We start from the raw sequence: 72,089 nt of genomic DNA on the forward strand, positions 1-72,089 counted from the left end.
TGTTTACAACACAATAACTCTCGCGCTCCCCCAAGCGGTGAGTGCGGTCATTTTAGAAAGTACCGGGTACGAACCAGATTTTTTTTAAATTTTTGTAGGCACATACATGTCTTTATTATTTATCTTTGGTGACATTATGAATGTCATTGAATATTCGCTCATTTTATGAATGTGTTAGTGTAAAATTTAGGCGACTTAAGACATTTCACTACACTCCAGCTAGAGGAATGGATGATACTGACTAAGGTAGGCTGTTTTGTTAATTTCCAGCGAATTTCAACAGTTTATGTTGGAATTCTAAGAAGAACTAGTTATTTACTAGTTCTGTATTAGAGATGGTCGGGTATAGAAATTCTTATACCCGAACCCGAACCGTACCCGAGTCAAACACAAATAATAATACCCCTAAGTCCCATACAAACGAACCGCCAATGTTTGGTTCACAGCCTGAACAAGTAAGCCTAGCAAATTACTCCCTTTCATTGCGATAGTTTGAAAATGTGGAAGGAGATCGTTTCTGGCAACGCTTTATGCTAGTTGCTACGGTGTAAAACAAACTTGTTTGTTTATGTTTATCGTTGCTGTATTAAACTGCAACAATCAGTCTAAATATCACCGGCACTAGCACAAAAGATGAAAAATGAACACAAACACCCACAAATCTACAAATATCTATACAGCTAGTAGTATATTCATGGTGGCTAAACCATTCTAGATTATTGTTTAACTTACATTTCGCTTGTGATCTTGATTATCAGATAAAAATTGGTTGTTTATTTATTTTTCACTATAATAAACAGTAACTATGGTGAACTTGTTCTTACCCTTCAGTGTTGCTAGTTTTATAGAAAACTCGTTAAAGTACATTGTCACTCTGACAGTGTATCACGACAGTGTACCGCACGATGCAAAATGTGTCCTTGAAAATTTCTCGAAGTATTCCGTATTATAATTTGTATTTGATAAGACATTTTTGGTTGTGTTGGTAATTTTCTCACGAAATTAAGTATGGCGCGCCGGGATTCAAGCATGTAAACATAAACAAACGACTAGTTCAGATCGGGATTTCACTTCTAAGTTACTCCGGTTGTCGCGCAGTCTGGCGAATCTTTGGCACTAATTGAAAATCTGGACATTTTTTCATCAAGGGCTTGCAAGGTAACGTCGAAATATAGAAAATTGTACACATATCCGATTCTATTCATTTCGTTGGAAGAAGGATTTGGCGGATCGCACTGTGGAATCTATTACAGTTATCATGGATAATGGAGTGATTGTGCTGTGGCTGGCATTTCAAATGCAGGTGATGCTCTAGATGATTCTGAATTGGATGAGTGAAATGTTTCAACCCCCTTCCCCATGGAAGATTTTTCAACATTAAGTTCCATGAACAATAGAGTACCTATTATATAAAAGTGCAAATAACTTGACTTTTCTTTCAAATTTTTGCGTCTTCCCCACCGATCGACACCGCCTCCCTCCCTTGAATCAAACCCCCTCCCCCCCTGGAACCACACCAATCTCTTGAACCTCTTCCCCCTTTCGAACCACTCTCTTGAACCCTCTCTTGAGCCCTTCCCTCTTGAATGATTCCTGCGCACGGGCCTGATGGAGACCACACGTTGATTGTCGCTTAACCGATCGGTTAACCGATCATGAATACATCTTGGTTTTACAGTTCCTAATCTATCAAACAATATCTGTCTGTAGCTCTTCAGACTCTTAAGTATGATTCTATTTGACTTATTATATATTTTTTCTGACACAATTTATTTTCATCGGTTCAGCGTTCTCACTAAATAAGTATTTGGCGAAAATGATGTTTTGTCAATACCACAAAGAGAAATCAATCCATCGTGAAACACTGAAGATAACCAAATGAAATCATTCCAGACTACCAATGCTCATATGGAGGTCGAGCGAATCGATTCATATGTTTGCTCGAATTACACTGAAATCCATCGGTGGAAAATGTTACCAGCCGGAGTTTGAGATTCCGAATGTGTACTGGGTACATCCGTTCGAGTTTAACTACGAGCAAGTTGGTCATACGTTGCTCTACTCTACGATACAGGCTTCAGTACGCCCGTTAACTCACACACAGTACGAACGGTTCGTTTCAACTTTCTATCCGTAGTGCGTAAGTGCCTTTTTAATGATGGTCGACGTGTTTCTGATCTTGTTAGTTTTTTTTTACAGAAGGAAGGTGCTGTGATCACTAAGTCTGGCTAGATCAATGCCATTTGCTTCTACCGAATCCGTTTCGGGAAATTTGTCTTTACCGGATGGTTGAGCTAAAATCAGTGTCCTCATTACCTGTGATTGAAAATATTGAACTTACCATACTCGACATTGAAATCCATAAAATTTACGCTGCATTTCGGTCGACTGATAATCTTTCGTCCGGAAATGTGCAGAACATACGCGCTTGTTCTTTACACTATTGTACTCCAGTCCGCAAAAAATAAATCAGCTTTTTCTAATAACCGGGTTCTTCGGTGCTCGATGATATGAAATGGACAGATCATTTCCTCGAATTCGACGATTGAAATATCCCGGAACAAAACACCGCATTTTACTGTCAATATTTTCGCAAACAGAATCAATTCTAAATATTTTCATGAAACCTAATCCTGCAACGTCACTTGTTTATGTTTTTTTTCTTCACGTCTCTCTGTTATTCCAAAATTAAATAGCGGCCCTTACACGAGCATTAAAAATGTCATTTTAAATAATGACTAACTAATGATGTAATTCAAATTTGTTAGAAATTTTGTCATTAGCGCACCACTACACGTTCATTAAAATGTTTTTTTTTTACTAATGACATTTTTAATGACTCGTGTAAGGGCCGCTAATGACAACCACACTAACACATAGAAAAACGTGATCACCAGGCTATTTTACATCGTGACTTGGGTATGGGTGATGGTTGCAAATTACGTTTACCACCGTTGGGCATGGTCTTAAATTCACAATTTCGTTTACTTTTACACCAGCATACTATTACGTCGTGCTTCCAGACAATTTACCGGCAAAACAAACGTCATCACTGAATGCTTTGAACACTAGTTTTTACTTTTACTTCAATCTCGTTATTCAGTTTGAAGGCTACCTTTCTAAAAGCTGCATATAAGCGGTTGGTGTATTGATTCCACTCGATAAGTTTGCCCACTTTGGTTCGTGTTTTTTGTGCATTGAGGTGAACAGTGATTATCTTCCGATATGCCGACTTATCACAAACCGGAGTCAAAAACAATTCAAGAACTAAAGGATATTGCTCATAAGCTTCGCATTCACTCGATTAATTCGACTCAAGCTTCGAAATCTGGGTAAGTGAAAGTTCATTTTCTTGACCACGTGGTTATCAAGAATGCATTGGAGTCTAGTTTATTTTCATGCAATTTTTAGCAACACCTCTGCAACTATTATTTATTTTTGGCTACTTCATTTTTATTATTTGACCTACCAGCTCTTGTGGCATGACTTGCTATGTAACACGTATCTATGCATGCGTACCTATAACGAATTGTTAGAGGTTAAAGTGAGGTCAATACTCAGGGGCGATTGTTGTCACGATCCAAGTAACGTTGACATTATGTAATCGAAAGTCGTTCACTGTTACCTTGTGTAAGCTCTAAAGGACATAACGGGTGTTTTCGATGCAACCAACTGAAGGTTTAATTTTGAAGAAATTGCAGTATGAAACGATATTGTTTCTTGTGTGTACTTATAAAATTATGAACAAGCTAAGGGACCTACAATTTTTTCGCGTAGCTTTGGATAATCATTATCCGCACTATTTTTATAACTCAAAACACTAAAACTGTACTTACGTGTTCAAAGGAAACTATGGTAAAATATTTTTATGGTTCATAAACACCCTTATGAAATTTAACATCAAATCAGAAATAACACATGTGAAATGGACATATAATACGATAGGCACTTTGTAAAATTAATTACGATCGGGAGTTTTCTCAGCGCATATCTTTTTATGTGAAATAGTGAGTAAGCAAGAATTACGAATATATCGTTTTTTGTTCAGCACTGTAAAGTTTGGATGATTAGACCAATTAGATTTCTGCCTGTAACAAAGATGCAAAGTTATTTACTGTTCTGAGGTTACACCATCGGTATTCGATAGCCACGATCAGATACATTTGGAATTGAGTATGAAAAGAAATATGATTTTAGATACTTCATTGCGTCTTTTGTCGTTGTTTTCACTGCGTACAGTTTCAAGAATTTTGTGCAACCGTCGAAAACAGCTAATATATGTAGATTCTTGAATCTATAATCTAGATTCCCCGAAAACTATTTTCCAGAAATCATTTCCTCGTAAAATTTCTAGAATGAATCATTCCTCAAAAAAGCATTTCCCAGAGTGTACCTTATTCCAGAAAACTAAACCCCCTAATATACTATTTTCCAGATAAGTATTCTCCATAATATAAAAAGCCAAAGCTTTTCCCCCAGAAACGCCATTTAGTGACTATATACTAAATTAATAAAGACTATCTAGCATAAAAATCATTTGTGATTAGCCTTGTCCTCGTAGTATAAAAAATGACAAATAAATACTTAATGCGGCTACTCCGCTAAATGGGTTTCGTTTTTCCTCCGGGGCTACTCTACTTGGCATAACACTACGGCATGAAATCGCAATGAAATAATAATTGAGCTTCGCCGCAACATGGATCGTTTCTAAACTTAGGGATAACTCCTAGCTTTGAGTAAGCCGGGCAAACGGGTGGATTACAGATTTGCATGCCCTTATGATACAGAGGGGGAATGTTATGTAATACTGTTTATTTTGTTGTTCAATTTAACTTGGAATTTGGTTAACGAACATTTTACAATCCAACCGTTAAAACAATATTTTCAGTATAAAGCAATCCATAATGAGAACTAATCATTCGAATGTTTATGATATTGACGAATAGTGGATTGTATGACTAGAACATTAAAGTTAAATTTGGCTCCAATTAAAAGATAAAATCAAGCAGCTTGATGTTTTGATGTTTCAATGGAATTACTCCATTTTGTGTTTAAGTGAGAAGTTCATTAAAAGTTTTGAAACATCGTATTGTCCCACACAGGTTTTATGGTACAGAATCCATTGGAGATGGGGCCAACATCCCATGTTTCGTTCAACAATTGTAAGGGTTTGGCGGCAATTTTTAATGGATCAGAAAGCATTTCTTAGTTGTTATCAACAACACCACATCGAACAGATGCTTTTGCTGGATTTCTGTTAAATTTCAGAATAAGTTTGCATAATATGATTGCAAAAGAAATATCAGGTAACATGTTTAATAAAATTATGAAAAATTATTGGAGCCTTCATGTTTTTGATTGTCCTAATTTCATCATAATTTGTCTCAGCAATGTCATATTGAGACAATACTTGTGTTGTAATCTTGGTATTGATTTCAATAGGATTCACAAAATTTAAAAAGCTGTTGTTGAACTTGTCCACCGTTTGCAATGAGTACTTTTTTTTTTTTTTTTTTTTTTTAAATAACTATTTATTGGAATATGAGTTAAAATTAAATTATTAAGATTTAAATTGGGTGTTCAGCCACAAGTGGTGACTTTTCAGCCCTGTTATATATATATATATATATATATATATATATATATATATATATATATATATATATATATATATATATATATATATATATATATATATATGATTTGGTTATTACCATGAAGACATCATTTGCTTCCGCAATTCTGAGATTTTTGTGTAGGGAAAATTCTAAACCTACTTGTATTGTGTAATGGGGAAAAGGAACTTATATACTAACTTGATTCAAGCTGCAAACGTTATCAGAAAAAACCATCGATCTGTCAAAAATAACCATGCTAAGCAACACTGAAAAAAATCTTGCAATGAAAATTCTAATATTAATTCTTTAGTTGAAATTATTTCCAGTGAAAAATAAACCCGAATCACTTTCCGTCCGTCGAATTTTGAAATGGGACGCAGTTTTAGTTAAATTTAACTACTCTACACAAAATAACCACTAAAGTGTCAGATTTTAACCATAAGTTAAAATTAACCACGAAATGGTTCACAGCCTTAATAGATGATGGTTATCGGAAAATTCCACTTTTAAGGCTGTAATCATAAAATTCACGGGAATTATTTATATATTAATTTCGACTAACTTGAAGTAACCGACAATTTGGTGTTTAAAATTATTTCTTCCTTATTCGCGTTTTTGTCAATTTTGAATGCATAAGATAAAATTCGTTTTTCTAGGCGGATTTCCGAAGTCAAATTTCTCGCGGATCCGAAGTCAAATTCCTACGCGGATTTCCTCAAATTCACAAATTTTTTATGAGACTAGCATATGTAGATGATTCATGCATTTCTAAGACATTTGGCATTAGAAAAATTTCCCCGCGTAAAGAGACCTCAGTGTTTGTCGGATATAACCTACAATAATTCTGTTGTTATTGTTACTTAAAAAAAACTTTCGACCCACTAGTCCATTAATCTTTATTGTACTTTCCGGTAAAACTAAGAAATCCACCTCTTAGTTGGACGATTTGCAATTGATGGTAGTTGTGAAAAAGCTCTCTATAGAAACATGTACATTATTGAATCCAACAAATCGATTTTTCAAGAGACTTACCTTACGTAAGCAGGGTGGCAATTGACCGGGAAAAACGGGAAAACCGGGAAAAAGTCGGGAATTTCGTTTCACCGGGAAAAAGTCGGGAATTTTACTGCGAATCCGGGAAAAAATTTACTAGCACTAATCGTAATAAATCATGATTTTCCTGATTAAACAAATGAAAAGGAGGAATTACTCCATTTTGTGTTTAAGTGAGAAGTTCATTAAAAGTTTTGAAACATCGTATTGTCCCACACAGGTTTTATGGTACAGAATCCATTGGAGATGGGGCCAACATCCCATGTTTCGTTCAACAATTGTAAGGGTTTGGCGGCAATTTTTAATGGATCAGAAAGCATTTCTTAGTTGTTATCAACAACACCACATCGAACAGATGCTTTTGCTGGATTTCTGTTAAATTTCAGAATAAGTTTGCATAATATGATTGCAAAAGAAATATCAGGTAACATGTTCAATAAAATTATGAAAAATTATTGGAGCCTTCATGTTTTTGATTGTCCTAATTTCATCATAATTTGTCTCAGCAATGTCATATTGAGACAATACTTGTGTTGTAATCTTGGTATTGATTTCAATAGGATTCACAAAATTTAAAAAGCTGTTGTTGAACTTGTCCACCGTTTGCAATGAGTACTTTTTTTTTTTTTTTTTTTAAATAACTATTTATTGGAATATGAGTTAAAATTAAATTATTAAGATTTAAATTGGGTGTTCAGCCACAAGTGGTGACTTTTCAGCCCTGTTATATATATATATATATATATATATATATATATATATATATATATATATATATATATATATATATATATATATATATATATATATATATATATATATATATATATATATATATATATATGTATATATATATATATATATATATATATATATATATATATATATATATATATATATATATATATATATATATATATATATATATATATATATATATATATATATATATATATATATATATATATATATATATATATATATATATATATATATGATTTGGTTATTACCATGAAGACATCATTTGCTTCCGCAATTCTGAGATTTTTGTGTAGGGAAAATTCTAAACCTACTTGTATTGTGTAATGGGGAAAAGGAACTTATATACTAACTTACTAACTAATACAGAGAGCGAATCGATTCAATCAATTGAAGATTGCATCGACTTTTGTCGGAATTTGCTTATAATATTATGTGACATTACATCTAATGGTTCTATATTTGTGAGTCTGTGTAACTCATTTGTACTAAACCAGGGAGGACGCTTCAGAATCATTTTCAGAATTTTATTCTGAATCCTTTGAAGCGTTTTCTTCCTGGTGGAACAACAGCTTGACCAAATTGGTACCGCATAAAGCATGGCTGGTCTGAAAATTTGTTTATAAATTAACAATTTGTTTTTTAGACAGAGCTTAGAATTTCTGTTTATAAGAGGATATAAACATTTAATATATTTATTACACTTTGCCTGGATTCCTTCAATGTGATCCTTGAAAGTGAGTTTTTTGTCATACGTTAAACCTAAGTATTTAGCTTGATCAGACCATGTCAATTCCAAGCCATTCAATTTGAGAATGTGATTATTGTTTGGTTTAAGAAAAGAAGCTCTTGGCTTGTGAGGAAAGATAATTAATTGCGTTTTTGCTGCATTTAGTTTAATTTTCCATTTTGACAGATAATCACTGAAAATATTTAAACTTCTTTGTAGGCGACTGCAGATCACTCTTAGATTTCTACCTGTGGCTAACAGACTTGTGTCGTCACAGAATAGCGATTTCTGACAACCAACGGGTAGATTTGGAAGATCAGAAGTGAAAATATTATACAAGATTGGAGCTACACTCGAACCCTGCGGAACACCGGCTCGTACGGGTAGCAATTCAGATTTACAATTCTGATAGCTAACCTGAAGAGTACGATCAGTTAAATAATTTTGAATCATTTTGATCAAATAAATAGGAAACTGGAAATCAGACATTTTTGCTATTAAACCTTTGTGCCAAACACTGTCGAATGCTTTTTCTATGTCTAGAAGAGCAACTCCAGTGGATAACCCAGAAGATTTATTTGTTTTTATCATGTTCGTAACTCTTACAAGTTGATGAGTAGTTGAATGTTCATGACGAAATCCAAACTGCTCTGGTAAAAAAATTGAATTCTCATTTATATGAGTCATCATTCTCAACAAGATAATTTTTTCAAAAAGTTTACTGATAGAAGAAAGTAAGCTAATTGGTCGATAGCTTGATGTTTCTGCTGGGTTTTTATCAGGTTTTAGGATAGGAATTACTTTAGCGTTTTTCCATCTTTTTGGGAAGTAAGCTAATGAAAAACACTTGTTGAAAATTTTAACCAGGAGTCTCAAGGCAACATCGGGAAGATTTTTAATAAGAATATTAAAAATTCCATCATTACCAGGAGCCTTCATGTTTTTGAGTTTCCTAATAATTGATTTAATTTCATCAAAATTCGTCTCAATAATGTCATCGTGTGATAACACTTGGGTTGAAATATGATCATATTTCAGTGAGACTTCATTTTCAATAGGACTCACAACGTTTAAATTAAAATTGTGGACACTCTCGAACTGCTGAGCTAGCTTTTGAGCTTTTTCACCATTTGTAAGAAGTATTTGATTTCCTTCCTTGAGAGCAGGAATTGGTTTCTGAGGTTTCATAAGAACCTTAGAAAGTTTCCAGAAAGGTTTAGAATATGGTTTAATTTGTTCAACTTCTTTAGCGAAATTTTCATTTCGCAAAAGAGTAAATCTATGTTTAATTTCTTTTTGTAAATCCTTAACTATGTTTTTCATAGCAGGATCACGAGAACGTTGATATTGTCGTCGACGAACATTCTTCAACCGAATGAGCAGTTGAAGATTGTCATCGATGATAGGAGAATTTAATTTAGTTTGAGCTTTGGGAACTGAAAGATTTCTAGCTTCGATAATATAATGATTCAAATTATCAATTGCTGTGTCGATGTCCGCAGAATTTTCTAAAATAGTTTCATCATCCACATGATTTTCAATGTGAGATCTGTAATCCAACCAATTAGCTCTATGATAGTTGAAAATAGAACTAATTGGATTAATTATAGCTTCGTTGGAAAGTCTGAATGTTACAGGAAGATGATCTGAGTCAAAGTCAGCATGAGTAATCGGTTCACTACAAATGTGACTTTGATCTGTTAGAACCAGATCAATTGTAGACGGGTTTTTCACGGAAGAGAAACAAGTAGGATTACTGGGATGAAGAACTGTGAAGTAACCAGCTGAGAGTTGATTATGAAGTATTTTACCATTACTGTTATTTTGCCTACAATTCCACTGGACATGCTTAGCATTTAAGTCCCCTATTACGAAAAATTTCGATCGATATCTTGTAAGTTTTTGCAAATCGCCTTTAAAGAAATTTAATTGTTCGCCGGTGCATTGGAATGGCCAATATGCTCCAGCGATGAAATAAATTCCATGAATGGTTTCAACTTCGATTCCCAAGCTTTCAATAACTTTAGTATTGAAAGAAGGTAAAATTCGATGTTTAATTTGCCGTTGGACAAAAATGGCAACTCCACCACCCATTCCAGTAAACCTGTCAAATCGATGAACCACATAATGTGGATTACTTTTCAATTTTACATTTGGTTTAAGAAAAGTTTCTGTCACAATGGCAATATGAATTTTGTGAACTTTGAGAAAATTATAAAATTCATCTTCACTCGATTTCAAAGATCGAGCATTCCAATTTAAAATATTCAAATAATTATTTAACATCACTGTTAAATTTTAAATTTATTATAATATTATTTGCAAATTTCCATCCGATTTGAAATGCTTCAAAAAGTGATGAAGTCGAATTCATTTGGATGATCATTTGAAAAAGTTGATCTTGTAGGTAGATCATTTTATTTTCAGTTATATCGCCTAAATCGACTTCATTTAAAGAAGCGAATGGTATTGAAGGAATATTTGTAGGTAGACTGCCATTAGAAGAAGATGATTTGGCCGGTCTACCTATTAATAAATTGTTTTCGTTAGAAGAAGAACTGCAAGGCGGTCCTGTGTTTTGATTATTTACATTAGAAGAAATAGGTGATAGATTTCTACCTAATATACCAGCATAACTGACATTAGAAGAAGATGATGACGAGGTCGATCTACCTGTCAATAAATTGTTTTTGTTAGAAGACAAATTGGCAGGCGTACCTGTTTTTTGTTTCGAAGAAATCAATGCCTTAAAAGAATTAGGCGTGGCACCTGTAACGGTTTTCTGATTTTCAGATATGTTCTGTAAATTTAAGGTCGTTGATTTGATTTGTTGTCGAAGCGAACGAGCGTTTAAAATTTTTTCCCTGACAGGACATTTCAAAAAATTGGATTTATGATTTCCATTGCAATTTGAACATGAAAATTTATCAGTGGTTTCATTCATTGGACAAACGTCTTTCGAATGCGATTTACCACAATTCAAACACCGTATATCCATATGACAATTTTTGGTTCCATGACCGAAGCCTTGGCAACGACGACATTGCGTTAAGTTTGCAATACGATTATGCCGTTTATAATGTTCCCAATGAATTTTAATGTGGGAAATGAAACGTACTTTTTCTAAAATTTTCAAATTGTTTACATCACTTCGATTGAAGTGTATTAGGTAAAGTTCATGGGAAATTCCAGAGCGTGGTTTAGAAGTACCATTCGCTCTTTTTTTCATAAGTATTACTTGGGAAGGGGCAAAACCAAGTAATTCTTTTAGTTCATTTTTAATTTCATCAATACTTTGATCATTTGATAATCCTTTCAAGACAGCCTTGAAGGGTCTGTCTGATTTTATATCATATGAATAAAATTTATGAAGTTTCTCGGACAAATATCGAATAAGACGTTCGTAATCTTCCAATCCATCCACCAAGACTCGACATTCTCCTCTTCGTCCGATTTGAAATGAGACTTTTACTTCCGGGAGAAAAGTAGAAAGCTCAGTACGGAATGCTTTGAAGTCGGAAATCATCACCGTCACTGGTGGCATAGATTGATGTTTCTTCCCAGAACGACAAGCGTCCATTTCGGGAATTTTTGAAGAACTTTCTTCTATGTCGCTACAATCGGATTCAGGAAGAATCTCGTAAATATTGTTAGACGGCATAGGATCAACGGAAGGGAAATCCGTCCGTTGTCTTTTATTTTTACATTCAGATTCTATAAGATCGTGAATGTTATTAGATAAATGTTGAATAACGGATTGTGATTTATTCCGTATTGAATTATTTTTAGCCTTAGGCTTGTTGCCTTTCCGGTTGGACGCAGGCATTTTTGAAATTTTAAATTAAATTAACTAGGCTAAATTAGTCTTCGATTAGACTCCTAGCTAGCCTTAAAAAAGGCTGATTAATTTCTTAGTCACTCTAATATCACTCTTTGTATCACTTAGTCACTCTAATATCACTCTTTGTATCACTTAGTCACTTAGTTAGTGATTCAGGTAGCCTTGAAAAAGACTGAAGCCTTGAATCAATGAAACTCTAGGTAGCCAGAAAAAAAAAATTCCAGGAGCCAAGAGCTATACGCGTGCGGTGCGAACGACTGTTCAACACCGACTGATGCAATGAGTACTTGATTTCCTTCTTTGAGAGCTGACATTGGTTCCCGAGAGTTGGTGAAAAACCTTAGAAAACTTTAGAAGATGGTTTGATTTGTTTAGTGAATGTTTAATGTTTAATTTATATTAAACATCAACCTCTGGATTTCATAGTAGGATTCATAAGAATGCGTGTCGACGAAGAATCAAACTTAGATCATCTCAGTCACAAAAGGGCATAGATTGTTGTTGTTTTTCCAGAGCGACAAGAGTCAATTTTAAGAATTTTGTTCTGTTTCGCCAAAATTCCATTTTGAAAGAACATCGTATATGTTGTTAGATGGAATCGGGAGGAGAATTGTTTCTTGTTCATTTTTAACCTTAGGTATACTTTTTTTAGACTATACTAGACTAATATAGCTCGGGCCCTGTGGTGGAGGAGGAGCACTATGAGGGAAGCTGAGCTGCAAGCAACCGGGCGGGTCATAGGTGGTGGATAATGCTTAGTCGCGATAGCAACTCGTTGTGACTCGCGACCCGAACCATGTAGCGGGGGCTGACTGCAGGTGTGGGTAGGACGAGGTAGTGGGCCCTACACGTTCTAGGCCTAAAAACCACAAGACCTAAAGCAGTTGGCCCTGACAAGGCGAGTTGGCGCCGCCTTTCAATATGCACCTGGCCCAAATCTCTCTCTTCTCGCGGTCCTTCAGCGTTACTGCAAGGTTGGCGCAGGCCTAGCTAGCCGCCCATAAAAAGGACTTGCTCAGGAAGTTCAACAAGAAAATGCGGATGGATCTAATCGGCTCAGACCTTTGCGACGAAAACGGACAAGAGATTGGAAACTCGGTACGTGGAACTGTAAGTCTCTCAACTTCATCGGAAGCACGCGTATACTATCCGATATAGTGAAAGACCGCAAGTTCGACATCGTAGCGCTGCAGGAGGTGTGTTGGAAGGGGTCTACGGTGCGGGTCTTTCGCGGGAACCACACCATATACCAGAGCTGCGGCAACACACACGAGCTGGGAACAGCTTTTATGGTTGTGGGGGAGATGCAAAAGCGTGTGATCGGATGGTGGCCGGTCAGCGACAGAATGTGCAGGTTGAGGATCAAGGGCCGGTTCTTCAATATCAGCATAATTAACGTGCTTAGTCCCCACCTCGGAAGTAGCGATGACGACAAAGACGAATTCTACGCGCAGCTGGAACGTGAATACGATCGCTGCCCAAGACATGACATCAAGATCGTCATCGGCGATTTCAATGCTCAGGTTGGCCAGGAGGTGGAGTTCAGACCGGTAGTTGGAAGGTTCAGCGCCCACCAGCAAACGAACGAGAACGGCCTAAGACTCATCGACTTTGCCACCTCCAAGAACATGGCCATAAAAAGCACCTTTTTCCAGCACCGCCTCCTGCACCGATACACCTGGAGATCACCCATGCAAACGGAGACACAAATCGATCACGTCCTGATTGATGGACGGCATTTCTCGGACATTATCGACGTACGAACCTATCGGGGCGCTAACATCGACTCGGACCACTACCTTGTGATGGTTAAGCTGCGTCCAAAACTGTCCGTTGTGAATAACGTACGGTACCGGTGCCCGCGCGGCATCTCGAAGCAGCGTTGCTAGCGGAGGAGGAGTTCAATGATGCTCCCCTGGAGGACTGCTGGACCAGAACTAAAGCAGCCATCAGCAATGCTGCGGAGAGCGTCCTGGGATACGTGCCTAGGAGTCGACGGAACGAATGGTTCGACGGCGAATGCCAGGAGATATTGGACGAGAAGAATGCAGCACGCGCAGCGATGTTGCGTCAAGCCACCCGTCAGAACGTGGAATCGTATCGACAGAGACGAAAGCAGCAAACTCGCCTTTTCCAGGACAAAAAGCGCCGCCTGGAAGAGTCGGAGAGAGAGGAGATGGAGATGCTATATCGTTCTCAGGATACACGGGCGTTCTACAGGAAGCTGAATGACTCTCGCAACGGCTTCATGCCGCGAGCCGAAATGTGTAGAGACAAGGAAGGTGGCATCCTGACGGACGAACGTGAGGTGATCGAAAGGTGGAAGCAGCACTACGATGAACATCTGAATAGTGCACAGGCGGACAATCAGGCGTTGGAGGAGGAAGATTATGTCAGTGTTGCAGCCGACGGAGATGTACCAGTGCCCACTATGAACGAGGTCAAGGAGGCTATCCAACAGCTCAAGAATAACAAAGCAGCTGGTAAGGATGGTCTAGGAGCAGAACTCTTCAAAAGGGGACCGGAGAAACTGACGGAATGCATGCACCGAATAATCGAAGAGATCTGGGACAGAGAACAGCTACCGGAGGAGTGGAAGGAAGGGGTCATCACCCCGATATACAAGAAAGGTGACAAATTGGACTGTGCAAACTACAGGGCAATCACAGTGTCAAATGCCGCCTACAAAGTGTTATCCCAGATCCTGTTCCGGCGCGTATCACCACTGGTAAATGGATTTGTCGGGAGTTATCAGGCCGGGTTCATCAACGGCAGATCAACAAACGACCAAATCTTCACTATACGGCAAATCCTCCAAAAATGCCGGGTCCCGACGCATCATCTGTTCATCGACTTCAAAGCCGCATACGACACGGTTGACCGTGTAGAGCTATGGAAAATTATGGACGAGAACGGCTTCCCTGGGAAGCTGACAAGACTGATTAAGGCTACGATGGATGGTGTACAGTGTTGTGTCAAGATTGCGGGCGGTTTCTCTGAACCGTTCGAATCACGTAGGGGATTAAGACAAGGTGATGGGTTGTCCTGCCTGCTGTTCAACATCGCACTTGAAGGAGTTATGCGAAGAGCGCGGTTCAACATGCGGGGCACGATTTTCACGAGGTCCGGACAATTCGTGTGCTTCGCTGATGACGTGGATATAATCGGTAGAAACAAGGAGACGGTAGCAGATCTGTATACCCGACTAAAGCGCGAAGCGGCACGAGTAGGACTGAGGATAAATGTGTCTAAGACAAAGTACATGCTGGCTGGCGGAACTGAACGCGATAGGCAACGTCTGGGCAGCAGTATTACGATCGACGGCGACGAGTTCGAGGTGGTTGACGAGTTCATCTATCTTGGCTCAATGGTGACTGCGGACAACGACACCAGCCGGGAGATCAGGAGGCGCATTATATCCGGAAGTCGTGCCTACTATGGACTCCACAAAACATTGAGATCCAGGAAACTTCACCCCCGCACGAAGTGCACCATGTACAAATCACTGGTAAGACCGGTGGTTCTCTACGGGCATGAAACGTGGACAATGCTCGAGGAGGACCTGCAAGCACTCGAAGTCTTCGAAAGGAGGGTGCTGAGAACGATCTTCGGTGGTGTACAGGAGAATGGAGTGTGGAGGAGAAGAATGAACCACGAACTAGCGCAACTCTACGGTGAGCCAAGTATCCGGAAAGTAGCCCAGGCTGGAAGGGTACGGTGGGCGGGGCATGTCGTGAGAATGCCGGACAACAGCCCCACCAAGTTGGTGTTCACCTCTAATCCGGCAGGTACAAGACAAAGAGGAGCGCAGCGTTCACGGTGGCTGGACCAAGTGGAGCGAAACCTGGATAGTATCGGGCGCCGACGTGGTTGGAGGCAAGCAGCCATGGATCGAGTTACATGGAGAAGAATTGTTGATCAGATAAAATCTTAAAAGATGTAATATCAGAAATATATATATATAGACTAATATAGTATTGGAACACACTGGAGATTGGCAATCGAAGGCAAAAATCTGCAAATATCAAGGGAAACGTGCCATTTGAGCCAATTTGTTCTGATTCCTGGTAGAAATATATGCAAAAAGTACTCACTATATTGAATCTGTAATCTGTAGCTCTCATATTATTTTCGAAGAAACATACAAAGTTTCAGAAGAACGAAACCAAAAAGGTTAAAACCGGGATAAAATAAATGATATATAAAAAAGAAGAACGAAAGAACGGTTCAATAGAACTAATTCTTTCGATAGAACTATTAAGTTTTGAGCGATTTTTTGTAATGAACGGTTTTGCCCATCTCTAGAATACACTCCTAGTTTGAATCCTAAGAGTCTTAAGAACTACTGATTTTGCAGAAAGCCTTAACAATACTTATTTAGTGGTAGTCTTACAGACTGAAGAGTTCGGGTAATAACAATTTCAATTTTAATTATAAGGCTTTAAATTTAATGCTTAATTATTTGGGTTTCCAATGACTGATGGTATTTCTGATTACCTAGAAAACACTAACAATAATCTAATTTGGGGTAAAAGCTGCACTTAAGGTGAAATGTAGCGTCATAAAATGCGCGCAAAATTTTACCCGCTTCAGTTGAACGAACCGTCGCACAAAGCATACCAAGAAAAACGGACACATAGAAACAAGAACTTTTTTCAATGGTTGAGCGCAGTGGGTTTACCTCTCGTTATATTGACTTGTAAAAAAGACTGGACGTAATGGATTTTCGAATCTTTCACACTTTGAATATATGCTAATTCAATCGTTATTGTTAGTGATTACTCTTACACTAGAGCTATAGATAATGAGTAATTATGAATGACTAACATGAGGCTATATGTATATGTATTGACCAACTTGCTAACCATGTATATGCCTGAGTTTAGTAGCAAGCATGGATTCTCCTTCAAAAGAACGATTGAAGACAAGAGAACATTCAAGTATTTTTGATATCTTTGCCAGTCGTTCACCAGGCCCTTCCCGCCGATGAGATAGAATTTACGTAAAAGTATTTACTTGACATGCATGATAGAGCGTGGTGGAATTTACTTATCGAATACATTCAATGCCAATATATTCCATTCTAATTGGCTTTCATTATCATCTTCGAATAAGTAGAAAGTATTATTTATGTTGTGTCAATAGGATCGTAGCACTAGCCATGTAATCGAAGCTATGCTATGAGTCGGCTGCGAATTCTGTTAAATCAGAAAGGCCAAATTTCTTAAAAGGAATGTAATTCTAAGACTTCCACACCCAGACATTTTCCTGGTGTAGATTCAGTATTCTCCCATTACTGTTCCACCACTCCTTGTCTGCGAAGTCTGTTGAAACAAATGGTCATATTCAACAATAAATGTAATACCAAGACCTTGCAATGCATTGAATTCAACAGAATTGCACATTATTAGCATTATAAATGACAGTTACTTATAAAATAAACGATATCTTACAATACCCATTTTATTGTATTCAACTAGTTTTTATTTCAACAAAAAAACCAATGCTGCATAAATTCGCGTCATTATTTTCCCTAGGCTTTGGATGATGAGCTACAGGGTGCGTACCCCCGCTTGGTGGATGGGGGTGGGAGTCAATTTACACTTCGCGTATTTACAAAGTCTGACCATACCGAGATCGATCGTTAGCTTATAAATTTAAAAGATGAAAATTATTGTGTTGTCTGAATCGATCACGGAGTGGACAGGACTAATAATGCTTGAAATTGACAATAGGTCATTAGGTGGTTTCGAGCATTCTTATGCCTGGAATTGGTCACCAATTTGAATTATTTTGATCCAGTTGGGATGAATATTAATATATCATATTCGTCCTGAGCTTGGTGAATTTAATTCTAAAAGGAGGACTATTGTTATCAGGAATAGGAGTAAATTGATATCCTATGAACCGTTTAAGAACTTTCAAACCTTTCCGATCCGGCTCGGTATCGGTAATGTTTACAAATTGCAATGATGACGAAACTGATTAATCAAGTGTGAATACACTCTCATATCGGGAAAGGTTTGATTGTACTTAGATTTCTCAAACTTGGACACAGATGTCACCTTCTAACTAAGAGTGTGAGATGTGTGTTTCTGGAAGAGAGCGGTTCACGTGGACCATTTCATCCAATCACACCTAGTATTTCTTCACGAAATACATGTAGTTCTTGTTTCCTGGATGCGTGCTCAACACTAGAAGGCCCAACACTTAGTTTAGACCTAGACTGCTCAAAGGCAGTCAGAATGATGGAAAGAGAGAAAGTCAATAATATAAACTGTGACAGAATAAATAAAAGCTAGTGCAGTATTCCTAAGTGCATATATCGGTAAATAAAGAATTAAAAAAGTTCACAGAATTTCACGCGGTCCTTCCATTGTTTACATATTGTGACTTTCCTGGGCAATCTAGTGTTAAATGCGCATCCTTACATTATATAATTTAACAAGCTTACTAACACCTAATTTTCTTTTATTCTTATCACGAGAAAATATCAAAATAAAAGATTATAGACAAAAACGATATGGATATACTAGGATGCTACAGGAATACCAAAAGGAAATTGAAAACAAATCAAGAGCCCCAGTGAAACGACGAAACATTGGTATGTTATTGTAATAAATCTTTTGATGACATATTAACTTTTGGTAAGTCACAATATTTCTATTTTTATTATTACTTTTATTATTATCATTATTATTATTGTTGTTGTTATTGTAATATTATAAATATTTATTTCTTTATTCTTGATAAATTATCACATTGAGATATTAACAGGTTTCTCCGGCATAATAAAAAAGCGATGCAATGGGGAAAAGGAAATGTAACGTAACTTCGACAAAGATAGAATTAATCAGAGCAGATTAGAATGGATAGTGTTAGTAGATCAAACATATCTACATCTGTTTAGGAACTTTAAAGTAATAATCGTTTGTACCGCTTCAGACATATAAGACTATTTAGGAAAGCAGGGACAAGACCGAAGCGGATACAATGCGAAATTTGCAAAGTTTCATCGACGAGGACATTTAAGACACAGAAGCAGCTGGTAGGATGACAAAATACGAATACGACAGAGACGCACGACTCAATGATTGACTGGTTACAGGGTGAAGCACACACTTCCTGCTCAAGTGACAAATTCTCTGGCGAACTTGCAATAGAAGATACTCGTATCTTTCGTTGCAAATTGATAGCCGCAAAGGAATCTGTCGCTTGGGTTACATGCTGGAGGATTTCCTCCTTCGTTACTAGTGTTCATTTGGGCACCATAGCCTAGTTCGTCTGGTATGGAAAGTGTGGATCGTTGTAACCACCCCCCTCGGCCAGAGCAGCCCATAAAGGGAAAAAAAAAAAAAAAAAAAAAAAACCCAATGCTGCATAAATTCGCGTCATTATTTTATATGTAATTTTTGCTCACGATATAATGCCACCGTGCCCACCGTGCATTTCTCACACCACCTCAATGCGAAACAGCAGCGCGCAAGCAATAAAAAAAAATGCAGAAAAGTTTATGTGAACTTTTTCAAATTTCGGTTGTTCTAGCTAATATTTTATAATTTTGAGTTGCATTATCAGATTCTTTGTGAAATTCTGCTACAAACACTACTTTTCAGTTCTAAAATCATCCCCGTGGAACGGAACAGTAACCGTTTATACATTTCAAAAACCAATTACGGCTCGGCAAAGCAAAATTTCAAAATTCTAAGAATACTTAGTTATGATAAATTTGATTTCGAAAACTTAAGTGTTTTTGGTTTTTTGAAAATCGGTCTAGTTTGAATAATTGATCAAAAACGCGATTTTCGCATTCCGCTACATTTCACCTTTATTGAAGAGAACATGAAGTCTGAATAAAATGTGACGATTTTTAGACAAAATTGCAAGAATGGTAATGCTGTATTCCTTCATGAAATGAAAGACTTATCACTTTCATCATATCCGCTGACCAGCTATGTTTCTTGTTAAATCTTACTTTTATATCGAATTAATTTTTTAGTTTTTATCTTGAACAGCTAGTACATACGAAAAACATTAGTAGCAAAGTAAAGATGGAATACATTGAGCTGGGTGGTTCTGTTGGTTCTAAAGATGAATATGTGGACAAACTGTGGATGAGGTTTTTAAACGTCGTTCTAAGGAATATTTAAATCTTAATCTTCTATTAAGCAAATCCTCATACTTAAACAAAAAAGTTTTGAAAGTCTTGTGGCTCAGCGTTTCGTTGATAATGCTATATTGAATGCTGGGGGCTTAATTAACAAAACAGCACTCGAAATCATATAATCGATACAAGGAAGCTATCGAACCGAAGAAATAGTTTTATCTCTGCTTAGATGTGTTTTTTTTTTTTATTCAATAATATAATATAATATTAAGGCACACTGCTTAAGCTCTAAGATGCCAAGGGTATTTACTAATCTTAATTATCGTCTAACTTAAAACTAGAGTAGTATCATTATGTAATATAGTATCTGGCGATCGGTAGTGGCCGGTGAATTGAATTTAGGATGAGATGATTCCAGATGGCGATGGTAATTTTCTATGTTGGCCGCATTCTTCGGTCCGTGAGGGTCCGCGGGAAACAGCCCCAGGCTACGAAGGCCCGGCGGGTGGCCCGCATGCTGGTCATTGACTGGAGCGGTCTTCCGGTGATGGTGATGTTACGGAAGAGAATGAAAAAAAGAAGTAAATATTGTGGGAAACGGGGTAAAAAAGGGGTGTGGGAACAAAATGTTTGAAAACGACAGAGATCTAATTAGTTGCCATCGAGATGGTGAAAAAACAGGGAAAGGGGAACGAAAAAGTTAGTGACAAAAAAAAAGATCTTGTTAATTCCAATGAAGATGGTGGACAGGGACGGGGATCGAGAGAATCGGGCGGATGTTAGTGTCGAACCTGTAGGTGGAAATTATATATTTTCTGAGCGAGGAATAACACATTACACTTGTATATCAATGTGTTTAAGGTACTGGTATATGAGAAGCATATATGAACTATCCCGACTCGCCAACACATCCCGAACCGGCACCTCAGGCGGTCTACCTCGGGCCCTGAGGGATTCCAGTAGCTTCGACCTGGCGTCACGATACTCTACGCACGACCACACGACATGCTCGATGTCCTGATAACCGTCGCCACAGGTGCAGAGCCCGTTCTCCACGATCCCGATACGCCGGAGATGTGCGTTGAATGTATAGTGATTTGACATGAGCCGTGACATAACGCGAATGAAATCACGACTCATGTTCATCCCCTTGAACCAAGGTTTCGTCGATACCTTAGGGATAATGGAGTGTAACCATCGTCCCAGTTCGTCATTCGTCCATGAAGTTTGCCAACTTTCGAGAGTTTTCTGACGAGAAATACTGAAAAATTCATTGAAGCAGATTGGTCTTTCATAAATATCACCTTCCGATGCGCCCACTTTGGCCAATAAGTCTGCCTTTTCATTGCCCGGAATGGAACAATGCGAAGGGACCCAGACTAACGATATTAAATAAGACCGTTCAGATAAAGTTCTCAAATGTTCCTGTATTTTCCCCAGGAAATATGGGGGATACTTTCCTGGCTTCATTGCCCGGAGAGCTTCTATTGAACTTAGACTGTCCGTGACAATGAAGTAATGGTCTTTGGGCATGGTTTCAATGATCTCGAGGGTGTACTGAATAGCAGCTAATTCTGCGACGTAAACTGAAGCCGGATCACTGAGTTTGTAAGAAGCGGTGATGTTTTGATTGAAGATGCCGAAGCCTGTGGACTCGTTGATGTTTGATCCGTCAGTGTAAAACACCTTTTCACAGTTGACTGTTCTAAATTTATTATAAAAAATATTTGGGGCCACTTGAGGGCGCACGTGATCCGGAATTCCACGAATTTCTTCTCTCATGGATGTGTCGAAAAACACAGTAGAATCAGAAGTATCCAAGAAATGAGCACGGTTGGAAACAAACGAAGAAGGATTAATATTCTGAGCCATGTAATCAAAATACAAGGACATAAAACGGGTTTGAGAGTTAAGCTCAACTAACCTTTCGAAGTTTTCAATCACCAGAGGATTCAAAATGTCGCATCGAATGAGCAAACGATATGAGAGATCCCAGAACCGGTTTTTCAGTGGAAGAACGCCCGCCAGCACTTCGAGGCTCATCGTATGAGTCGATTGCATGCAACCCAAGGCAATACGCAAACAACGATACTGAATTCTTTCCAGTTTAATGAAATGGGTGTTCGCGGCGGATCGGAAGCAGAAGCATCCATATTCCATTACGGACAATATCGTTGTTTGGTATAGCCTGATCAGGTCTCCTGGGTGGGCACCCCACCATGATCCGGTTATTGTACGAAGAAAGTTGATTCTCTGCTGGCATTTTTGTTTCAGATACCTAATGTGACATCCCCAGGTGCCTTTGGAGTCGAACCAGACCCCGAGATATTTAAATGTGAAGGTCTGAGCTATGGTTTCACCCCCTAGTTGAAGCTGTAATTGTGCTGGTTCTCGCTTCCTCGAAAATACAACCAGCTCAGTTTTCTCCGTAGAGAACTCGATACCCATTTGAAGAGCCCATGATGATAAGTTGTCGAGAGTATCTTGTAATGGTCCTTGGAGATCGGCAGCTTTGGGTCCTATAATAGACACAACGCTGTCGTCGGCAAGTTGTCTTAGCGTGCAAGATGTGTTGATACATTCATCGATATTACTTACGTAAAAATTGTATAAAAGGGGGCTTAAGCATGAGCCCTGAGGAAGACCCATGTAGCTGAATCGTATTGTCGACAAATCACCATGCGCAAAGTACATGTGTTTCTCAGACAATAGATTATGTAAAAAGTTGTTCAAAACTGGCGAAAGACCATGCTGATGCAACTTCTCAGATAGGATATTTATAGAAACTGAGTCAAAAGCCCCCTTAATGTCTAGGAAAACTGATGCCATTTGTTCTTTACGAGCAAATGCCATTTGAATTTCTGTTGAGAGCAACGCAAGACAATCGTTCGTTCCTTTGTGCTTAGATGTGTTGTGATAAATGGTCACCCTTTCGCCCGAAATTAAGACGGCCATTATTGTTCTTCTGCAGAATTTTATAGGGGCCTTCATAAGGTGGTTGCAGTGATTTCCTGACGGTTTCCACTCCGACAAACACTTGAGTGCATGTTTTCAAATTTGGATGCACAAATGCTCGTTCATTTATGCGCCGAGTAGCTGCCGATGCTTTGCAGATCTCAAAGTTCTGAGAGTGTACGATGCAGATTAGAGATGGGAAACTTATCGATATTTATCGATAATATCGATATTACCACGATATCGACGATATCGATAATTCATAGCATTGACAAAAATTATCGATATTCGATATTGAAACCAGTTCAGTAAAATTATAATTTCATATTTATAATTCGCTCGTGTAGTTTTTATCTAATATTTGATATTTGAGCTATGTTTAAAAAAAAGGGAAATCCAATCAGCTGTTTTTCAGCGATGAATGTTTCGACTTTGGTTTCAAATCCTATTTAGGAGATAGAAATGTCAAATTTGTGCGCGCCAAAATAGCAGCACTGCGCGCCCATACAATTGACATGATATGTTGAATGTGATGCCATGCGATGGCGTTGTTGGACTGAAGATTAATTTCGCTCCAAGCTGACAGGTTCTGCTAAAATTGACTTCCTGCACGCAACCCTTCTATAGGACAAACATGACTTAAGGTAAACTATTTTGTTGGCAGCGTTTGTTGAGCAAGCTATAGAGAAAACAGATACTTTCTCTTATTGGGAAAATTACACAGCATGCAAAGAGCTGAAATTTATTGCACAGCGTCATTTGATAACTTTAACAACATCAGTTGCCTCCGAAAGAGTCAATTCAACAACGGGAAACACGGCTTGTTTGAGTCCAGGGAATTTCCAATTTTTGAAAATCTAATTTGTTCGGCTGTGAACCTAAATAAATTTTTGCAATCAAATGTACTTGTTTCAATAAACTTTTATTTCGGTGGCAAAAATATCGATATTTATCGATAATATCGATATTGAGCAGTGAAATATCGATATTATCGATAACTGATTTTATTCGATATTTCCCATCTCTAATGCAGATTGTTTGCTAGCTTCGTTCTATCGGCGGATTGTAGAACTCTCCAGGAATTCTTAATGTATGGTCACCAGGGGTTGTATTGTGAAACCTCAAACGAACGAAGCAACAAAAAAAAACATCTGCTGCTTGACATAGCTGAATGAGGGACCTATATGAGAGAGAAACTGGATGCGTGAGAGTATACGCTACTGAGCAGACCAATTCCCTTGCCTAGTAAATTGCCTGTGCTCTCAGTCTCAGTCAGCGTTGCCAGGTTGCCAGATTTGTCTGGCAAATGCCAGATTTTCCTCGTTTCACCAGACACTCAAACTAACCAGATCTTTTGCCAGATTTTCCAAATTTTCCCAGACTTTTAATTTATTCCTAGATTTAGTCAGATCTTTACGGTTTTGGCCTCTATACGATAGATGGGGAGACCTGTTTTTTTTTGCACACTGAAAATGAAGCCCGGCAAAAATTCCCTTGTATATAGTAGACCCACACAAATCCAGATAAATTTTTGAGTTTTGACAGATTTTTGAAAAAATAACCTGGCAACTCTGGTCTCAGTTAACACATGAACTAAGCAATCCATGGCAATGTAATGAAATGAAGGGCTCGCTCTCGTTAGTATTGTACGAGAAAAAAGGCCTTGCGTCACGGCGTGCTACAAGCACCCAGGGATGCCAGGTCATTTTTTCAAAAATCTGTGATCAAACCTAAAACCTGTCTGTGACCGTTTTTTCCGTACCCCAATAGCAGTTCAAAATCAATTTTGTAAGCAAAAAAAAGCTCGCTCTACCCATTTTCCTTACCATTATAGCAGATCGAATTCAATTTAGTGAGCAAAAAAAAAGGTCTCACTACCAACACGCTCTGTACCTTTTTCCTCAACCGCTCTGTACTTTTTGGTGCTAAAATGTGCTCGATTTTCAAAATCTGTAAAAATCTGTGATCATTTTCAGAAATCTGTGAAAATCTGAGTCATTTTTAAAATCTGTGCAGAAAATTCAAAATCTGTGAAACACAGATTAATCTGGAAACCTGACATCCCTGCAAGCACCTCCTTGCTTTGGAAGCTGATTCCTGAAACCAACGTATCGCTGCGCTGCCCGAGTGGCGAGCTTTGAACTAAACGTTGGTGATGGTTTTCAGATTTTGCTTGAAGATTCGAACAAAATGCAGGGTTTTTATTTTTTTTCTTATGAATCGAATACTAACATACAAAAACGTGTGAAAATTTGGTTAAAAATCGATCATTAATGGTTCAGTAACTTTCCGTGGTATGTTTGATTGATATTTATGGAGAAATCGTAAGATGAAATACGAAATTCGAAGAAGTGAGGTTGGGTACTGTTTTCATATCTGGGATATTCTTTGTTTTTTGGGTTGGATTTTGAGATAAATTTTGATAAATTATGATCAAAAGTTTTATGACTAGTCTATTTACTCATGTTTTATCATCTGAATCAAATCTGTATGTGAACTGAAAATTTCAAATTTCATCCGAGATTGTCAAGAGTATAGGACAATTTGAAATCATATGTTTGATGACAACACGTAAATAATCGTTTTTCTTACCAATATTTGAAAGGTTTTGCCATCTGCATTCTTTCAAACTCAAGTAAATTGAAAAATTCGTCAAAAATATTCAAAATACATGGGATATGTCAAAACAATCACCATAACGCTATCTCGTGGTGACCACGCTGATTGGATTGTTCAATATAGTTATAGAAATTCGGACCTACACTGACGAAAAAAAGCTTTTGAAATCCATAAGAAACACTCGCTAAAAATTTCCCATCTTCAGAAAAAATATTCATTAACCTACTTATGGATACTAAAAAACACTTGAAATTTTCATGACACAGAGTTTATTCTTTGTATTATTTGTTTACATTATTTATCAGTAAAAAAGCACCTACCTACCACAAAAAATTTTCATTTGGTCTGAATAGATAATGATTTCCTATTTCGTGGATAGCAAATGATGAATTTCTACATTTTGCAAATTTTTAGAAATCTATCCTGTTCCAACGGATATATAACGGACTTCCTATTTCTGGATGTTATTTATTTCTCTATCTCCACAGGCGATCAACTCTATCAATGGTAATTTCGAATTTAGAAAAAATGTTATGCACGCTTCAGATGGTGCGCTTCGCACGAAGTTTTGAAGAAAAACAACGTCTTCGTTTTCCATTTTTATGGTTTGACTGTTCTTATAAGGAATGACATTTTCACAAGGTAGACTTATAAAAATCATAAATTGTGTTTTAAGGAATGCATATGTCATTGATTTGAATTTCATAAGTCATGCTTATAAAGTTCATATGTGTGCTTACTGAATGCATAAGTCTTAAATGAAATGACAATTGTGCTGGTTAATTCGAAAAGACGTCAAAACGATCCTAAGTTAATTAAAATCTGTGGTCAGAAAAAAAATTTGTCGGTTTCGTCACTTATACCATCATATCTCCGGAATCAGAACTTGATCAATGGTCCAATAGTAACTTTCAAACGAGCCTATGTTTGTTAAAATCGGCTCACCCATCTTCGAGAAAATTGAGCGGTAAAAACAAATCTTTGAAAGGTGCACGCACATACTCACACGTACACAGACACTCATATACAGACATTTTCCGATCTCGTCGAGCTGAGTCGAATGGTATATAAAGCTATGGGTCCCCGAGGCTCCGTTCGAAAGTCGGGTTTTCTAGCAATTCTATTACCTTTCTATACAGAAAGGCAAAAATGTCGCTTTCGGTAAAATGCTTTAAACTTTTCTGGAAGTTACAATCTGTTAGTTTGATGGATATACATCGGTGAGCTCGTTCTAGTTTTTATCCTTTATATTAGACGTGAATACGTGCTTTTATTTCTATACTTACCTTACCTTACCTAACAGCTATAGTCCTGGGGTGTCCTTTGCTGTATCAAGCATACGTCTCCACATAATTCGGTCCATGGCTGCTCGTCGCCAGCCACTCAAGGCACGGATGCTTCTGAGATCACCCTTTACTTGATCGATCCACCTTGCTCGCTGAGCTCCTCTTCTTGTACCATTCGGATTAGATTCAAGAACCATTTTCACTGGACTGTCGTTCGACATCCTTATGACATGCCCAGCCCATCGCAGACGTTCGATTTTAGCTGTCCATACGATGGGTGGTTCTTCTAGCAGCTGTTGCAATTCGTGATTCATACGTCGTCTCCACGTTCCGTGTTCCATCAGCACTCCGCCATAGATGGTCCTCAGTACCTTTCTTTCGAAAACACTAAGGGCGCGCTGGTCCTCTGCCAACATAGTCCAGGTCTCGTTGCCATAGAGAACAACTGGTCTAATGAGCGTTTTGTAGATGGTAAATTTCGTGCGGTGGCGTACTTTTCTCATTATTTTTACGTTTCGTCTTTGACTCATCAGTGCAGAGCAGTTCAAATTGAACTGCTTAGTGCTAAACTCGGCAGTTCAATTTGAACCGCTAAGCAGACGTAAAGTTTCTGCTACTTACAGAACACTTTTTGTTTTGCAACGAAGTGCAATGTCTTTTCTGACGTGCCGAACGAAAACGTGTTTTCGACTATTTCTGGCCGATGCAGGTACGTCAGAAAAGACATTGCACTTCGTTGCAAAACAAAAAGTGTTCTGTAAGTAGCAGAAACTTTACGTCTGCTTAGCGGTTCAAATTGAACTGCCGAGTTTAGCACTAAGCAGTTCAATTTGAACTGCTCTGCACTGATGAGTCAAAGACGAAACGTAAAAATAATGAAAACGGTTATGTGCCCTAGCACAAAATTTGGCTAACCCCTAAATGACCGTACTTTTCTCGATCGAAGGGTTTTTCTGAGTCCAAAGTACGCACGATTCCCTGCCAAAATACGTCTCTGTATTTCTCTGCTGGTGTCATTATCGGCGGTCACCAGTGAGCCCAAATACACGACCTGGTCAACCACCTCGATATCGTCACCGTCTATCAATATTCGTGGTGGGAGGCGTAGTATTTCTTCTCTAGAGCCTCTTCCTCTCATGTATTTCGTTTTTGACGCATTTGTGGCCAGTCCGATACGCCTTCAGCTTTCAGTCCGATGTAGGTTTCTCGTTATCTTCTCAAGGTTACGTGTCACAATATCAATATCATCACCGAAGCCAAAAAGTTGTACGGACTTTCGGAAGATCGTGCCACTCGCGTCGATTCTCGCTCTTCGAATCACACCTTCCAAGGCAATATTGAACAAGCGTCCCAGATACTCGGACGTAGCACATCCTTCTATCCATCGTTGCTTTGACCAATCGCGCCAGTTTATCCGGAAACCCGTATTCGTGCATCATGTGCCATAGCTGTTCTCAATCGATTCTATTGGTGATAGACGACTGCAAAGGATTTGGGAGAGTACCATGTAGGCGGCGTTCAACAATGTGATTGCGCGGTAATTGCAACAATCTAGCTTATCGCCATTTTTATAAACGGGACATACAACTCCATTCATCCATTCCTGCGGTAGAATCTCCTCCTCCCATGTCTTACAAATCATCCAGTGCAGCGCTCTAGCCAGTGGCTCTCCTCCATGTTTGAGCAGCTCGCCTGGTAACTGGTCATTGACCGCAGCTTTGTTATTCCTGTTTTCCTGTCTCCTCACTTATCTCCGACAGATCAGGTGCTGGGAATCTGTCGTCGGCTGAGCGTGCACCCAGATTGATTCCTGAGCCGTTCCCGTATCTTGTGCTTCGCTATTCAGATGCTCGTCATAGTACTGCTTCCACCTGTCGATCACCTCACGTTCGTTCGTGAGAAAGTTACCACTGGTATCTGCACATTTCGACCTGTGCGTGTAGCCTCTACGAGAGCGGTCCACCTTCTCATAGAACTTCCGTGTGTCGATTGCGTGGTACAGCTTCGCGATCTTAGTCTTCCTGGTGGCGCTTTTTTTTTCGGAAAATCGTGTTCTGTCTGTTACGCGCCTGTCTATCGTTTCTCGTTCGCTCTCGTGCGGTGTGGCAGCATCCTCGCCCTTGCTGCATTCTTCTTTTCGACCAACTGCTGACATTCGCCGTCAAACCAGTCATTTCCTCGTACCTAGTATGGTTGCAGCAGTGCTACTCATGGCGGACCCTATGTTCCTCCAGCCGTCTTCAAGAGTACGAACACTACGTAGCTGCTCGAGATTGAGTCCCGGCGTTCCTGTGCGACGAGTTTTGAGCGCATACAAACCGCGACAAGTTAGTGGTCAGAATCAATGTTGGCTTTGCGGTAAATGCGGACATTGATGATGTCGGAGAAGAATCGCCCGTCGACGAGAACGTGGTCGATTTGATTTTCTGTATGTTGATCAGGTGATCGCCAGGTGGCTTTGGGGGACAAGAAGGTGCTTCGAACTACCATTCCGCGGGAGGCTGCAAAGTTTACGCATTGTTGACCGGCTCTCCAGCTCGATCACGGGCCTTTACATTGCCTCCCGGTCTACCTGAGCATTCATGTCGCCGATGACAAATTTTACATTCCGCTGTGGACAGCTGTCGTAGATTCGTTCCAGCTGCGCGTAAAATGCTTCGTTGATGATGCTATAATTGAAGAAACGACCCTTGATCTTCAATACGCACATCCTATCACACACTGACACAAGGACGGTAATCAGCCGCTCCTAACATGAAGAACAGACGCTGTTTCGAGCCGCTCCAACATGGGGAACAGACGTTCGAGTCTACCCGCTTTCTGTAAAGAGAAAGCAAGCCCCCTCTTCCCTGTCAGCTTACGACCAAGGTCCCACCGGGGTTGGTTACCCGATCTTTTCTATGGTTATTCGTACCCGTGGGGAGGTAGGGATAGGAGTTACTGGACAAGAGGCTAAGAACCACATTGGGGCCTGAATTGCGCATTGTCCAGTCGTTTACCAACCAGCTGCTTTTATTTCTATGTTGGGATGCTTATGTTCACTAGTTTCAACGTTAGCGAACTAAAATTCGAGGCAGTTTCGAACCTGGTTTTTATATCGGGCTTGCTTTCATTTCCTCTGCTAAGCGCAAATCTAACACATTTTCGTAAAAAGTGTTTCTTTGAGGAAGCTACCGTGAGTCAGTTTCAGTTTTTCATATGATTTTGGTTCACCGGTAAACGGTCAATGTGGTAGAAACATGATGTAGAAACTCTTTCGTGTTAGTGAAATTAACTTTGCTTCAACAAGCCAAGTAAAACTAAAAACCACGTGATTGCTTTCGTCACACCGTTTGGATTAGTTGGCATTGAATCAAAGCATGTTTATTTTTCGAGAATGCCATCTACCGAACTATTTAAAAAAATTGGTTACCAACGCAAGCAAGCTATGTGGTCTGCATCACCTGTTTATATCACATTGGTAAACGAAGCCCGCACCAAAGATAAACTCAACATTACAATGTCCCATACGATCCATTGAAAAATGTTTGGTCAATAATCGTGAGCCAGTAGATTCAATAATAATGTAATTTTATTGACACTTCAAACATAGATAAGCATTGTCATAGTCACGACGCATGTAGCGATCAGACGCTTGTTGTTTTGCTTCAAAAAACTGAAACTGATAGTGAACCGAGCTCATCGAGGGGTCCTCTACAAATGATACATGAGAAATCGCAGACTACTCTATCTTGAGTTCATCTTTGCCCGTACGGCCTTTTGGCTGGCTGGGCAGCCGTATGCACCAGACGGCTACCAAAATTGATTCAGTAACGGCTGTCAAATTCAATTTGGCAAAACATAGTCGCCTGTATCTTAGTTAGCCGAGCGTTTTCATCTTTTCACCTCCGCTGAAAATGTCAAAAATTTCGATGTGGAAAAATCCTTGTGGATAAGGTTGTATCGTTTGAGCAAAGATAAAATCAAGATGGAATAGTCTATGATTTTTCATACACCATTTAAATTAGGGCTTGCAAATTGAAGCGACGAATATGAACAAAAGGGTTTCAACATCTGTGCTATTCACACACATTCGTATGTCAGGTAGAATTCACAGCGCAACCCAAGCAAGGAGAGCTGCTTCGTTCGTTCATTAGTTCATGAATATGCCCGCTTGCTGAGATCTATGCTTCATGAGGTTAGCATTTGATGAATGGTTCTCATATTGTAGATGCATATGAGGAAACTAGATTCATAACTTTTAGTTCCGATGAATATTAATTTAAAGAACATTGCTTTTAGTGTTTCTAGGATATATACACAGTGTAAACTGCCAAGAAACAAATTGATCGTTTTGAAAATGGGCTCAAATGCAAAATTTCTGCTATAAAATGTTTAAAGTATGTTTGAAATGTGATCAAATTTGGTCTTGGAATGCGAACATTATGTTAAAAATGATTTCTGTAAACCTACACTTTAAAAATAAACAGTAAACATTGCCTATATGACTTTGCTTTGCGTCTTGTAGCACGCCGTGAAGCAAGGTCTTCTTTCTCGTACAATACTAGCGAGAGCGAACCCTTCATTTCATTACATTGTCATGGATTGCTTAGTTCATGTGTTAACTGAGACTGAGAGCACAGACAATTTACTTGGCAAGGGGAATTGGTCTGCTCAGTAGCATATACTCTCACGCATCCAGTTTCTCTCTAATATAGGTCTCTCTTTCAGCTATGTCAAGCAAAGTGTTCACAGCAGACGTTTTTTGTTGCTTCGTTCGTTTGAGGATTCACAATACAAGCCCTGATTTAAATATGATCCCTCGATGAAATCGGTTCACCGTCAGTCGTAGTTCAATGATTAGTTGAACCGAAACAACAAACGCCCAGTTGCTCTATGCGTCGTTACTATGTTGATGTTTGTTTTCATATTAGTAACAAATCGTTTTCAAATATCCATAATATCGAACAATCTCACAACACTTTCTACGGTTCTTTGTATTTGAATGTAGAAGTAATTTATTATATTTAACTAGCCTAATATTGACTTCGTTTAAGACGGTTTAATCTGCTTTAGAAGCAATCAGATCCAAAAAATTTTTACGCAAAACTTGCAAACTTTTGTTTATTTTCTTTTGGTTTTGTAACCATGGTATTTTTGCGACGTAATCTTGAGTTTATCTTTGGTTTGAGGTCACTGACAGCGGTGAGGCAGTCGGTCTCCAGAACCCGCATTGGCTTGGCTGCCAGACATTTTCAGCGAAGGTGACAAGCTGAAAACGCTCGGCTAACTAAGATATGTTTGGCCAAATTGGATTTGACAGCCGTCACTGAAACAATTTTGGTAGCCGTCTGGTGCCCATGGCTGCCCAGGTAGCCAGAAGGCCGTGCGGGAACGGCTGCCAACCATATTTTGCCCGCTGGCAGCATTTAGTCAGTCGTCTGGCAGCCATGCCTATGCGGATGGGCTTGCAAACAATCCTGTACTAACAGAGTAGGCTCAGAGTTTCTCTTGTTACCATAATTTTGAACGCTTGTGATTCGATTATTTTCAGATCTTTTGTTTGCCCTTCGCATATTATTATTTCTTCGGCTATACCGGCTCCCGGTTCCGGAAGCACCGGAAATAGTGGTCACAAACTCTAAAATAGAATTCACGCGTTATTCTCAGCGATGACTTGACTTATTTCAAAGACATCATATTAACAAGATATCCAGCTCTTACATTTCCCGAACAAATCATTGGCAACATCCTTTTTTTGCGAACATGGCGCCCTCAGGCGAGTCCGCATCGAATCTTGTACATAGAAGTAGGGGAGAGAAATGTCAAATTCGTGCGTGTCAAAATAGTAGCACTGCGCACCCATGCAATTGACATGATATGTTGAATGTGATGCCGTGCGATGGCGTTGCTGAACTGAAGATTAATTTCGCTCCAAGCTGACAGGGTCTGCTTATTTCCACAAACTTAGGTTCATATTTGTCCCGGGTTGGCGGTTCAATGCATAGGACGCTGGTCTTACAAGCCAGTTGTTGTATGTTCGAGCCCCGACCTGGAAGGATTCTTAGTGTCAATAGGATCCATAGTACTAGCCATGCAATGATTCTGTACACTAAGAATCGGCTGCGAAGTCTGTTGAAACAGAAAGGCCAAATTTCACAAAAAGGAATGTAATGCCAGGACTTTGCTTAGGTTCATATGAAAGGTCTTATGATGTGAAGCATGCTTTCGTGAATTACCCGAATCAATCTAAATGAATTGGTAACTAAAATGAGCCCAAATTTGTCGGAGGCTTATGTCGTTTTCGTTTTTAAATTGAACTACACCGGTGTAGGTAAGGTTGTACTGAAACCGTTCGTTTTTGCCAATTGCACCACACCAGTGCTACACTTTTTCTGCACCGATACCACTGGTGTAGCACTCATCAAAAGTTTGGTATAGCTCTGTTTTATTGTTTGTTCGTTTATTCATGCCTCAGTGTAGCACTGCACCGGTGTAGTGCAAATTAAAAACGAAAACGCCATTAGTCCTCAGTTTAGGAAATACCGAAACAGTGATCAGAAAACTTTGAAATGGAAGAGAGTCATTACACCACTAGGAGGATTAAAACATAACTTTTGTTTATTTTGTGTAAGTTTCAGAATTAATAGAAAAATTGCCTTGCTCAAATATCAAATTACACCTCTTGTCGTGTTTCAATTATCACTTTTACATCAGCAGCCTGGTCATGTTTTCGTCATTACCCATCCTTTTTTATGAAATGAGATTCTACATTCTACATACATAATAAATATATCATAAATACATACTTCAAAATGTATTCATATCATAATAAATATATGATAACTATCATACTTTTTATTTTCAGTCATCCGACGTCATGTGCGTCTATTGCAGAAATCGTCTCGGTATTGTTCTTCAATACAATGCGGTATAAAATTTCAGCTCCACGTGACCCTTCTTCAGATCGATTTATTCTGTCCAAGGGACACGCAGCACCTATTCTGTATGCCGCTTGGGCAGAGGCTGGTTTGTTTCCGACTAGCGAATTGTTAAATCTACGCAAAATTGATTCCGATTTAGAAGGTCATCCAACACCGAGATTGAACTTCGTAGATGTTGGAACCGGCTCCCTCGGCCAGGGTGTTGCGGTTGGTTGCGGAATGGCGTACGTTGGAAAGATCATTGACAAGGCCGACTACAGAACCTATGTGTTAGTAGGAGATGGTGAATCAGCTGAAGGCTCAATCTGGGAATCATTACATTTTGCTGGACACTACAGATTAGATAATTTGTGCGTCATTTTCGACGTCAATCGATTGGGACAGTCTGAACCAACATCATTGCAGCATCGTATGGAGGTCTATCGCAAACGTTTAGATGCTTTCGGTTTTAATGCAATTGTTGTCGATGGACATGATGTGGAGGAGCTTTGCAAGGCATTTTTCGAAGCTACTGTAACCAAGGATCGTCCAACTGCAATCATTGCAAAAACGTTTAAGGGTAAACATTTCCCGAATATTGAAGATTTAGAGAACTGGCATGGAAAACCACTGGGGGAGAATGCAGCTTCTGTAATTGAGCATTTGCAGTCTTTGATTCGCAATACTGGTCAAACACCGATAGTTCCTCCTTCACCACAGAAAGATAGTGCTAAAAAAATTAGCATTAAAAACATTCAGCTTGCAACACCTCCAGCGTATAAGCTTGGTGAATCTGTCGCTACAAGGTTAGCTTACGGAACCGCACTAGCCAAGATTGCAATGAACAATGATCGCGTTATTGCTTTGGATGGTGATACAAAAAATTCAACGTACTCTGATAAGTTGCGTAAAGCGTTCCCCGAACGTTTCATTGAGTGTTTCATAGCGGAACAGAATCTCGTTGGAGTAGCTATTGGAGCTGCCTGTCGCGATCGCACAGTGGCGTTTGTATCTACTTTTGCAACTTTCTTCACTCGCGCTTTTGATCAGATCCGTATGGGTGCTATCTCACAGACCAATGTAAACTTTGTGGGATCACATTGTGGTGTTAGTATCGGTGAAGATGGCCCCAGCCAAATGGGATTGGAAGACATTGCATTATTCAGAGCCATTCCTGGGAGCACCGTCTTTTACCCATCGGATGCAGTTAGTACCGAGCGTTCTGTTGAGCTGGCTGCTAATACTAAGGGTGTTTGTTTCATTCGTACTTCGAGACCAAATACCGCTGTTATTTATAACAACAATGAGCCCTTCCAGGTAGATATTAATCATTACTTAAAATGAAAATCATAGTTCTTATATTGTTATCTATAAAGATCGGCAAGGCTAAAATTGTCAAGCAATCGGCTGAAGACGCTGTATTACTGATTGGAGCAGGCATCACACTGTACGAAGCTCTTAACGCAGCTACTGAATTAGAGAAATCTGGTGTTCATGCTCGTGTCCTAGATCCGTTTACGGTAAAACCTTTGGATAAAGAATCCATCTTACAAAACGCTTTGCAATGTGGCGGTCGCATCATCGTTGTAGAGGATCATTATAAGTATATTATCAAACCAAATAACCATTATTCTAAATCATAATAATACTTTACTTTTTTAGGCAAGGCGGTCTAGGGGAAGCTGTTTTATCGGCTGTGGCTGAGCAGCGCAATGTGGTAGTCAAGCATTTGGGCGTTGAACAAATTCCGCGCTCTGGTCCACCGACGGTTCTAATTGATATGTATGGAATTTCGGCTCGCTGCATTGTGGTTGCTGTGAATGAAATTCTTAAGTTGTAAGCATGTACAGGAAATGTCTGATTTTATATGCAATTTATTTTTCTTTTGAAACAAGCTTAAAGCTTCGTCTTTTAAACATCATTCCTTATTGTACGTTTTTATACTACCCATATATTTTGATATTACATTATTATCAGGTTTGAATATAATTCACAAGTTCAAAGTTATTTCATTGTTGTATGCAGCATTGGTACTTTTACTTTTAGATTCCATCTCCATTATATCATCGGAATATGCAATATATGTTTTTTCAATATGCAATCGTTCATATAGTTATTCTATATTTTTCGAAAGAAAATATACTTATCTTACCTTGCTGGTGTAAATTCACGCTCTTCCGATTCCAAGCAATTTTAAGTATTAGATGTACGAGATCACCATCACATACACTGTCCTGCAATAGTTTGGAGTAACATAGAAACAAATTTCTTTTATCACTTTATTCATTGTACTCAGACAGTTTAATGTGACGGATATGCTGAGAATTAAATACGTTCATCATTTAGTAAATGAGTTAAAACATTCACCTGTGATATTTTTTAATTTTGTGGAAAATAAATTCTTCATCAATGTGTTGCTTTCGATTTTATGATTGCACCATTTTTTTAAATCTTTCTCGTCGCAATTGTTGCCAAGCCGGCTGAAGGCATTTTCACACGTAAGATTCGCTGGTTAGACGGAATTTCTGAATCTCTCGGTTGAGCTCATATTATAATAGAGGATTATGGCCCAAGGTTTAAAGTTTATATAGCATTTAGTATGAGGAAACTGTGTCGGTTTCCCTATACCAAATCCCATCCCAACAAATTCGACGGCATAATGAACTTTCGGTCACCACAAAGTTAAGAAGTGATATAGATAAGACAACCATGTGAGTAAGTTCTTCTTCAGAATATAATAATGTTACCATGAATAAACATATAGTTGGATAGAGATTGTCAAGTTTGAACGCACTATACATATTGTTCATATAAACATAATTTATGTAGAAAGAACATCGTCGTATGGTGTTTTTCAACCGACTATGTATTTCCTAAGGGCTGTCCATAAAAGACGTCACGCCGCAAGGGGGAGTGGGGTGTTTCATAAAACGTGACCTTTTCTGACAGGGGGAACGGGGGGAGGTTTTCGGAATGTGACGTCCAATATTTTCAATGAGCGCATTTTTGAAATACATAATTATATTATTGCTTTGCCCTATTTCCTGAAAAAATCTCCACAATAAACGTTTACATTCTATAGGAAAACGTGCATTTGTTGATGTAAAAGCTTCTTCTTGTAAATTCGGAAATGAATGATGCAGGAAATTATTTCTGTTGTGATCAGCAAAAGTGCACGGAGGAGCGAGTAAATTAGCGAAATTAATAAATTTTTCCCAATATGAGTAAAAAAGAAAAAGATGCCTTCAAACGGTTTAACTTAAGTTATGCACTGACAATTTTGTCAATAATTTGATTTTCTAGCATTCACCCTCCCTTTGGTTGGTGGGCTTGACGGTATTGCAAACATCATCACATACAATCAATTAGCGTTACAATTTGATAAAGATATGCGTTACAGTTTTTAGTTTCATAATTGAATTAAATGAATAATATATGGAACGACTTGAATAAGATGTTGATTGCATTACGCTCCAACATCCGGGGTTGGAGAGGCCGGTAGGGCTTAACTGAGCTCTTTTTTATGTTTTATTTTCATACTACCGGCCCTTATTACCAGTGTGAAGTGAAAATTAAGTAGAGTAAACGTATCCCAATTGGGTTTCACACGATGACAATAAATGAACGGTAAATCGAATCCATCTTTGACGTTTATTGGTGGTTTGTGTACCATGGAATACTGTGGAATGAAATAGAATATTGTAGAATATAATAAAATAATAATGACCGAACCAATGAGCAAACCACTGATAGCTGTCAAACGATGTTCATCCAGTTTATATTGTGAGGATGTAGCGTTTGGGACCTGATGGGTGAGATGATGTGTGAATGAAATGTAAGAGTGAGTGCATGCAAGAACGGTAATAAAGGCCACCGTTTCAGCTCAGGACTAACGATCGACCAATAGAAGAGATAGAAATTGGGTAACGGTACCCCCATTCATCTCAAATCCATTAGTCATTTCATGTACGAAAACCATTAGTTAGAGTGAGATCTGTTATCTCTGTTTGATAGATTAATTTCAAGAATAACATGAAATTTGGAGCATTTTTTTTTTGTTCGTTAAAACAGCAGTATTGAATCATTTCTGAACTACTTTTATGTGCCATTGCTTCTTACAGACGAGGCAAAGATTTTGTATTCGATTTTATCTCAATAAATTTATTGAAAGTCGAGTAATCGGTAAAATAACATGGTGACTCTACTAATGAGATGACTATTGGCACACAAATTTTAGTTAGAATCTATTAGAATAGAAATAGTAACTCAATGTTGTGATGCTTGCTTGTGGAATACATGTAGGTATGTATGCATGTGTGTATGCGTATGTGCCTGTGTGTATGTATGTGTTTTTGTGTGTACAACATACATTATACCGTTCCCTCGGGTGTGTTGTATCAAATTGGTTGTGACACATTTCGATTGCGAGTCAGTGTACCAGATGTTCAAAAGTGCCTGAGCGGATGGTAATATACTGTCAAGAATCAACCGAAGATAACGAAATGTGAACATGCTGTAGCAATACTATTAAACCCAAGTGTTATTATCATTCAAATAAAAACGCATGTCCTCAGTTCTTATCCGTCAAACCATGATGAGCTGCTATACAAAGATCAATAATACAAAAATTTTTTTTTTTTTTTGGAAACGGATGACTGGATGAGGAACAAGAAATACGAAAATGCTGAAAGAATTAGAAAGGAATATTGGTAAGAATATAAACACCATTGCATACAACTAACTTTTACATTTAAGGAAGCAACATAACATGCCAGCAAAAAAACGGAGTGAAAAATGACAACAAAAGACACGAATCACAGCTGAATAGAACACTGGAATTAAGGTAAAACAGAATACAAACTATGAACAAAGGTAAGAAAACCAACATGAAGAAATAATAGAAACTGCTGGGTAACAATGTAATTTCCTCATATTGAAAGAGGCGTTTATATGGCGCGCATGCGCTAATTCGGCCTGATACAAATTAACGGGGAGGGCAATACATTTTGGACAGGGCTGTAAAAAGCTGATTGGAACCCTTTCCCCACCAAAATGTAATATAAGGAAACTATAAGGAATTTGATTTTCTAGCATTCATAATAGTATATCATAAGAATTTCTCTTATCTGATTCTGATGCAGTTTATTCAATTGTACACCATCTGAAAAAGGGCGGGAGATCAACGATTTCAGACGTAGATCATGTCATGTCTTATCTTAATCACGTGATTTTTTTTTTTTTTTCCATAAATACGTTTATTTCTTAAGGCAGTTTACATAAGTTTTTCTTCGCCGTAGCATCACTTTTACATAATATTCTTATCCTAATTTAATTCTAACATAGTCACAACGTTTTGAATTTATTAAAACATATTCTCTTATAGCTTAAATATCATCTTAGGTAACTCGTCATTAATTATGAAATCTACTCGGAAATATTATTTGAACCAAACGATTAACTTCTATAAATTATAAAATAAGCTGTTATTTTCAGACATTTTGTTGATAATTTCATAAACTGTTTCGAGTTTGTTTGTATCATTACATAATTTTTATTCTAATTTAGCTAAAGGTTGAACTCATGGACGCAGCTGGGATCAGAACTAAGTCTTAAAAGGGGCCTTTATTAAATTGAAACTCCAGTTTTCTTTATGAAATGATAAATAAGTTTCATGTATGAAAGGTCACGACAAGCAAGAATGTCTCGAACTGGGATATTGGATAGTTTACCTTGAGTACGCAAAGAATTTATTAGTTGAGATCTGACATCACGATACTCCACGCATGTCCAAACGACATGATCAATATCCCGATCACATGTGATTTTCCTCCACCAACATAAAAGCTTATCGAATCATCCAATGATTGAACTTACATAAATCAAGAATCATTTTAGTTCAAAATCACTACCCATTGTGTGACGGAAGGTCAGTACCTATATTGATCGATGTGATTTAAAATTCACTGATCAACTGATCATGAAAAGATTCTCCGGCAGTGATCTCGTTTTGATGAGGTTTTGGTCTTTATTTTCTCAGCCCTGTATGCCACACTGAAGAGATATTATTGTTTACCTAAAACAATAATATATCTGTGTACCCCTAGGAGGAATAAACAGATGATTTCAATGTTTCATCAATTCCAACCAAATACTTTTGTTAATTTATATAATTGATATTAATGAAATAATTCCGATGATTTTGTAGGATATTTTTTAATCTAATGACAGCATGTAATAAATCGATTTTTCCCTCATATTTGTATGGTTTATCATACATATTGAGAATGAATTGAGATGAATTTTATTTATTTTGAATTTCGTGACATGACAATTTATTCGTGACATGTGACATAGGGGGGAGGGTCTTTGCTTCTGTGACAATTTGTGACAAAGGGGGGATGGTTTGACTCCCCATCGTCAAAAAAGCGTGACGTCTTTTATGGACAGCCCCTTAGTGCGACTATACTCACACTTAAAACAGATTCTCGAGCTCGGCATAATGAAATACCGAACTAGATCGGCAACACGACATTTTACTGATTGTTCAGTAATCCATATGCTATCTATCCATATGCTATCCATATCAAGGCACATCGAAACTAGCTATCATCATCGCATGACACTGCTTTAGCCGGTCGTAAACTTCGTCCTTTCAACGGATCAGGGTCATTTTGCCGAATTCTTCAATAGTCTTCTTATTATGATTGGCATTGATTTGAAGTAAAGACAAATTAAAATGATAATGTTTACTCCCATATTGTTGAACTCTATTTGTACTTCTGAAATAATCCAGAAAGAATTAAATGGTCTTTTTATTTTCCTTTTTAATGTATTTTTATTTCATAATCATAATCTTCTTGTTGACTTTATTAGAGTATCTACCAGGCGGAATTTCCCAATAACTGAGTGCAAATGAAAAAAATATACTTTTCGTTCGGACCGGGTAAACGAGGTGGTTACAGATTTGTATACAAGGGGCCGCCGCTTCCGGGTCGGCGGCCAACTCAGCTGGTGTCGCCTCGGTGGTTTAGTGCCGCCGAGCCATCTTGGCTTCGGTTAAATGGCCGTCCAACATCATTTATCCAGGAAACATAAAAACAAATAGATAATTTGATGAATAACCAGGCGACTGGCGTTTTAGAATGACTAAAACAAGATTCAGAGTGGCGAAATGGTAGCGCGTATGCAAGGAATGCATAAGAACGCAGGTTCGAGTCCTGTCTCTGAGCGTATCTTTTTCCAATAAATCATCTTTTCTGTTAGTTTTTCATTAATTTGGCTTCTCCAATATGTGTTTCCGCTCAGTCAATGCAAAAAAAAAAACAGAATTTGCAGTTTTCTAATTCATTATGTGATGTTAACGAAATTACCGTTTTGGCGAAATGACACTTTCGGCGAAATGCCCCTTTCGGCGAAATGACCCTTTTGGCGAAATAACCCTTTCGGCGAAATGAACCATTCGGCGAAATGACTCGCTCCCCTTTGAAATAATCAAGTATGTGATGGTAAAATCAGTGCAATCATCCCTTTTTTCTTGTCGAAAGAAAGGAACACGACTTTGCGTTCCCATTACACATGATTCACAAATTCCTAGAATATCTGGAGTTATAGGATTCAATCCTGTTACTATTTTTTTGTCCCATGGCGTATATGCTATTCATACGAATATGTCCAAAGCGACGATGCCAAAGTCCATTAACAACCATATACTTGACCATATTTTATGTGAACTTGACGACGTTGATTGGATTCGTAACGATACAATACTGAATGAGTCAAGTGACCACTCTCAGATCTTAACAACATTCAAAATACTAGTGACGTAACCGAAAAATTTATGAACTATCGTCAGTTGAATCACGATTTCTCAATTTTAATAATATTGCTGTAATTGAGGATGCTGAAATAGTTCTTCAATCTATAGTGTTCGTATATAACTCCCTACTCGAACAATATACAAGAATAATAACTAAAACAGTCACCGTGAAAGGTACCCGTGCTAATGGATGACCTTCGATTTATGAATTATCTCATTCTCAATCGTGGTCAGACAAGCCCCCATGATCAGCATCTCAATCAAATGCTATCACTTATCTCCAAAAAGGTCGATTCCATGAAAAAGGCTTATAAAACAGCGTATTATCAAAACCTTCTTACTAGCGCACCTCATTTGAAATTTGAGACAAATCTAAATTATACGTTCGGATTAACAAAAAAAACCTGTTTTATTCCACCTAGTGGTGTTATGATGCTTTTCTCATATCAATCATACTATCATATATAATATTGTGGTATTCTTCAAAATAATTTTCTTCGATTCTTGAAAGAATACCTGAAATCGTTTTGTTTGACCGTCTCTTGATAAAAACCATCAATTGGAGAAAATTTGCGGTCGATTTAGAAATTTTTTACGGTTTTTCGCCCTTTTCAGTGATGGTATAAAATTTTTAACACACTTTACCCCATATTTCTGGACCCGGAAGTCGGATCCGGATGCAATTCAGGAATTACGTATGGGACTACAGCACCTTTCATTTGAAACTAAGTTTGTGAAAATCGGTTGCGCCATCTATGAGAAAAGTTAGAACACATATTTTCATTTTTTTGCACATTTTACCTCATAACTCCGGAACCGGAAGTCGGATCCAAATAATATTCAGGAATTTCGTATGGGACCACAAGACCTTTCATTTGAATCTAAGTGCGAAACGCTAGAATGTATGCCAGTTTAGCTTTAAACGATGTGTGTATTCGAACATCATTCGTATGAACGAAAAGTCCCATTCTCGTTTACGGACGAATAGACGAAATGCCGTGGTCTCGATTCGTCAGTTTAATGTTGCGAATCAACCGTTCGAACACATTGAAAAAAAGGCGGGTGGGTAATGTCAGAGACATAACTGGATGTCGTGAATACGAAAACAACATGTTCCTTAACATTCCCGAATATCAATTAGTTGATCAATTGTATGAATTATGCAAGCACATTTTTCGCAAAAACAAAAAAGGCTTCACTTGATCTCAATTACTGTGAATTTCACACAGCGAAAAGTGCACAAACCTAATCAAACTGTTCTAGATTTGCACTAAACTGAAGATTTTTACCTTCGATTTGCGAGCAAGAAATCGTAATAGTTCTTTAGAAAACTTTTAGAGATTCTCTCGCTATTTGTTCGTGATGATTTCGGAATTCTCGTAGTAGAACACCCGTATTTTAGAGTATTCAGCTAAAGCTGTGAATAATTTTATTGTTAATATAGTTTTAATTTTTATCATTTAATTTACTCACAATTTAGTTTCCAATTCAATTTTTCGAACAGAATTCAATGAACAATTTAAATTTTCAAATCAGTGCTACAAATAATTTTTTTATATAAGAATATATATTAATTTTAGTTTTACTGAAATTTTACTTCCTATCACTTTGACGGTTTTTACAAATGGTCGTAGCTTTCCAAAGAAATTTGACAATCGCTCGCGCAATGTCAACTACATGTCAGCACTAAGCTTTTAGACCAACTTCGTGATCGTTAACGGGTGGTATTTAGTCTCGACTTACACTGAACATCCTCCCCCTCGTGTCGTCTGAATGTAAGTTTCGGCGTCCTCCACTCCAACATCTATCAACGCAAGTTTTGCGACAGGGCGCTGAAGTACTCCGTCTGATGTTTGCACGTCGGCCCGACGTGGTGTTCCATCCTTGCCTGGAAATGTCCGTATCACACGACCTCGGATCCATTTATTTCTCATATTCTCGTTTACTATCCAAACCAATTCACATTCTTTAATCGCCCGAATGTCACTAAACCATTTAGTACGCCTTGTGATTGTCGCTAGATACTCGCGGATCCACCGTCGCCAAAATTTATCTAAAGTGTGTTGAATCATATTCCAACTCCCATTTATAGCAGTCCCTTCATCAACCGGACACTTAATCGACTTTTGAACCCCATTCGAACTGAGCATTAAAAAATGATTCGGACTTAGAGCTTCATCTGATAGTGTATTCAAAGGTACAAAGGTCAATGGACGGGAGTTTATCATATACTCAGCTTCTGTGAGCAGCGTGACAAATGACTCTTCGTCCAGTTTTCGGGTCGTTGGAAGTGAACGAAGCGCTATTTTAACGGACCGTACCATTCTCTCCCAACAGCCCCCCATGTCGCAGGTGGATTAAAACGCCATTGAGTACAACGGTCAGTAAATGTACTAGCTAACTCTCCATTCATTTTCTTTACTTCTGTTTGTAGCTCTCTACTCGCCCCGACGAAGTTCGTTCCGAAGCTTTTTTACATGAATCTGTTGACAAATTGTTCGCCACCTCGAGATGAATTGCTCTGATGGTTAAGCAGGTAAACAACGGAACCCACCGTTTAACAACACTACGTCCAATCTTTATAAAATAGGGTCCAAAATAATCAATACCGACGAACGTAAATGGCCTCAGGAATGGCGATAATCGAACTCGAGGTAATGGTTTTTCTCAATCGAGCATCGAGTACTGCTGCTTGCAGTTCTAGTTTCGGGATTGATAAAGCCTGTAATGGAGCCACTTTAGTCTTTGAAGCAACTAAAACACATCGTACTTTCGTTCGATCAACCATTCTGAGATACTGCTACTGCTACTGCTGCGTATGCTTGTTATCTCGCATCAACAAACACATGCAGCCCCAATGAATCAAAACCGTCGTCACTGTACCCTGGAAAGTAGCAACGAGGAATATTGATACGCTCAATAATTTTGAGCATTACCAACCATTGTTTCCAACGCAGGAACAAATTCTCTGGAATTCGTTCATCCCAATCAGTACGAGAACGCCAGACCTCTTGCATGATGATTTTTCCGTGTATTACAAAGGCCGCTATAAGGCCAAGTGGGTCATAGAGACTCATCACTACTCGTAATAACTCTCTTTTGGTTGGAACGATTTTTTCTTCTCTCAATTTCCGGGTCTCTTCACGAAACGTAATTGTAATTGTAATTGTAATTTATCAGCCCACAACCTGGCAGACCGTGTCCGCCCATCTGCTTGAGTGAGGTTCACTTCAAGCTGGCTGTGAGCCTACTAAAGCCTGACCGTTGATATGCACTAGACCGTATAGCACACCGGCTTCCTCCACCAGCAGGCGCTGCTCTGAGTCCCACTGGTTTCAGATACATTAGGTTAGGGATAGTGGAGATAAATAGGGAAATATAGCATTTAGAAGTTTACTAACTACTACTAACTACTGTCTTTGTGGCTGAAAATAAAACGTACGGAACAATAATAATAATTACAATAATAACAATAATAATAATAATGGTAATAATAATAAAGTGACATTAAAAACAATAGTGCACTTACCCCTCTCTCCCCACCTTACCTCAGCTTAACAAAGGTCAAGTTATCACTCAGTTACCATCTTTTCGTCGTTCTCTGGAGACGCCCCAGGGTTCTTCTTCCTAAAATTTCCTTGCTCTTAGGCCTTCGATGACAGTTCCTTATTTCAACATTCTCGTTTCATTGCGCCCCCACCATGAAATGAAATAAGATAAAATAAAGTCAGGTGTTAGTAAGTCTGTTGGATCATATGATGCAAGGTAAGGATGCGCATTCAACACCAGATTGTCCAGGGAAGCCACAGTATGTACACAATGGCACGATTGCTTAAAATGTCTTCACACCTGCCCTGATCAGTTTCGCCGTCAATGCAACCTGTATAACATCAGTACCGATATCGAACCGGATCGGAAGGTTTGAAACTTCCCCAACGGTTCATAAGATGTCAATCCGCTCCTATTCCTGATCAGAGATGCCAGAACCGCAGATATGTCTGTAAATCTGCAAATTTTACAGACTTTTGAAATTGTCGCGACCTTTTTTCTAAGTTCGTTTAGTAATACATCATAGAGAAATTTCTGCAATATTTGCTAACAGCAGATTTGTTTTCAGATATACAGACTTTTGCAACGCTGTCTGAAGATATTTGAAATTTTTTTCTGGCATCTCTGATAATAATAAGTCCACTTTTTGAATTTAATTCACCTGTTCCGGACGAATGTGATATATTAATCACCCCCATTCTGCATCCCGATCGAGTCGGACCCCGTCAAACGAATGTAAAAACCTGAACTCGATCGAGCTACAGAACGCAAAACTTCACACCCGATCGAAACAATCCGACTCGAACAGAACACAGAGCCGGGGTGAATAAGCATCCCAATTGCATCAGTAATGCCTGAAACAACCCAATGGCCCATTGTCAATTTCAAGCAGTATCAGTCATGTCAACTCTGTGATAAATACAGATGATATAATAAATTCGTTTTACCGTTTTAAGCGAACGATCGATCTCGGTATGATCCGACTTGGTCAACACGAAGTGTAAATTGACTCCCACCCTCATCCGCCAAGCAGGGTACGCGCCCTGTAGTTTATCATCCTAAGCTCAGGGCAATAGGATAGTTACTATTAATAATATAAAATTTATAATTTTGTTAATAAAAGTTTACATGTTGCACACTTCCCACGTTAAGAATATTAGCAACAGTCACAAAGTGGGTTGATAATCGAGACATCTATAGTAAGATGTTAGTTCCTTATCAACAGTTGCACTCTGTCCCACCGCTTGCTAATACTCCGCACCTCCTCATTCTGCTAAAAACAGGAGTCACCAGTCATCATTTGACACCGTGTAGGCATGAGGTCGGGGCTTGTGACGACCAGAGCTAAGTCAATCAAACTGCCGATACAAACAGTAAGATATGATATTTGTCGCTCCTTCCAGGATGTCGTGCACCTTTGACCCCCAATTTTTTCTTCTCTCAATTTCCGGGTCTCTTCACGAAACGTTAAAGAAAAAAAGAAAGCATCTTCTTCTGGCCGCCATATCAATCCAAGCAATCTTTCGGAATCAGTTTATTACCAACAAAAATTTTAACGGTAACAAGTTCTCGGAATCTGAAAACCCGCAGGCTTGTGTTGAATGTTGATAGCTACTAATGAAAAGAGGCCAATCGACTGGATCTCCAGTGAACGTAGGCAGTTCTTTAGAAACAACATGCCTCGCAGCAAGCTGTTGTGATGATGGACCAACTGTTACTCCTGGTAAAAATTTTATTGACTCAGCGGAATAAGGCAACCACTGCTTGGGTGATATGCTACAAACACCAGCTGGTGAAGGTTGGGGGGCAACATTAGGGCAGGGTATAATGTATGAATGGTTCGTACGACCTCCCATCGGGGTAGCGATTAATGAAGGGCTAACCGGTTGATTTTTATATAAGGGACTGCATTTATTTGGCATTGTAATAGGAGGAGCATTGGAAACTTCAACACTTACCGTTTGTGATGCAGAACTGAAATTCGATTCTGTTTCCGCATTCCGTCAATGATGAAGCTTCTCGATCTCTTTGTTGCACCAATCATCGTTGAATCCTGAGACAATAGCTTCCGAGTACGACCGCTGATCAGACGTCACCTTATTTGAATTCAGATGAGGAAGTGTCTTCGATAATGTACAGCTCTCGCGAAGTGTTTCCGGCAATTCTTCCAATATCGGTAATGCATCAACTCCCTCATCGTTCATCTGTTGCAGTTGACCCTGATGAATTAGTTGATTCAATTGCTTTCTAAATCCTTCTTCTGATTCACGTACACGTCGAAGCTCATTATACTTTTCGATCAACTGCTGTTGCTGTCGTCCTTCTCGAATCTCTTGTACTTCTCGAAAATTTCGCCACTGTGACTTAAGCTCATCTTCTCGTCGCTGTCGATCGAGTTCATATTGTTCTCGCTGCACCTCCAGAGATTTGATTTCTCTTGCTCCTCCCGCAACGCAATATTATTGTTATGCCATTCATCGTATGACTCCGCATGTTTTCCTAGTTTCTGAAATACTATTTCACTAGAGGTCGCCTTTGCTTCTTCCAATAGAGACAGTAATGGCTGAATGTCCACGTGGGAAATTATAGGAGTAATCGTATGGTACGATCTGTCCTTGATAACGACATTTGAATTCTCGTCTAACTTCTCCTCAATCGTGGTGCTTCCCGTTGTAGCAACAAGGGGTTCCAGATCGGTCTCGCATATTGGTGGTTGTCCAAAAGCATCTGTACTGACAATTGCATTCGTTGCTATTGGTGTGGATGCGAGGTTAACATTTTTTGCATTGAACAAATTTGAAGCTGACGGCAAGTCTGTGTCTGTTTTTTTTTTTTTTTTTATTTTTTACAAGGTGAAATGCATTTACGCACGGAGTGTGGGACTCTCCACAGGACTACCCAACTGTTGATTGGAACTACCCACTAAAACACCTTGGATCTCCAACCCTACCTCCCCGGCACCACCGCTAGGTATTACTTCGGGGTGGAAGGCTATTGGTGCTCACAGCACCCTCCCCAGATTTATGCAGGATGGGGATCAGCATCCTGCTCTCAAGGGATCGACCAGTTGGATGACGAGGTCGGTCCAGTGATGCCGGCTGGAGGGTAACTTCCGGTTCACTGGCGCCTCGACGACCCAAAACTGATGCTACGTCGCGGAACTACTCGACTAGTCTCCGCCAAAAGATCTAGTCTACACCGACGGAGGGTTCCCCGACGAGGGAAGTCCTCCCGAACCGACGCTTACGGTACGCGTCTACGACCCGACCGAAAGGATGCCTAAGTCGATCCAATGATTCCGGTTGGAGCGTGACTTCCGGTTCACTGGCGCTCAGACGATCCTATCGGTACCACGCGATGATCTACTCATCTAGTCCCCGACAAAGGATCTAGACTACTCCGACGGAGATTTCCCCGGCGAAGGAGAATCTCCCGACACCGAGTCTCTTACACCACACGGGACACCCGATGGAGTGCCGAGGTCGGTCCCGCGATTCCGGTTGGAGCATGGCTTCCGGTTCGCTGGCGCCTCGACGACTCGAATCGGTGTTGTGGCGGCTACTCGACTAGCCCCCGCCGAAGGATCTAGCCTACACCGACGGAGAGTTCCCCGACGAAGGAGGCCCTCCCGAAACCGACGCTTTCGATTCCCGTCAACGCCCGACCGAGAGGATGCCTGGGTCGGTCCAGTGATTCCGGTTGGAGGAAAGCTTCCGGTTCACTGGCGCCCTGACGATCCTAGCGGTATTACACCACGATTTACTCGTCTAGTCCCCGACGAAGGATCTAGACTACTCCGACGGAGATTTCCCCGGCGAAGGAGAATCTCCCGACACCGAGTCTCTTACACCACACGGGACACCCGATGGAGTGCCGAGGTCGGTCCCGCGATTCCGGTTGGAGCATGGCTTCCGGTTCGCTGGCGCCTCGACGACTCGAATCGGTGTTGTGGTGGCTACTCGACTAGCCCCCGCCGAAGGATCTAGCCTACACCGACGGAGAGTTCCCCGACGAAGGAGGCCCTCCCGAAACCGACGCCTTCGATACCCGTCAACGCCCGACCGAGAGGATGCCTGGGTCGATCCAGTGATTCCGGTTGGAGGAAAGCTTCCGGTTCACTGGCGCCCCGACGATCCTAACAGTTTTACGTACTACTCGTCTAGTCCCCGACGATGGATCTAGACTACTCCGACGAAGAGCTTCCCGACGAAGAAGGTTCTCCCGGACCGACGTTTATTCGCTGATCCCTCTTGAGCCTGCTACGGTACGCGGCTGACCTGTTGTTGATCCGCACTCCATTTCCGCTGCAATATTCCCGCAATTTGGGATGCCGCGGTCGACACTGCATTCCAGTTCTCTACGCAGTGGCACATTCTCTGGATCAGGTTTTCCGGTGTGGTGTCCCTGCCGCATGCCTCCAGTAGCTCACTCCTTTGAGCCGCGAAACGGGAACATGCGAACAAGACGTGTTCAGCCGTCTCGATCTCGTCTGGGCAGCCAGGACATACAGGGGATGTCGCGTGGCCGAACCTGTGGAGGTACCATCTGAAGCACCCGTGCCCTGTGAGGAACTGCGTCAGGCCGAAGTTCACTTCTCCGTGAGGTCTATCTAACCAGCTCGAGACCCTAGGTATGAGCCGATGTGTCCACCTGCCCTTGGTTGAGCTGTCCCACTCTTGTTGCCATCTGCGTAGAGAAGCGGCTTTGGAGGCCCTACGGGCGTTCCTATCTCCTCGCATGCTGTAGCGCTCCGCGTCTTCCTTCACTATCAGACTGATAGGCATCATGCTTGCAACCACGCAGGCCGCATCCCTCGATACAGTGCGGTATGCACTGATTACGCGAAGACACATCAGTCTATGCGTACTCTCCAGCATCTGTGCGTTGCGTTCCACATTCAGTGCCGACGCCCATACCGGGCTGCCGTATCTGAGGATCGAAACTGCCACTCCTGCCAGTAACCTTCGTTTACTGGAGCGCACAGGCGAGCTGTTGGCCATCAAACGAGAGAGCGCCGCGATCGCTGTTGATGCGCGCTTGCAGGCGTATTCAACGTGCTTGCTGAAACTGAGTTTGTCGTCAAGCATCACACCCAATTGCTTCAGTGATCTCTTGGAGGGGATCACGCAATCTCCGGCATGTACCAGCGCCTCCTGTTCCGATTTGCGGTTGTTTACCACCATCACTTCTGTTTTGTGGTGCGCGAGTTGCAGTTTCCTGCTACGCAGCCAGTCCTCCACCAAGCAGATTGAGTGTGATGCACTCAGTTCGACCTCTTCAATGGATTCGCCGTAGACTGTCAGCGTGACGTCGTCCGCGAACCCGACTATCTTGACACCCGGAGGGAGCCTCAACCTCAGTACTCCATCGTACATTATATTCCACAGGATCGGGCCCAAGATAGATCCCTGTGGTACTCCAGCCGTGATTGGAGTGCTACGTGTGCCTTCGTCGGTCTCGTAGAGCAATACTCGGTTCTGGAAGTAGCTTTCCAGAATCTTGTACAGCCCTTCCGGTACTCCTAGTCGAAGTAGGGAATCAGCAATGTCTGCCCAGCAAGCACTGTTGAACGCGTTCTTGACGTCTAGCGTTACTACCGCACAGTAGCGGATCCCTCGTCGTTTGCGCTGTATAGCTACCTCCGCCGTGGTTACCACCGATGTTATGGCGTCCACCGTCGACCTGCCTCTGCGGAACCCGTACTGTTGACCGGACAGTCCTCCTGCCTCCTCTATGAAGGGGGCTAGCCTGTTGAGGATGATTTTCTCAAGGAGCTTACCCACAGTGTCTATCAGACAGATTGGTCTATACGCCGAAGGATCCCCTGGGGGTTTCCCAGGTTTCGGTAATAGTACCAACCTTTGTCTTTTCCAAATGTCTGGGAACATACGCTCGTCCAGACATCTCTGTATGACCTCCCTGAACATGTCCGGTTTTGTCATTATAGCCGCCTTTAGAGCCACGTTCGGGATACCGTCTGGCCCCGGGGCTTTCTTTGTATCGAGTGATCTCGCCGCAGTGAGCAACTCCTCGTTCGTCACCTTTACGACTTCATTCGCTGGTAGCGGAGCTGGCTGCCAGGGGGACGTGTCGTGGTGGGGAAAGAGAACCGATATGATTTCCTTCAACCTCGCCGGACTACGTTCAGGGGGTGCTAGCGCCCCTCTCGTTTTGGCCATCACCATCCTGTAGGCATCGCCCCATGGGTTGGAGTTAGCTCCCTCGCATAGCTTGTCGAAACAGGCTCTTTTACTTGCGCAGATGGCCTTGTTTAGTGCTAACTTCGCCGCTTTGAACGCCGTGTTCCTCTCCATCCTCATCTCCGCTGATCGAGCTCTTTGCATCCTTCTTCTAGCCCTGAGGCAGGATGCGCGAAGGCGTGCAATTTGCTTGTTCCACCAGTAGACCGGTGGTCTATTGGTCCTCGGTAGTGTAGTCTGTGTCTGTAGGTGTGAATGTCTGAGCACCTGTGTCAGAGCCAGAAATTATCTTTGCCTGGTCTCCTGGACGAATGACTTGGTTGTCTACCCAATCTCCTACTCGATCGATTGTTTGGGTCGTACCATAACTGCGAATTTGATTTCTCTTGCTTCTCTCCTGCAGGCTGCGTAAGTCATACTTTTTAGCGATATACTGTCTTGTACGTTCAAGTTTCTCCTGCGTGGCTTTTTCTAGCAATGCTTGGGCCTCCTCCAGCTTTTCCTTTTGCATATCATCCATCATTCGCTTCTCTTCTTCAAGGCGTTCAAGTTCCCGATCGATTCGCGCTTTCGTCGCGCTAGATCTACTCGACTGACCTGTGACAGAGCTCGGTGGTGGAGCTGGAATCCGCGGCACACACAATACGCACGTAAAGACTGATGTATGAACGGTAGCTGTATTCACTTTGGCACACGTGAAGTGATACCATCGATCGCAGTCTCTGCACTGGACCATGTAACACTCTGCATTGTTCGGACGCTCGCAACCAACACAGTCATAATCTTTTCCGTGTTCCACATCAATCATTGTTGCTTGAAAAGATGCATCATATGGAATTTCTCCCTCGTGAGATAACTTTCTGTTTGCGAGGTTATGTTTCGCACCCTTCGCTACTGTTCTACTAACAGCACTTGTTTGTCGCACAATCGATCGACGACGTTGTTCCATATTATTAGATAAATTCATTAGTTTCTGTTCGTGATGATTTCGGAATTCTCGTAGTAGAACACCCGTATTTTAGAGTATTCAGCTAAAGCTGTGAATAATTTTTGATTGTTAATATAGTTTTAATTTTTATCATTTAATTTACTCACAATTTAGTTTCCAATTCAATTTTTCGAACAGAATTCAATGAACAATTTGAATTTTAAATCAATGCTACAAATAATTTTTTTTATATAAGAATATATATTAATTTCAGTTTTACTTAATCTCCTTTGCTTCCTATCACTTTGACGGTTTTTACAAATGGTCGTAGCTTTCCAAAGAAATTTGACAATCGCTCGCGCAATGTCAACTACATGTCAGCACTAAGGTTTTAGACTAACTTCGTGATCGTTAACGGGAGGTATTTAGTCTCGGCTTACACTGAACAATATTAATTTAAATACACGAGAGAACATGGTGTTAGCTGATTACATCAAAACAAACGAAATATTCAGTGTACCATAAAATCTCAATATATACAAATGAAGACAAACACGAGAAAAGGTCCTAAGTGCAAATGACAGTTTCTCTTTGTTTACTTTCTTTTTTCGAGTATTACAGTCCAATCAGCAATCTTTCCGTCTAACACTTCACATAGGATAATAGCAAAAACCATCAACCGAGCGTATGTGATCCGAGATTCCACGCGCTGCATGGATGTATCGAAAAATAAAGTTGAGTCAGGGATATTTAGGAGGTTGACACGGATAGGAATATCGCCCTTATTCCGAATAACGGCGTATTGGTTTTTCGATCGAATATGGTTCGGTCGAGTCCTAGCTACCTTTGATTTTGCTAGCGTTATTGAGAATACGAATGAAATACGATCGAAAAAACGATACGTCGTTATTCAGAATCAGGGTGATATCTTGAAGGGTTGATTTCCTGTGACATATGGTTGAAATATACTGTCATGAATCTTGTTTGAGATTGAAGCTCAACTAGCATTTCGAAGTTATTAATAACCAGGGGATTCAGTACCTCACATCTTATTAGCAGTCGTGATGAAAGCTCCCAAAAGCGATCTTTCAATGGAAGTATTGTATATTCGATATTTACAGTGTACCACTGTAGATTTATTGACTGTCAACTGAAAGATTAGACAGGAAAAAGAGCTAGAGAAAGTGAAGAAAGGGACAGAGGAGATTTAGAGTAAAAGTGAAATCAGAAAATATAGTCAATTTTGATCTGAAAGTTGAAGCATACAGTTGTACCTTATCCGTTGAGCACCCCGAAAAAGCCCTAGTGTTAATAGTTGATTGAAATCTAGTTCCATTTACTTCTCTAATTTGGATACAAAATACAAAAGTGGCGACGAGGAGAATTTTTTTTTCTAGTTTAAAAAGCGTTCTCGGTTACATAGTGAGGAAAATATTTATTTTATTACCGGCAAGAAATCAACATCTTTTCGTCAATTTAACCGAGGGATTAACATCGATAAACGAAACCAAGCACGTTCCGTGAAGCGGCAGCCATTGTGAAAATGCACAATTAAAACAAAAGGCGGCTTGGTCTAGGATTGCGTCCATTTGGAAATCTGGCAATTGCAAGAGGTTTTCTGCGGATTTGTAAAAGTACGGTAAGAAAAAAAAGTAGAAGAAAGTTTTTTTTCTCTTTTCATAGTAATTACCTCTTTGTTACACTGAACAAAAAAAGTTTTTCTTATTTTTACATTTTATTAAAAAAAAGGCGGGTGGGTAATGTCAGAGACATAACTGGATGTCGTGAATACGAAAACAACTGACATGTTCCTTAACACTTCCGAATATCAATTGTATGAATTATGCACGCATTCCCCTTTTTCACATTTTTCGCAAAAACAAAGAAAGCTTCACTTGATCTCGATTACTGTGAATTTCACACAGCGAAAAGTGCACAAATCTAAGCAAACTGTTCTTGATTTGTAGTAAACTGAGGATATTTCCCTACGATTTGCAAACAACAAATCCTAATAGTTCTTTAGAAAACTTTTAGAGCCATTAGAACGGCTGATATTGTGCAATGCTCTCCACCGTTGTTTTTTTCCCAATGCTAATGACTGGCAGCTGTGACGAATTCGCTCTTGTCGAAAGCGAAACTAGCTGTGCAGACGACACAAAACACATCTGCTCATAGGGGCGATAGAATCCAAACTGATTCAATTTTTGTTAAGAGATTTCCTTTTATGTGATTTCGTTTGTAGCTTTTTCACTAATGGGCGGTCCTAACGGCTATAAAAATAGCCGCATTCAGAATTTTAATGTTGATTATTTCATTTCGGATTTGCATAATTTATTGAAAGAAACTATCAATATGCTGAAGGGACTCGTTTCTAGCATTCAGAAAAGTCAAATTGCGTAATTCTCTACGACATTAAACTCTGGAACATTTTTCGCAAAAACAAAGAAAGCTTCACTTGATCTCGATTACTGTGAGTTTCACACAGCGAAAAGTGCACAAATCTAAGCAAACTGTTCTTGATTTGCCGTAAACTGAGGATATTTCCCTACGATTTGCGAACAACAAATCCTAATAGTTCTTTAGAAAACTTTTAGAGCCATTAGAACGGCTGATATTGTGCAATGCTCTCCATCGTTGTTTTTTTCCCAATGCTAATGACTGGCAGCTGTGACGTAATCGCTCTTGTCGAAAGCGTGCAGACGACACAAAACACATCTGCTCGCAGTGGCGATACAATCCAAACTGATTCAAGTTTTGTTGAGAGGCTTGTTTCTATCTGATTTCGTTTGTAGCTTTTTCACTAATGGGCGGTCCTAACGGCTATAAAAATAGCCGCATACAGAATTTTAATGTCGATTATTTCATTTCGGATTTGCATATTTTATTGAAAGAAACTATCAATATGCTGAAGGGACTCGTTTCTAGCATTCACAAGGACCAAATTGAGGAACTCACTGCGATATTCACCACTTTTCGGAACATTTTTCCCGGACGATTTGTTGTACAGCAGCAGATATTTTGTTCTCTTCCTTAGAACGCGTTCTGATTCTTATCACTCTCTCAGAGGGTAAATTTTGAAAAGGCACCCCATAGTAAAGTAAGTCGTATTCACGACAAAAATGGGTTGTATAGAGGTACAGTAAAGTAAATTCCGCATAATTCTTTAGGAGTATTATTATGGTTTTAAGAACAACCGAATAGAAGTCTGGAATAGAGAACTGGACCCTGAGTTCAAGACCTAAATTTAGATCCAATAACACTCAGAATCCAGTTTCAGTCGCTGCTGGTTCTCGCCTTGGTGGCCAGCAAACGAATGAGAGATGCGACCTGAGCGTTTGAGGTTGTAACCACGCAGAAGGTGCATTCTCTCTCGCTGCTGGTGGAAAGTTTAACTCCCGCTGCTGCTGCTGGCTGGTCCTCGCGCCTCGATGGCCAGCAAGCGAATGAGAGATGCGACCTGAGCGTTTGAGGATTTAAACCACGCAGAAGGTGCATTCTCCGTCGCTGCTGCTGCTGGCTGGTCCTCTCGCCTCGATGGCCAGCAAGCGAATGAGAGATGCGACTCCCATCTTGATTAATTAGTTGATTCAATTGCTTTCTAAATCCTTCTTCTGATTCACGTACACGTCGAAGCTCATTATACTTTTCGATCAACTGCTGTTGCTGTCGTCCTTCTCGAATCTCTTGTACTTCTCGAAAATTTCGCCACTGTGACTTAAGCTCATCTTCTCGTCGCTGTCGATCGAGTTCATATTGTTCTCGCTGCACCTCCAGAGATTTGATTTCTCTTGCTCCTCCCGCAACGCAATATTATTGTTATGCCATTCATCGTATGACTCCGCATGTTTTCCTAGTTTCTGAAATACTATTTCACTAGAGGTCGCCTTTGCTTCTTCCAATAGAGACAGTAATGGCTGAATGTCCACGTGGGAAATTATAGGAGTAATCGTATGGTACGATCTGTCCTTGATAACGACATTTGAATTCTCGTCTAACTTCTCCTCAATCGTGGTGCTTCCCGTTGTAGCAACAAGGGGTTCCAGATCGGTCTCGCATATTGGTGGTTGTCCAAAAGCATCTGTACTGACAATTGCATTCGTTGCTATTGGTGTGGATGCGAGGTTAACATTTTTTGCATTGAACAAATTTGAAGCTGACGGCAAGTCTGTGTCTGTAGGTGTGAATGTCTGAGCACCTGTGTCAGAGCCAGAAATTATCTTTGCCTGGTCTCCTGGACGAATGACTTGGTTGTCTACCCAATCTCCTACTCGATCGATTGTTTGGGTCGTACCATAACTGCGAATTTGATTTCTCTTGCTTCTCTCCTGCAGGCTGCGTAAGTCATACTTTTTAGCGATATACTGTCTTGTACGTTCAAGTTTCTCCTGCGTGGCTTTTTCTAGCAATGCTTGGGCCTCCTCCAGCTTTTCCTTTTGCATACCATCCATCATTCGCTTCTCTTCTTCAAGGCGTTCAAGTTCCCGATCGATTCGCGCTTTCGTCGCGCTAGATCTACTCGACTGACCTGTGACAGAGCTCGGTGGTGGAGCTGGAATCCGCGGCACACACAATACGCACGTAAAGACTGATGTATGAACGGTAGCTGTATTCACTTTGGCACACGTGAAGTGATACCATCGATCGCAGTCTCTGCACTGGACCATGTAACACTCTGCATTGTTCGGACGCTCGCAACCAACACAGTCATAATCTTTTCCGTGTTCCACATCAATCATTGTTGCTTGAAAAGATGCATCATATGGAATTTCTCCCTCGTGAGATAACTTTCTGTTTGCGAGGTTATGTTTCGCACCCTTCGCTACTGTTCTACTAACAGCACTTGTTTGTCGCACAATCGATCGACGACGTTGTTCCATATTATTAGATAAATTCATTAGTTTCTGTTCGTGATGATTTCGGAATTCTCGTAGTAGAACACCCGTATTTTAGAGTATTCAGCTAAAGCTGTGAATAATTTTTGATTGTTAATATAGTTTTAATTTTTATCATTTAATTTACTCACAATTTAGTTTCCAATTCAATTTTTCGAACAGAATTCAATGAACAATTTGAATTTTAAAATCAATGCTACAAATAATTTTTTTTATATAAGAATATATATTAATTTCAGTTTTACTTAATCTCCTTTGCTTCCTATCACTTTGACGGTTTTTACAAATGGTCGTAGCTTTCCAAAGAAATTTGACAATCGCTCGCGCAATGTCAACTACATGTCAGCACTAAGGTTTTAGACTAACTTCGTGATCGTTAACGGGAGGTATTTAGTCTCGGCTTACACTGAACAATATTAATTTAAATACACGAGAGAACATGGTGTTAGCTGATTACATCAAAACAAACGAAATATTCAGTGTACCATAAAATCTCAATATATACAAATGAAGACAAACACGAGAAAAGGTCCTAAGTGCAAATGACAGTTTCTCTTTGTTTACTTTCTTTTTTCGAGTATTACAGTCCAATCAGCAATCTTTCCGTCTAACACTTCACATATGATAATAGCAAAAACCATCAACCGAGCGTATGTGATCCGAGATTCCACGCGCTGCATGGATGTATCGAAAAATAAAGTTGAGTCAGGGATATTTAGGAGGTTGACACGGATAGGAATATCGCCCTTATTCCGAATAACGGCGTATTGGTTTTTCGATCGAATATGGTTCGGTCGAGTCCTAGCTACCTTTGATTTTGCTAGCGTTATTGAGAATACGAATGAAATACGATCGAAAAAACGATACGTCGTTATTCAGAATCAGGGTGATATCTTGAAGGGTTGATTTCCTGTGACATATGGTTGAAATATACTGTCATGAATCTTGTTTGAGATTGAAGCTCAACTAGTATTTCGAAGTTATTAATAACCAGGGGATTCAGTACCTCACATCTTATTAGCAGTCGTGATGAAAGCTCCCAAAAGCGATCTTTCAATGGAAGTATTGTATATTCGATATTTACAGTGTACCACTGTAGATTTATTGACTGTCAACTGAAAGATTAGACAGGAAAAAGAGCTAGAGAAAGTGAAGAAAGGGACAGAGGAGATTTAGAGTAAAAGTGAAATCAGAAAATATAGTCAATTTTGATCTGAAAGTTGAAGCATACAGTTGTACCTTATCCGTTGAGCACCCCGAAAAAGCCCTAGTGTTAATAGTTGATTGAAATCTAGTTCCATTTACTTCTCTAATTTGGATACAAAATACAAAAGTGGCGACGAGGAGAATTTTTTTTTCTAGTTTAAAAAGCGTTCTCGGTTACATAGTGAGGAAAATATTTATTTTATTACCGGCAAGAAATCAACATCTTTTCGTCAATTTAACCGAGGGATTAACATCGATAAACGAAACCAAGCACGTTCCGTGAAGCGGCAGCCATTGTGAAAATGCACAATTAAAACAAAAGGCGGCTTGGTCTAGGATTGCGTCCATTTGGAAATCTGGCAATTGCAAGAGGTTTTCTGCGGATTTGTAAAAGTACAGTAAGAAAAAAAAGTAGAAGAAAGTTTTTTTTCTCTTTTCATAGTAATTACCTCTTTGTTACACTGAACAAAAAAAGTTTTTCTTATTTTTACATTTTATTAAAAAAAAGGCGGGTGGGTAATGTCAGAGACATAACTGGATGTCGTGAATACGAAAACAACTGACATGTTCCTTAACACTTCCGAATATCAATTGTATGAATTATGCACGCATTCCCCTTTTTCACATTTTTCGCAAAAACAAAGAAAGCTTCACTTGATCTCGATTACTGTGAATTTCACACAGCGAAAAGTGCACAAATCTAAGCAAACTGTTCTTGATTTGTAGTAAACTGAGGATATTTCCCTACGATTTGCAAACAACAAATCCTAATAGTTCTTTAGAAAACTTTTAGAGCCATTAGAACGGCTGATATTGTGCAATGCTCTCCACCGTTGTTTTTTTCCCAATGCTAATGACTGGCAGCTGTGACGAATTCGCTCTTGTTGAAAGCGAAACTAGCTGTGCAGACGACACAAAACACATCTGCTCATAGGGGCGATAGAATCCAAACTGATTCAATTTTTGTTAAGAGATTTCCTTTTATGTGATTTCGTTTGTAGCTTTTTCACTAATGGGCGGTCCTAACGGCTATAAAAATAGCCGCATTCAGAATTTTAATGTTGATTATTTCATTTCGGATTTGCATAATTTATTGAAAGAAACTATCAATATGCTGAAGGGACTCGTTTCTAGCATTCAGAAAAGTCAAATTGCGTAATTCTCTACGACATTAAACTCTGGAACATTTTTCGCAAAAACAAAGAAAGCTTCACTTGATCTCGATTACTGTGAGTTTCACACAGCGAAAAGTGCACAAATCTAAACAAATTGTTCTTGATTTGCCGTAAACTGAGGATATTTCCCTACGATTTGCGAACAACAAATCCTAATAGTTCTTTAGAAAACTTTTAGAGCCATTAGAACGGCTGATATTGTGCAATGCTCTCCATCGTTGTTTTTTTCCCAATGCTAATGACTGGCAGCTGTGACGTAATCGCTCTTGTCGAAAGCGTGCAGACGACACAAAACACATCTGCTCGCAGTGGCGATACAATCCAAACTGATTCAAGTTTTGTTGAGAGGCTTGTTTCTATCTGATTTCGTTTGTAGCTTTTTCACTAATGGGCGGTCCTAACGGCTATAAAAATAGCCGCATACAGAATTTTAATGTCGATTATTTCATTTCGGATTTGCATATTTTATTGAAAGAAACTATCAATATGCTGAAGGGACTCGTTTCTAGCATTCACTAGGACCAAATTGAGGAACTCACTGCGATATTCACCACTTTTCGGAACATTTTTCCCGGACGATTTGTTGTACAGCAGCAGATATTTTGTTCTCTTCCTTAGAACGCGTTCTGATTCTTATCACTCTCTCAGAGGGTAAATTTTGAAAAGGCACCCCATAGTAAAGTAAGTCGTATTCACGACAAAAATGGGTTGTATAGAGGTACAGTAAAGTAAATTCCGCATAATTCTTTAGGAGTATTATTATGGTTTTAAGAACAACCGAATAGAAGTCTGGAATAGAGAACTGGACCCTGAGTTCAAGACCTAAATTTAGATCCAATAACACTCAGAATCCAGTTTCAGTCGCTGCTGGTTCTCGCCTTGGTGGCCAGCAAACGAATGAGAGATGCGACCTGAGCGTTTGAGGTTGTAACCACGCAGAAGGTGCATTCTCTCTCGCTGCTGGTGGAAAGTTTAACTCCCGCTGCTGCTGCTGGCTGGTCCTCGCGCCTCGATGGCCAGCAAGCGAATGAGAGATGCGACCTGAGCGTTTGAGGATTTAAACCACGCAGAAGGTGCATTCTCCGTCGCTGCTGGTTAACTCTCGCTGCTGCTGCTGGCTGGTCCTCTCGCCTCGATGGCCAGCAAGCGAATGAGAGATGCGACCTGAGCGTTTGAGGTTTTTATTAACCACGCAGAAGGTGCATTCTCTCTCGCTGCTGGTGGAAAGTTTAACTCCCGCTGCTGCTGCTGGCTGGTCCTCGCGCCTCGATGGCCAGCAAGCGAATGAGAGATGCGACCTGAGCGTTTGAGGATTTAAACCACGCAGAAGGTGCATTCTCCGTCGCTGCTGGTTAACTCTCGCTGCTGCTGCTGGCTGGTCCTCTCGCCTCGATGGCCAGCAAGCGAATGAGAGATGCAACCTGAGCGTTTGAGGTTTTTATTAACCACGCAGAAGGTGCATTCTCTCTCGCTGCTGGTGGAAAGTTTAACTCCCGCTGCTGCTGCTGGCTGGTCCTCGCGCCTCGATGGCCAGCAAGCGAATGAGAGATGCGACCTGAGCGTTTGAGGTTTTTATTAACCACGCAGAAGGTGCATTCTCTCTCGCTGCTGGTTGATGATTCCACTCCCACGACGTCTGCTTCCATCGAACGCACGAAAAGAAATGATCGATTTTCGACCACGGTTCCCCTTTTATACGCATTCAGTTGAAGATATGTGCCTGACTATCTCAAAATCGTCGTCCTTGCGCGAAAAACCCAAGCGAAAGTAAAAAGTTTTCCGCGTTGTTTTCAAATTTTAAGAAAACTTAATTTTTGAGTTGTTTGTGGTTATCGCACACTGTTCAAAATATTATCCTGAATTCCTGATCATATTTTTGATGAAATGGTGGAAGAATTATGTTGCTACCATTAATACAAGTCGAGATATTCGCGATTAAGTTCTGCCCATTCTTCCATATGGCTAATTTTGAAAAGGCACCCCATAGTAAAGTAAGTCGTATTCACGACAAAAGAGTTTTGTTAATTGCAAGCGGCTATCATTTAAAGGAATCTTGAAGATAAATATATTGTTTGAATTAGAACAATATAGTATTGTTCTATTATGATTATGGTTGGTTTATAAAGGCAATTATTGTGCTCTTAAATAAGAGGGTTTCTTTTTCTTTCATAATTCAGACAAAGGGTAAAAGTTCCAGATTGGACAACAATTATTAATTTTTTCATACGGAAGCAAACTCCTGGAAATCAGCGATTATTTCGAGACAACGGCGGTAAAAAAAATTATAAATTCAATTTGGAATATAGTTCAAGGAATTATATAGCTGGCAAAAGCCCGGCAACGACTTCGATAAGTCACTTTATGCCCTTTATTATAAAAAGTGAGAACTGACAGATATTTGGTGTTTTTGCCTTTCTCTATAGAAAGGTATTAGAATTGCTGGAAAAACCGACTTTCGAACGGAGCCTCGGAAACCCATAGTGTTATATACCATTCGACTCAGCTCGACGAGATCGGAAAATGTCTGTGTGTGTGTGTGTGTGTGTGTGTGTGTGTGTGTATGTATGTATGTGTGTGTGTGTGCGTGTGTGTATGTGTGTGCACTTTTCGAAGATATTTGAACGCGCTCATTTTCCTCAGAGATGGCTCAACCGATTTTAACAAACTTGGGCTCGTTTGAAAGCTACTGTCGGGCCATTGATCAAGTTCGAAGATAAAATGGCTGTGACTTTGGTTCCGGAGATATGATTGTATAAGTGACGTAACCGAATCGTGCTATTTGAAAGCGCTCAATTTTCTCAGAGATGGCTGAACCGATTTCAACAAACTTGGGCTCGTTTGAAAGCTACTGTCGGGCCATTGATCAGATATATGATGGTATAAGTGACGTAACCGACAAAACACGTTGATTTTTACCGCTCTTTATATATATATATATATATAAGGGTGCCAAAATTTTTGGGATCAACTCTATTTTCGTTAAGTTCTAGTGCTTAAAAGTTTAAGCACCTCGAAAAAAACCTTCATGCAAAATTTGACCTAAATCGGACATGCTTAAGGGGTGCTACCCGGTGGTAAAGGTTTGACAATTTTCGATCTTGAAAAAGCACCATAGGGGGGAGTACATGAAATTTTCGAAATCGAAAATTTTTTTTTATGCCGAAACTCTTAAAACTGCATGAAACATCAAAATTTAGTGTCCCCTCAAAAAAAATTTTTTTTTTGAAAAAATCTACTTTCATATTTTTTCTAAGTCCCAAAAAGTCGACTTTTTCAAAAAAATTTTTTTTCGAGATAACACTAAATCTCGACGTTTCATGCAATTCTAAGCCTTTTGGCATCAAAAATTTTGTTTCGATTTTGAAAATTTCATGTACTCCCTCCTATGGTGATTTTTCAAGATATATGAAAATTCCACTAAGTGGACTAAGAAGGCTTTTTGCCTTTCTCTATAGAAAGGTATTAGTATTGCTGGAAAAACCGACTTTCGAACGGAGCCTCGGAGACCTATAGTATTATATAAAGCTTGCTTCAAATAGAATTGGAACAAAGACAATTGCCTGTATTTCAGTTATTTATTATTGTATTCAAGATCATTTTTTATACAAATGTAGCGTTTTCTTCATACTTTCAAGAAAAAATACGGATAAAATTATTCGTCACGGTTTTGAAGGAATTCTCGAATTTTTCCTGTAACACGGCTCAGTAGGCGGCGCACACCTTCTTCGTCCATCGTTTTAGCTATCTTTTTCCACCAGGTCGTCATCTTATTGATGTCTTTGACAACGTTTCCCTTTGCCTTGAGTCTCCTCTTCATGATTGCCCAGTATTTCTCAATAGGGCGGAACTGGGGGCAGTTGAGTGGGTTAAGGTTTTTCGGAACAAACTGGACCACTTTCTCTGCATACCATTCTTAAACGGCTTTGCTGTAATGACAGCTTGCCAAATCTGGGCAAAACATTACAGGATGGTCGTGGGATCGAATGAACGGCAAAATTCGTTTTTGGAGACACTCTTTTTGGTATAGTTCCGATGTCATTGTCTTATTTGTAACTAAAACTTTCGTTTTTTTGCCGCAGCTGCAAATGCCCGGCCAAATCATAAATTTTCTTGCAAATTTGTCGGCAAAAACAAATTTAAATTTGGCTGGAACATCCCCCCGAGCCGTCGCCAAGTAAAATTTTTGACCTGGGATTTGACCGAAGTCAGCCTTGACACAGGTTTCATCGTCCATCAGAAGACACCCGTTGAACTTGGTCAGCACCTGGTCATATAGTTTCCGAGCACGAATTTTGACCACACTATTCTGTTTCATGGTTCGATTTGGCTGTTTGCTAGCTCGATACGACTTGATTCCTTCCCGGAGTCGAGTTCTCCTCACGGTACTATGGGCAGCACCGAATTTTCTGGCCAAATCACGGTCCGACAGATTAGGGTTCCTCTTAATCGTCTTCAAAATCTTACCACGCAATTTCCGGTCGTCAGTTCGACTCCGACGATCGGATTGAGGCTTCCGAATCGTCGTCAATGTTTTCTTATACCGTTTGATAACGCGCCATACGGTATTTCTGGGCAATTTCAGCTGTTTAGCTAGCCTAGATGCAGACCACAATGGATTTTCCAAATAACTGTGCACAATTTTTTTTCCTTCTTTCGGCTTCCATGTTGATTGTTTACAAAGTACAGTCGATTTTCGGAATGTCAAAAATCATACGTGAAGCTGACAAAATTCCCGACACGTGGGCGCCAAGAGCTTCCAAATCCGTCCACCAGGAGCGCCACAATATGAGCAAAAGTTTGTTCCAATTCTGAATGAAGCAAGCTTTACCATTCGACTCAGCTCAAAGAGATCGGAAAATGTCTCTGTGTGTGTGTGTGTGTGTGTGTGTGTGTATGTATGTGTGTGTGTATGTGTGTGCACTTTTCGAAGATATTTGAACGCGCTCAATTTTCTCAGAGATGGCTCAACCGATTTTAACAAACTTGGGCTCGTTTGAAAGCTACTATCGGGCCATTGATCAAGTTCGAAGATCAAATGGCTGTGACTTTTGGTTCCGGAGATATGATTGTATAAGTGACGTAACCGACAAAAATCGTGCTATTTGAACGCGCTCAATTTTCTCAGAGATGGCTGAACCGATTTTAACAAACTTGGGCTCGTTTGAAAGCTACTATCGGGCCATTGATCAAGTTCGAAGATCAAATGGCTGTGACTTTTGGTTCCGGAGATATGATTGTATAAGTGACGTAACCGACAAAAAGCGTTGTATTTGAACGCGCTCAATTTTCTCAGAGATGGCTGATCCGATTTTAACAAACTTGGGCTCGTTTGAAAGCTACTGTCGGGCCGTTGATCAAGTTCGAAGATCAAATGGTTGTGACTTTTGGTTCCAGATATATGATGGTATAAGTGACGTAACCGACAAAACACGTTGATTTTTACCGCTCCTATATATATAAGGGTGCCAAAATTTTTGGGATCAACTCTATTTTCGTTAAGTTCTAGTGCCTAAAAGTTTAAGCACCTCGAAAAAAGCCTTCATGCAAAATTTGACCTAAATCGGACATGCTTAAGGGGTGCTGCCCGGTGGTAAAGGTTTGACAATTTTCGATCTTGAAAAAGCACCATAGGGGGGAGTACATGAAATTTTCGAAATCGAAAATTTTTTTTGATGCCGAAACTCTTAAAACTGCATGAAACATCGAAATTTGGTGTCCCCTCAAAAAAAATTTTTTTTGAAAAAATCAACTTTCTGGGAGTCCCAAAAAGTCGACTTTTTCAAAAAAAATTTTTTTCGAGATGACACTAAATCTCGACGTTTCATGCAATTCTAAGCCTTTTGTCATCAAAAAATTTTTTTCGATTTCGAAAATTTCAAGTACTCCCCCCTATGGTGATTTTTCAAGATATATGAAAATTCCACTAAGTGGACTAAGAAGGCTTTTTGCCTTTCTCTATAGAAAGGTATTAGAATTGCTGGAAAAACCGACTTTCGAACGGAGCCTCGGAGACCCATAGTGTTATATACCATTCGACTCAGCTCGACGAGATCGGAAAATGTCTGTGTGTGTGTGTGTGTGTGTGTGTGTGTGTGTGTGTGTGTGTGTGTGTGTGTGTGTGTGTGTGTGTGTGTGTGTGTGTGTGTGTGTGTGTGTGTGTGTGTGTGTGTATGTATGTGTGTGTGTGTGCGTGTGTGTATGTGTGTGCACTTTTCGAAGATATTTGAACGCGCTCAATTTTCTCAGAGATGGCTCAACCGATTTTAACAAACTTGGGCTCGTTTGAAAGCTACTGTCGGGCCATTGATCAAGTTCGAAGATAAAATGGCTGTGACTTTTGGTTCCGGAGATATGATTGTGATGGCATTATCACACCACTAGGTGGATTAAGAAGGGGTTTTTTTAATAAATTTTCTTGTTTATTTTTGTCTCTCCTTGATGGATTATACATTGCTATTGGATTATTGAGTTACTTCATTGATTGATCGAAAATCTATAGTTATTTGATATTTTGTTTTTGCATATTGATATTTTTTGTTGAAATTTTTGATTTTGAATTAATTAATAATAATTAATTTTATTGAGCGTAGAGAATTTTTTTAAAATGAGTTTGACATCCACTATAGAGCCATACCGTGAAGATACCTTTATCGGGGATTGGGCCGAGCGGTTATCTTTAACGTTCGAAACCAATGAGATGGCTGAAGCTAAACAAAAATTTTCTTGTTTTATCTTTACAATTTGTTGAAAAAAGATGTTGAATTCATATCAATTGCGAAAAAGCATTTCAATCCTTGATTTCAAAATAAAAAAAATAAAATAAATGAAATGAGGTTTCTCTAGACAAACCTTCGACAAAATGTCTCCAATAGCAACATTTCTTGGCTCTAAGTATGCTCTTGTACTAAAACCAGGATTTTTTTTTCAATTCTGAGGAGTCCCTCCTACTCGTTTTAAAAACGTCTTGAAAGCATTTTGTTTCGCGTGTTTAGCATATGAGCATTCTTTGTCCCACCAAGGGTTTGAAGGCCTTCTATTAGTCGTCGAACCGAGAAATCGTTTGGTTTGGGCTTGTTCTGCGGCCTCCAAAATCGAACAAACGAGGAAGACATATTCTTCCAGTAGGGGGAGTTCTTCCATTGAATTTAAGACACTTGAAATATTACTTTAGAATTTAATCCTGTCAATATGTTTTGTCAAATCATATGGAATATTAACTGAATAATAAATGCATTCGTTACTGCTAATTGAGACGATGATTGGTAAATGATCGCTACCATGTAAATCAGGAAGTATTTTCAAGGAGCAATCTGGTCGAACTGAAGTCGAGCTAAATCTGATGCACGTCCAAGCAGGAAGTTTCGGGATCCGTGTCATACTTTCCATATTTAACACCGTTATACTAAAAATCGTGGAGCAGGAAGGTCTTCGACCATTTCATTAAGCTATCGCTGTCCAACTTGTGTTCTTGGAGGAATAAAACCGAAGCTATACAAATGTCTTTTCATTTAATGTTTATTTAGTTTTGGCATGATGCTTCGACAATTCCACTGCAGGACAGTGATTGAATCATTTGCGGCGGATGATAAATTATCCATCAAATGATACAAACCCTGAGAGAATTGGCCATTGAGCTGATAACTGCTTCAAAAAAGTTCTAGTTATTGGAAGCAATGCCGTTATGAGAGTCTGCAAGGGTTCAGAAATATTGAATACTGCGAAAATCCATTCTAAAATTTCCGAAAACTTCAGTAATCCTGTTGGTGGCTATAAAACGGAGCCCACTGGGTTATTGTCTTATTTTGTGCTAATTCCTGGGTTTTGTGAACTTGCAAACCAGGAGGCACAGGTTTTGGTTTTAAGTTTTGCTTTTTAGATTTAACACGGGGATCTTTTTTTGAAGGTGTAATTTTAGGTTCCTTTTTTGGTAATAGACTATCCATTGTCTCTGTTGCTCACCCAACGATTTCCAATTAACAGTCTTCAGGTATCGTTTTCTGCTATCTCTGTTGCTCTGCCGTTGTGGTCACCACTGAACTTGGCGTATGCTGCCTGTACCTGGCCACAAGTACAGCGCTATTGCTCTTGGTGGCGATTAAATTTGATGCTTGCAGTGTAGCACCACGCGATGTATGTCGTCTCTTCCGATCCACCGCACCGTAGTTTGGTATCTGGTGGATCAGCACTGGGTTGACTTAACACCTCTGTGCCTTTGCACCCCTTCGTCTTCGCACCTTTATGCGATGGCACCTCTGTGACTCGATACTTCTATGCCTTCGCACCTCTGTGTCTCTACACCTCTGTGCATATGAAAGGGATGGCCTTCGTTGCTAGCTTTCCAGTTGGGAAACACCCCGAATATTGCCTTTGCAATTAGCACCGGCAGGTTTTCTACCTGCAGCTTAGTTTTATTTATTTATTGTAAAATCAACAGACACGATGTGGTCCTAATGATTAATTCTAATACTATGTAAGAATTTGGTCCTTGTTTTATGCCGTGAAAGATTGAAGTCGAACTCAGATGACACTCTGAATGACCGTTGTAAGCCGATAATCGCACCGTTTATCCCGTAGTTAGTGCGGCGTAAAGGAAGTCGAAGAAAAGCGTTGTTGCGGAGAGCTCGAGGACGAACATTGATTTTGACTTCACGGAGCAAAGTGGGGCAGTCGATCCTATCATTCAAAACATCTGCTATCATTAAAGCACGCGATAGCTCCCGTCTTACTTGCAGTGTGTCTAGACCGATTAGCAATGCGCGACTTTCATAGCTCGGTAGTTGATGAGGATTGGTCCAAGGTAAACGGCGAAGAGCGAATCGAACGAATCTACGTTGAATCGGGTCGATTCTATTAACGCCATTGAGGTAGTTAGGGTTCCAAACAGCTGAACAATATTCCAGAGTAGAGCGAACAGTATAGGGATTTCAAGCAGTAAACATCCGTAAAATGCTTAGCCATTCTCATCACGAATCCAAGGCAGCGAGAAGCTTTAGCCACAATGTAGTTGGTGTGTTGCTTGAATGTTAACTGCTCGTCAAGAAAAACGCCGAGGTCCTTGATGCACGTCGATCATGAATCGCTCAATAAAGTATTCGAATTTCAAAGGCACTTTTTTTTCTCGTAAACGTAATGATCGAGCATTTTTCTGGATTAACGGTCATGTGATTCAATTTGCACCAATCCGAAACGATTTGTCGCTGAAGAAACGTCGCGTCCTCTAAGGTGCGAATAACACGGTAGATCTTGAGGTCATCTGCAAAAGATATGCGCGGTCTTTCCAGAGAAAAATAACGTCGTTAAAGTAAAGCAAGAAGATCAAAGGGCCGAGATGGCTCCCCTGCGGAATTCCAGATGTAGCAACAAATTCTTCCGAAGCACAATCATCATTGTTGTGATCAATTGAGTTGTCTCGGAAGCAGCCATTAACTCAGTATAATCGAAACACAACCTCTCCGCTTGAATGCTTTTTATTGAATGATTTTTTCATATTTAGTTATACCAAAAAATAATTAAAACAGTCATGTGCTTTCAAAAGAAATCGGTCACGTGTAATCAAAACCCCCAAAAGACTAGAAAAAGACTTATGCTTTTCTTATATGCACTAATAATAATGAATATTTCCTATTTATACGTCGAGATATCCGAAAAGTATTTCATCCCTCATCCACCCTGGTTCTGTTTAAGTTTAGTCGCAACTATTAAATTAAATCCCCGCTTTCCACGATAATTATTATTTAATTCCTAGCTTTTATTCTGATAATTGAGGGTGCCATAAAAAAAAGAATAACAGGATAATAAATATTATATAAATAAATTAAACACAATAAATTGGTAATACAATATTACGTATTACACGCTTCCCACGTTAAGAATATCCACTCCGATTCTGCAATACGACGGATTTGTCATACAAACGAATCTACACTTTTGTTCGAGTTTGAATTTTGCATTCTTTATTTCGTTCGACTTGTATGATTCGATCAACTCTCGTTGCGGAACACTTGAAATTTCGAACACCAACCATCAAAGCTTCAAGACTACTTACACGCTCTATATTATTTATATTATTCATTTCTTAGTAAACGAAACCGTCACACTTGTATAAACAAATTAGAACGATTCTAAACCTAACAGAAGTAATACGTACGCAAGTCGATCGAGTAATGTTCGAAAATTTTACAACTCGAACGAACGATATTCGAGTTCGTACCCAACTCGAACGAAATGCAGAATGGACATTCAATCGGATTATTTCGAATCGATTGACGTAGAGAATAGAAGTGATAGAGTAGGTTGACAATCTAGACATCCGTAGTAAAGTACCAATCGTTACCTCTGATCTCCGCCCCGTAGCTTGCTAATACTGAAACGTGCCACTTGAGCCAGTTCTGATGGTACCGATGTAATTATCTCAAACAGTAACGATTTTCCTTTCGTTAGACTTTCAAGTCTGAGAAAAGTTCAACGTTGATTGGAACAATACATTGCCAATAGTTGATCTGATAGATTATCAGATGATTTAGTAAGTAGTAATGTGGAAACAATAAAACTTTTATTGTAATTGTATCATATACATAAAGACAAACAAAGGAAACTTTACAACTAACTACATCACTGGGAACAAAAGTATACGGAAGCTCTTCTGCTTTAAGCAACACTAATTCCAAAGCCCTTTAGAATCAACTTCTCCTCATCATCGATCTTTTCCAGAAACACCAGAAAATGTTCGTCTCGACTGAAACTTTGTACGAACTTCACCAAATAATCTTGCATATCACATTGGAAAATTGGATTTTGCATGAGCTCCTGCATCATTTGCTGGTCATCTTCGTCTTCCTCATCTAAGAACAAACAAAAACGAACTTCATTTTTTCATCATCATTGTACGTGTAAAACTAACCTTCATCACCCAACATCATGGCCACCAGATTGTTTCCTTTCGTATTATCTGTTGCGTTGCTTGATTCATCTGAATCATCCTCTTCTTCCAATGCTTCCTTAGCTTCTTTCAAATTAGATAACTCATTGACTAACAGCTTGAAGATTTTTAACAAAATTGGAACATCGACCCATTCTTGATTCATTTTTGAGACAGCCGAGCGAGTTCTTCTTCCTGGTTGAATATTGATAACAGGTTCTTTGATCATAACAGAATTCAATCTTTCATCTTTGGTCGTGACACCATATTCAAAAAGCTTACAGAGAGCCATTGTACTGACTTTACGTTCGTACGATCCATAAAACATGTGTTGTCTACTTAGCCAATTGACAAACACGAATGTCATTGCAGGTTCGCCAGTTGGACCAGGAACAGTACTCAAAAAGTTTAACACAGCATCCATTTGTACGAGAATAAGATGAGCGAATATCATAACTAGACTCATAATCACATTGAGTGACTCGACTAGTTGCATTTTACTGATAACGGCTTTTAGTAACAAATCTACGTTCTCGCCCAGTAGATTTCCAACTTTGGTAATAATTGTGATGACCAGTCGTCCAATAAATGCGGCAGTGGATTCAGTGTTCATTGGGTTCAATAACATTGTTGTGATCTCCATTATATAATTTAATCCCTCGCCATTTTTGTATCCGCAGATTTGTTCTGGATCAACCGTCAAAAACGCTCGCAGACATTCTCCTCCAGATTGCATTACCGAATGATCTTCAGTTCGGAGAATACAATGTACTGCGGCTGGAAACGCATTTTCAACTATGTTAGAACTAAGTGGTCCACGGGAATATTTTACAACGGTGCTCAGGATATCCAAAGCTATGTCCTGCATTGTGGATGTTTGCTCGCCTTCTGAATTAAGTATGCTGACAAGAGTCGGAATAATTTTTTCTTGTAAAGGAACCAGACAAAACGGATTTTGTGAAAGAATTTTTAGAATATCCTGAACTAGTTCCAATATAAAACGATCGTCGTGATATTTCAGAAACATGGCTATGATAAGCGATACCACTTTGTTGGATAATGTTGCTGTGACTTCTGTGTCGTACTATAATCAAAACAAGCTACTGTTCTAATGAAAATAATAAAAAAAACATAGATACTTACAGCGATTATAGCAGTTAACGTTTCCAACAAAAGTCCCTGAACAGTGTTTTGGGATTGACTAAACAAAGGCATAAGACTTTCCAAAAAATGCTCTAATTTGGTAATTAGATAAGATTTTCGCTCATCATTACAGTCTCGAAGGTTGGAGCAAAATCCGTAAATTGCTCTGAAAATGAAATATTGTTATTAGTACTACTGATGTGACTTATACTACGATAAAAATTTTAACCTGGACTAATTGAAAACCACATTAAAACTATGTTAACTTTATATTCACAGTGAAACATGGATTCTTGAACCCTATTGCAAGCAAAATGCTTACTTTCGACTCGGAGGGAGGTGGTGGAAAAACACGGAAGTCATCCTCTAACCGGAACCACTGGACCGACCCA

The 72,089-nt window shown here is 39.6% G+C and overlaps 2 protein-coding genes across 3 annotated transcripts in view; one reads left to right on the plus strand and one right to left on the minus strand.

Moving 5' to 3' along the window:
* Positions 1-3,072: 3,072 nt before the first annotated feature.
* Positions 3,073-35,976, plus strand: LOC131435048 (transketolase-like protein 2). Its single transcript, XM_058602525.1, has 4 exons — positions 3,073-3,332; positions 33,816-35,187; positions 35,247-35,473; positions 35,533-35,976. Exons 1-4 carry the CDS (start codon positions 3,226-3,228, stop codon positions 35,708-35,710), a joined length of 1,884 nt encoding a protein of 627 aa, XP_058458508.1. The 5' UTR covers positions 3,073-3,225; the 3' UTR covers positions 35,711-35,976.
* Positions 35,977-70,166: 34,190 nt separating this feature from the next.
* The window catches only part of LOC131436142 (importin-9), a 7,322-nt gene continuing 5,399 nt past the window's right edge, over positions 70,167-72,089 (minus strand). For both annotated transcript variants that reach the window (XM_058604661.1, XM_058604660.1), the window contains 3 exons: positions 71,698-71,863; positions 70,537-71,638; positions 70,167-70,477 (listed from right to left, as the gene is read on the minus strand). In XM_058604661.1, coding sequence (XP_058460644.1) covers positions 70,284-70,477; positions 70,537-71,638; positions 71,698-71,863 — 1,462 coding nt within the window. In that variant the 3' untranslated portion in view covers positions 70,167-70,283. The remainder of the gene's footprint in view (positions 70,478-70,536; positions 71,639-71,697; positions 71,864-72,089) is intronic.

Source organism: Malaya genurostris, chromosome 3 (assembly GCF_030247185.1).
Source record: "Malaya genurostris strain Urasoe2022 chromosome 3, Malgen_1.1, whole genome shotgun sequence".
Lineage (NCBI taxonomy): Eukaryota > Metazoa > Arthropoda > Insecta > Diptera > Culicidae > Malaya > Malaya genurostris.

Bases quoted from the DNA above. Each gene is read 5' to 3' on its own strand.
- LOC131435048 (XM_058602525.1), top strand. From the start codon at position 3,226: ATGCCGACTTATCACAAACCGGAGTCAAAAACAATTCAAGAACTAAAG. The intron at 35,188-35,246 runs GTAGATATTAAT...TTATCTATAAAG, and splicing joins ACAACAATGAGCCCTTCCAG to ATCGGCAAGGCTAAAATTGT. The intron at 35,474-35,532 runs GTATATTATCAA...TTACTTTTTTAG, and splicing joins GTTGTAGAGGATCATTATAA to GCAAGGCGGTCTAGGGGAAG.